Genomic DNA, 72,089 nt, shown 5'->3' on the forward strand with positions numbered 1-72,089 from the left:
ATCTTGACTCCAACATCTTTCTTGTTCATCTTGCTGAATTGTTTTGATCTTTAAACTCTTTGTAGATTAAGAGCTTGCTCTGATACCAATTGTTAGTCCCTTAACAATATAGCAAGAATTACCAGAAGGGGGGTTGAATGGAATTCTTGAACCTTTTTCTTGAAATAAAAATGTTCAACTCAATTATGGATATATTTGTTTTGATTAGCACAATGCGGAATGTAAACTTGAATGAATCAAAACATAAGTAATTGAAAACAAGAGTCTTTAAAAACTTTCTGGTGGATTTAAACAATTCCACCAGAGATATATTTAATATATCGAGAGGACTCTGTGTGCAGAAATGCTCACAGCTGCTTACACAAAATAGAACTGCTAAGAACACAGGAAATGCTAAAGATAGTGCTTACAAAGATTTCTCTGTTGTTGTTTCTTAGCTATCTCAGTTGTTTTTCTATTTGCTACTCTCTTGGTTTATATATTACCAAGATTACAAAGTCAAAAGAACTGAACAAATATAAAATCTAACAGTCTTAATCTTTGCTGCTTTTTGTCCTCTATTACCCAGTTAATGGGCTTCCACAGTGTACTTGTATCCAACTCAACGACTGTGTGTCAGCTTTCACTGTTCAACTAATGTTTGAATCTTGATTTGATCATCTGTCGACTTTCAGATCATCCGTCGATGACTTAATTGATCATCCGTCGACTGCTATGTTAAACATCCGTTGATAGTCATTTGATCATCCGTCGAAGCTTTGTTAAGCATCCGTTGGTAGTTATTTTGGTCATCCGTCGAAGCTTTGTTAATCATCCGTTGGTAGCTATTTTGGCACTTGACTTCATATCACTTATACAAAATTACAAGACATTGCTTATGTACAGTTAATCAACCTATTCTGCATATCTAGTTAAAGTCAACATGACTTATATGCTACTCCAGATTCTACACAAAGGTGCATACAACACTGTGCTACAAACTTATTATTACATAAGCTACTCACTCGATGGATAATAAGTTAATCATCCGTCGGGACTATAATGAGTTATCCGTCGGGATTGTAATTCTTATCCGTCGAGTGCTACATTATTTCACTAAGTAAAATCTACTTAGATGTTTTGTTTAGGTAATCATCAAGTACACAACATATTCACAACATTATCCATTTATCATCAATATTTAATTAGTTCAATGGCTAAAATGCAAGAAATGATTTTATTAGTCCTAAATATGGAATAATTAAGCAATTTATTCATTTATCATCAATATTTAATCATTTCAAGGGATAAAATGCAAGAAATAAATTATATAAAGAAGTGTTATAAAATATACCACATCGACCATATGATGTTGGTTATACTAACCACGAGGCCGTATCTTAGCAGGTTGCTTAGATACAAACAGAACAATCTTCAATTTACTGACCTTCATGTACAAGTACATGTACTCAGCCATCGGCACGTAAGCTCCCTCCGTGACAATACGCATACAAGTCTCCACAAATGAATTCCACTTCTCCCTATACAGTCTCAACAAAACAGTATGGTTATCCCGTTGCTGTCGAGATAAGCTCCCTGTCCGCAGAAACCTGTGGTCAATCAGCTCCTCAAGGATGTGTTATAGTATACCGAACTGTCTCAGAACCATGTCCGACATGACATACTCAACCATCTCAAAATGTATCAACGGTACCCTACCGAGTGCCATATGCCTCATATCCATCATCTCAGTATCATACTCATCGACTGTACAATAAGTCCTCCGATAAAACCTCCTACACGGTTGCCATGTCAACCAACTCATCTGAAAGCTATCAAAATCCCCCCGATAACTTCCTGTACGGTGGTGAGGGTTAGTCCTCCTGATAGGTCTAGCCCATGCTGTAGACCTCGGCCATACATACCTCGTACGCAGCATAATCTCCGGGCGGCCAGGAAATATCCCAAGCCCACAACATCAACAAGAGAGAACACCCGCAAAAAAACTTGGCAGACTTATGCACAGTCTTGGACAAAGATCTATACAACTTACTCAAAATAGACGCTCCCCAAGCATAATCAATAATATAATATGTATCTTGTATCAGTTGTAGATATCGGGGGTGCACCACATCCCGAGAGGAGGTAGGAAATAATATACACCAAGTAGAAATAGAAGATATTCCCGTGTATAGACAATGGGATCTTGTTATAGAAACTCTGGTGGCTGCTCAACCCTCGACCTGGAACCATATCTCTCCCATAACTTGTGGAGAGTCACCCCACCCCGGCCATACATCTCCTCCCACTCCATTCTGGAAAGCCTCAAATCCTCCCAACTGATCACCCGATACGGTCTGGGATGGTCAAGCTCCACATGAGTAACAGCACGTCCAATGACAGTGAATGTTAGGAGCAATTGATGATATCAAACATAAACTATCAGAAGTTCACTTCAGAACTTATATATCAACGGATGCTGATGACATCAACGGATGATGAAATATCAACTGATGAAGATTTTGACGGATGATGATGTCAACGGATAATGAAATGAGTATTTGTCACATCAGTTGATCTTCGATGAGGAAAAGGAAATAAGAACTCAAGGCGGTGAAGGACTTTATCTCAGAAGTAATTGTATAGGTTTCCTTGTTGATAATAGAATAAGATTCCTTATACATTGGTAGATGTGCTCTATATAAAGCATAGTTTAGGTTTATGCTATAAGCATTGTGATGTTGTTATATCTTTCGCATAACCTAGCAGGTCTCAAGAATAATTGTTCATCCTTTCGAGAGAGTACGTTTGTAATAAGTTTTTATCAGTTAATATAAAAACTGTTGATTCTGTAGAAGCTTTGTCGAATAGATTGTATTAACTGTATTCACCCCCTCTATAGTTGATTAAGGGCCTAACAATTGGTATCAGAGCTTGCTGTTAACGTAAAAATAGTTTAAGATATGAAAATCAATCTACAATGTCTGACAAAGAAGAAGAGACACAGAATCCGAAACCACAACCCCATCCATATCACAAATAAGCAGCAAAATGAGTAGGTGTGAAGCAATCAAGGTGCCTATCCTGAAGATACATGAATATGCAATCTGGAAAGTCAGGATGGCCATATGTTTGGAAGCCACAGATCTTGAATACCTAAGTAGGATCTATGATGGTCTTCATAGACCAATGAAGGTAGTTGTTTCGCTTGCAGGAGAACCAGAGAAGATGATAGACAAAGACAGGAAGGACTACTCTCCTGAAGATATCTTGTCTATCATGAAGGATGCTAAGGTTAGGCATATCTTGCACATCAGTCTTGATAGTGTTATGTCCAATAGATTCATTGAATGTAAAACAACAAAAGAGATATGGGAAGCTTTAGAAGTAAAGTTTCAAGGTACAACTGCTATCAAGAAGAACATGAGGACAATACTTACTCAAGAATATGAGCATTTTGACTCAAGGGACAATGAGTCCCTAACTGAGATCTATGACGGATTTTAGAAGTTGCTGAATGACTTATCCCTTGTCAACAAAGAATATGATTCGGAGGACTCAAACTTGAAGTTCCTACTTGCTCTCCCTGAAAAGTGGGACTTTAAAGTCACATCAATCAGGGATAACTATAAACTTGATATCACACCTCTAGACGAGATCTATGGAGTTCTGAAAATTCATGAACTAGAGATGGAGCAAAGGATCAAGAGGAAATGATCAAAAGCTAGACTAGTTGCACTCAAGGTTGAAGAGAAGCCAAATGAGAAATCTAGGAGAAAAAGCTACTACCTAGGGAAAGCCAGATACTGAATCATCAAATTTTGATGATGACTCAAATACTGATACTGAATCAGATAATGACAGTGATCACAACAACAATGAATATATGGATCAAATGATTGCCCTACTGGTTAAAAGTTTCAAGAAGATGGTCTACAGAAACTTCAAGAAAGGGAGAAGATTTTCCAAAAAAGGTACCAGTTCCTCAAACTCTGATAAGAGGAACAACAGAAGAAATACTGATAGGAAGGAAGCTAGATCTGGAAAACTAGACAAGTCAAAAGAGAGATGTTACAACTGTGATGGACTTGGACACTTTGCAGCTGACTGCAGAAAACCCAGGGCTGAGAAGAAACAAGCTTTGATCTCAAAGAAGAGAAACCGGGATGATTCATCAGATTCAGATGATGGGATCAATTATGCTCTCATGGAAAATGCTAATGCTGAGGCTGACAATACTGAATTAAAGGTACCTCAGAATACTCTTGCATTTGATACTGATGATATCTATGAATTAAGATTATTTCTTAAGTCTTTGCATGTTAGTTTTAAAGATCAAACCTTAGAGAACAATAGAATCAAGAGTCAAAACTCCGTGTTAAAGAAAAGGAATGATTACCTAGAAATTGAGTTGCTTTCCATGCTAGAAATTCAAAAAGAAAGAGATAATGCTATTTTTGTTAAAGAAAAATTGTTAGATAAGCATGCTTATCTAGAAAAGAAGCTAGCTAAAGAAAGAGAAGTCATTAAAATTTGGCGTAACTCAGGAAAGTCAACTCAGTTGATCTTAAAGAATGGTTGTTGGGGATCAGGATCAGGATATTCAGCTAGATCTCATTATGATAAGAAAAGTGGAGAAGAAACTGATAAAAAAACCAATAAAAACTAGTAGTCAGGTCAAATTGAACAATGTTCAAATAAAGACCATTAAGTTTAATTTAAGTGCTAATAATGTTAAATCAATCCATGAGGAAGGTACTACCTCAGCACCTATATCTAACTTAATTACTGAAAATAGTGAACAATTTCACATAAATTCTGTATATATTGGTTCAATGACTCAGAAATAGCTTAAGCAATAGCTGAAGGACTTACACATGAAAGACAAGAGGAAAATGTCTAGGAAAATTAGGAATGGCAAGGTAGGTGTTAATAAAAATGGAAATTATGTGACTCCTCCTAATGCTTCTAGAAAGACCTGTTCAAACCGTGGTAGCACTAATCATCTTGCTAATTCTTGCAGGAAGAATAAAGAGATATAAGTTGTTCCTTCCAAATCAGAGTTTAGGAATAGAACAGTTAGATATAAACCACAAAACCCTTGTTTTCATTATGGCAGTGTTTGGCACTCTATTTATACATGTAAAGAGTATCACAGTTTGTATTATGATTTTTATAAACTGAAACCTTCTTTAGTTAAAGTAAAATCTATTTTTGCATGTATAAATACTGATAGTAAGAATGTTAACATAAATTCTGATATGAAGTCTTTTGCTGCATATGTTAACAAACTTAAAGAAGCCAAAGGATCCAAGAAAGTATGGGTCCTTAAAAACACTAATTGATTCAAATTACTGATTGCAGGGTGACAGGAGGAATGCTATAGTGGATGCTCAGGACATATGACTGGTTATAAATCCCTGCTATGAGAATTTGAGGAGAAGGCTGGCCCATGTGTTTCTTATGGAGATGGCAACTTAGGAAAAATCTTGGGATATGGCAAAATCAAAATTGGAAATGTCATCATTGAAAATGTAGCTCTGGTTGCAGGACTCAAGCATAAGCTGATCAGTGTGAGTCAAATCTGTGACAGAGGTTACCATGTCAATTTTTATGAGGAACATTGTGAAATTGTCAGTAAGTCTGATGGCAAGATCACATTTACTGGTGTAAGACATGGTAGTTTATATGAAGCCAGGGTCTTCACAAGAATTGATAATTTAGAAATTTGTTTACTAAGTAGAGCATCTGTGGAAGACAGATGGCACTGGCATAAAAGACTTTCTCACCTCAACTTTAACAATATCAATAAACTTGTGAGAAAAGATCTTGAAAGAGGATTTCCCAATGCAGTCTTTACTCCTGATGGCTTATGTGATTCATGCCAAAAAGCTAAACAAAGGAAGACATCTTTCAAGAGTAAAACTGAATCCTCCATTCTTGAACCATATCATCTATTTCATGTTGACCTCTTTGGTCCAGTGAATGTTATGTCAATTGCTAAGAAGAGGTATGCACTCGTAATTGTTGATGAATATACAAGATATATATGGGTGTATTTTCTGCACACCAAAGGATGAATCTCCATCCATTCTTCTTGATCATGTGAGGAAGATGGAAAAAAGGTCAACATATAAAGTGAAGATCATCATAAGTGATAATGGAACTGAATTCAAGAATAACTCTATAGAATAGTTCTGAAACTCAAGGGGATAAAACAAGAGTTTTATACTCCTGGAACTCCTCAACCAAATAGATTTGTTGAAAGAAAGAATAGAACCATGCTAAAGGAAGCAAGATTGCCTACCTACTTCTGGGCTGAGGGTGTGCAAACTACTTGCTTTACACAGAATGCAAAATTGATCAACAAGCATGGAAAAGCACCATTTGAGATGGTGAAAGGAAAGAAGCCAAATTTGAAATACTTTAATATATTTGGTTGTAAGTGTTATATTCTCAAAACTCATCCGGAGCAGCTTACCAAGTTTGACTTGAAAGCTGATGAAGGAATTTTTCGGAGATATCCATTGTCTATAAAAGCCTTTAAAATTTACGATTGGAGAACAAGAATAGTCATGGAATCTATACATGTATCCTTTGATGATAAAAAAGATAACAAGTCTAGAAGATGCAGATGACCATGATAAGTTGAGATTTGAAAATGAAGTACCTTATGCTGAACTTATAAATCCTGACTCTAATACAGTAAATCCTAATATCACTCAAAGCTCCGAGGTTCCACAAAATAGTGGAAATTCTTCTAACACTGAAGCATATGTTGAGGGGGAACAACATGACTCAAATCCAGAGATTACTGCAAGTGATTCAACACAAGAAACATCAGTAGAAAGATCATCAGACTCAACTTCCTCATATTATGATGAGTCAAATACTAATAACAATGGGAACACTGATTCAGAGGGAGCATCAGGAAAAAATAGTGGTACTAATCAAGGAAATAACAGAGAATTCATATATCAAGAGGGAGGTTCTTTTTCTAGGAGTCAACTTCCATCTGCAAGAAAATGAATGTCTCTACCATTCTTTTTTATCTCAAACTGAACCTAGGAAGGTTGAAGAAGCTCTGCAAGATGCTGACTGGGTCACAACAATGCAAGAGGAACTCAATGAATTTGAAAGGAACAAAGTCTGGACCCTTGTGCCAAGACCAAAGAACATATCTATAGTTGGCACAAAGTGGGTGTTCAGAAACAAAACTGACAGTAAGGGCATTATCACAAGGTATTAAGAAAGACTGGTTCCAAATGGTTACTCACAAAAAGAAAATATTGATTATGATGAGACATTTGCTCCAGTTGCAAGGTTGAAGGCAATAAGAATCTTTCTTGCCTATGTTGCTCACAAGAAGTTTAAATTATTCCAAATGGATGTGAAGAGTGCATTTCTAAATGAAAAACTTGAAAAGGAAGTTTATGTTGAACAGCCTCCAGGGTTCATTGATCCAAAGTTTCCAGATCATGTCTACTTACTGTATAAAGCACTCTATGGACTGAAGCAAGCTCCAAGGGCCTGGTATGAAACACTTGCTCTATTTCTTCTAGAGAGTGGTTTCACAAGAGGTACAATTGATAAAACTCTCTTTTATAAATACCATGATAAGGACTTGTTATTAGTACATATATATGTTGATGATATCATTTTTAGATCTACTAATGATAAAGTATGTGCAATATTTGCAAAGCTAATGCAATCCATGCATCAAATGAGTATGATGGGAGAATTGAGTTACTTTTCGGGGTTACAAGTTAAACAGATTGATAAAGGAATCTTCATAAATCAATCAAAATACACCACGAACTTACTCAAAATATTTGGAATGCAAGACTGCTCAACTGCATCAACTCCTATGGCCACTGCAACCAAGTTGGATTTAAATACTGGTTCTTCAGTAGATATAACTAACTACAGAGGTATGATTGGATCACTCCTATATCTGACTTCTAGTAGACCTGATATCATGTATGTTACATGTCTATGTCCAAGGTTCCAAGCGACCCTAGAGAACCTCAACTATTAGTTGTGAAAAGAATTTTTAAGTATCTCAAAGGCACCATGAATCTGGGATTATAGTATCCTAGAGATTCAGACTTTAAGCTAATTGGATATTCAGATGCTGATTTTGTAGGATGCAAAATAGACAAGAAAAACACTTCTGGAAGCTTCCAATTCCTTGGTGGCATATTGGTTTCTTGGTTTAGCTGGAAACAAAGGTCAATTTCCACATCAGTTGTAGAAGCAGAATACATTATTGCATGAAGCTTTTGCGCTCAGATTTCATGGATGAAGAATCAGCTACTGGATTATGGGTTAGACTATTCTTCTATTCCTATATATTGTGATAATCAAAGTGCTATTGTAATGACAGGAAATCTAGTGCAGCATTCAATGACTAAGCACATCAGCATCATATACCATTTCATAAGGAAACATGTGGAAGCTGGTACAGTGAAATTGGTCTTTGTTCCAACAGGTCAGCAAGTAAGCAGATATATTCACCAAGCCTCTTTGTGAAGTCACATTCACAAGATTGGTGGATCAATTGGGAGTGATATCAGGACAATTCTCAAACTCTGATAATTAAGTCTGCTGATATTTTTGAAGTATGGTATCTTATTATGTGTCAGTACTTGCTAGATACTGATTATTGTGCTAAATGTTTGATTCCATGATAATATACAAATTATGCTAAATGATCTTATGTGAAAATTGCATGTTAAACTACTGATTATGCGTATAAACTCTGTTAAACTTGTTTTGACTAATAGTTTATGTCAGTACTTGATAAATCCCGATAGTAGTAATTAAAATACTGATAATGGTCAAACCATGATTGACTGTTATACTTCATTCATTATTTTGAATTTATTCAAAATAAATAGTTAACAGATTTTTAATTAATTAGTGAGTAAGTGGAATATCTTTTAATTGTTTAAATGGGGTAGCTACTGATGCAAGTATCTTGTAATACTTGAGTATTTTCATTGGAAATAGGAATTTGAAGAGAGAGATTACTTTTTGTTTACCTAGATACGCGTAATCGTGTATTTGCATTATTAATAATTATTACATGGTTGATCAAAGAGTCTCTTCAGTTTCTACCTTTTGTTTAATAAATACAACCCTCCACTCTCAAAACTTCTCATTACCTTTTCACTCACAAATTCCAGAAATACTCATCTTCTTTATTCCGAATCTATGACCATCTATTCAATTTCACATGGAGTCTACCATCCTGTTGCAAATCCTGAATACGGGAGAGTGTATTTCGACATTTCTCAGCTTAGGGTAGTCTTCTACGACCAAGATTATCATCACTCTAGGATCCCACAGTCAATTCTTGATCGACTAAAATTAGATGGCACTCAGTCTGTTCATCTCTTTAGACTAGACGCCATGCTTGAAGAGATGAGACGAGCTGATGTGGCTGAACAACGACGTCTCGAGGAAGAACAACGCCGTCTCGAGTGGCTGGCATTGTAAGAGAATATCATTTCTCTTTCAGGTTCAATGTCACGGATCTTCCATTGGAGGACAATGAAGAAGTTGGAAGAAGAAAAGAAGAAGAAGTTAGAATAGTTAGATTGTTTAGGGTTTTATTTTTAGAATTTTATAAAAATATTGTATTCTGCTTCTTAATGATTAATGAAATATTCTATCTTCTTTTCTATCTTAAGTGATTACTTGTTTACTTTCTTGTGTGTGCTTAAATGTTTTTAAATGTTAAATCCAAATTAGTACTGCATGCTAAACTTCAGATATTCTTAATAGTGCATATGAATAAACTAATCTCTGTTTAAGTCCATGTGACCACTTCAGTACAGATTGAGCACTACAGGAAGTAACTGTTGTTAAAGAGGAAATTTAAGGAAGATTTATTTCTTAATCAAAGAGGATTATTATCTTTGAGTGCACTTAACTATCCAAACATGTCTTTTCAAGACATACTTTTGAGACTTTCTTTTTCTATTCAAGAAAGTTGCTCACACTCAATTCTTAAAGTTATATATCTTACATCTTAAATTTTTTGTCACAACTGAAACACTTGAATTCTTTTCTCAAATGTTGCCAAAAATCAAGTGACATAATTCTTGAATTATGTTCACCACTCAGAAACAACATTTAGTTGGTTAGAGACTACTTGCTGAGGTAGATCTTTATGATACCAACAGAGACACAGAGGTTTCGTCAATTTTTACTCAAGATTCTGTGATAACTTTCAAATAAACACATTCAAGTGTTAGTTCTTTGCAAGAAGAACAAGGTTTGAGATCGTGGTACATGACAGTAACCTGATCAAATCCTCTCCAATTCAAATGGAAGTTCTCATTATTGATGAACAATAACTTTCATAACCATAGTATCTACTGTGAGCCTAGTTGCGAATTCACAAGGTATAAATACTGTAGTTACTTTATCAGCATTTAGTTTAAATACTTATTTAGTTCTTTCAACATTTTATATTATACAATTTTTATGATATAAATCCTATTGACATGATTACATCTAGACCTTAGTTAAGGACTACCTCTAGTTGTTTGATCACAGATCACCCTTCTTTAAGCCACCTCTTATTTCTCTAGGACAATCTTTTTGAGCCTTTTTCAATGAGATGTGTGAAAAGATTGAGAGAAACACAGAATTCAAGAGAGGCATGATCCTTCCTGGAAAAACGAGAGGTAGATGAGAGATAAGATTTAGTAATCCTTGTGAGGAAGCTCTGACTGTAATAAGTCGAATTTTTGAGACTTTGTAAAAACACTTAATGAATAGTAACCTTGACAGACAGGGAAAACTTTTTAGCCCACACTATGTTGAGCATGAGAAATTGAGTTTCGGAGTTGATAACATGATTATACGTACCAAATGAATGTATGTAAACGCTATTAGTTTTCGAAGAAAATGAACTTTGAAAAATGACCGCATTTACGAACCATCGAGGATTACGGGGATCACAATGTAATTACGAATTTAAAACCCTACGGATTTATATCCAAAAACGATACTTCAAAACATAAAGAATGAATACGAAAGGATTTACACCGCGAACCGTTTACGAGAAATTATTACGAAAACGATTAAGCGACCGAACAAATGCATAAACGAATAAATAAATGTATCGAACTAAATCAAAGAAGTAATCATGGCTAGGTTAACACATAGTAACCTAAGCTAGGTAGAGATGATCACCTAAGTTAGCAAATAGTAACCATGAATAGTACAAGGGGGTACTTAGCTAATATCCTAGCTTTGAATTTGTGCAAGCTAGCAAAGATATGTGTTAGATATGCATAATTAAGATGAGATATACATAAAAACTCATCACTTCTCTAAGAAGCATCCAAGAAACAACACAAAATCTCTCTCTCTCTCCCAAACCCTCCCATTCGTTCAAACACAAAAACAAACAAGAAATAAATTTCAAAACTCCAAGCTCTAATCATGGTAAAAATCCCCCATTAATTCTCAAGCTTCATACATCCTAAAATAAGGTAAGATAAATTTTTAAGCTCATTTTATCAAGTTTTGATGGGTGAAAAAAATTAAAGAAAGATGATAATGAATAGTATGAATCGTAACTTTTCTTTGGTTTCTTGATTTTAATGGTTGATTTAGGTTCCAAAAACCCTACCAAGCACTCCCAAGACTTCACCATCATCAAGAATGCATCTCAAGATTTCAAGAAAGGTATAAATCATTGACCCATCTGTATTTAAGGTTTAAGTTCAGGAATCCTTTGGAACATAGTTGTAAACTTAGTTTTGATGAATAGTTTGTTGTAATCTTGATGTTTAGATTAATTAGTTCTAAGGTTGATGATCGTTGCCTCAATAACATGATGTTCTTGAGAGGATTTAGTGTGGTGATGATGATTTGGTGATTGTTGATGGTAGTATAGAGATTTAAGGCGTAAACAAAACTCGAATCGTAATCGTAATCTCGCTAAAACGAACAAAACACAAACATTAAGTTTTTGCATAAAGTCCCGGAGATATAAACTACAGTTTCTTGAAAAATAACATTTGATTATAATATACAATGTTATAAGGATCGTTTAGGCTCTTAAATCGCTTGATTCCGATTTAGGGATCAAAAGTTATGACCATTTTACTAAAAGTGATTTATGCGACAAAAACTATACGAATTACGAACTTTGGAAATAGAAATGATCAACTTAAAAATGTTCATAAATCATGAAATTTTTACAGAGAGTAGTAAAAAGAGTTCCTTAACTGCTATAAAAATTTAAAATGAAAATAATGATTTTTTAATTTTATAAAATATCGGAACCAAGACTGCGCGATTAGAAAGCCGTTAGAATTCATAAGCGGAGCCGACGATGAAAATATAAACGAGCATAAGGTACTTCGAAAATGAAGCAAACGTGACATGAATAAGTACTTAAAGGAATAATAAGGGTAAAATAAGTGAGAGAATGAATAATAAGTAGCATATGAGCACGAGTCGCCGTAAATTAGAACGGGATCTAACGAAACGGTTTATATTTATGGTTATAGATTTTCAAGCGGACTCTAGAGCATCCTCTGTAACACCCCCAGATCCGGGGTCGGGGATCCGGGTCGTCACGGTCTTTCTTTCCACAATATCACTTCACTTAATTAATAATAACCAACCTTATGCTGTGACCCCACACTAACATACACCACAACCCGTTATAGTCTCAGAGATGAAATTCAAATAAGTACAAGTCTTTGAATCCACAATTTAAAAGTTATTACAACCCAAAACGATTACTTGATAAATTTACAGTTAATTGCCATTATCTGCCACAAGTTATAATTATACATAATTGATTCTCAAAAGCAAATGGTCTAATCTACAATAGATCTACCTCTGCAGCTATAGCAGCTACGACATCAACGGGGAGACGCGGAACGCTTTCCACGCGCTTGCGCTGGGTCTGCTGGAGTCTGGTCATCTTTCCTAACTGTTGTTGTGTGATGAAAGAAGAAAGCAAGGGTGAGCAGCAAGCCCACCAAAATAATATGCATAATTATTTACAGTATATGAGTCTACTCATAATACTCATGAAAGTCTTGGTCAAAAGAAATGAACCAAGTTGATCACTTAATGCGATGAAGTCGCAAAATATTCAGTATATATATATATACATATATACTTTTCAAAATATTGGAAGTCCGCTTCCATGCATAATATACACAAAGTCCCAGTGTATAACTGTATAAAAAAAAATATATCGTTGCAAGGTGATCTCATATATCTAACCTTGTCTCAACGTTTTTCTGAAAATCTTTGTCATTCATAAGACAATTATTAATTAGATATAAGTTCTAAAGATGAAGTTACCAAATACTTCACTACATTTATATCATTCCCAATACTACTTGAACTACCACCGTTCAAGTTATAATCAATTTCAAAAGTTCATCCCACTGATGAGACCACAAGATAAGACTTGAATAGATTCAATCTTTGAAAGATTATTGAATGAAAAAGTTATGAGATACTTTATTTAGTCCCGATATATATATAACCACATATATATATCCCTTTAAACATTTCCTGGAACCTCTGTTATGTGAAGTATGAACAGAGTTCGAAACATCCAATGAATTTTTGGAAAGGAAAAGAATTTTGGCATAAACCCGATATCTCGCTGATCAGGCAAAGATACCAATAAGTAACCTTTTCTACTAGTAGATGGACGAATTCCCCACTGGTCATCACCCGGGTCATAATTAAGACCTATGCTGGACTGCCACTCAGCCACCTATGCATTTGATGGACTCCCACTGAGCCACTTACACAATAATAGACCGTACCTCGGCCTGTCGCTTATGCCGACTCAATGAGAGGGGCTTACTTCCCGAACGTTGGGCAAGTAATCAATTCATTTACCAAATCTGCAACCTTGTTGCGAATGTAAATACACCACAGAGCCGGATTTCCCAGGTTTTGAGCGAGTATTTAAATCCCCTTTAAAAAGGAAGATCTTAAATATAAAAATGAGTTTTGGGATCCGCTCTGACTTTTAAAAATCATTTTGAAGACTCGAAAACACTTTAAAGAGTGTTTGGAGTAAGGCTGATTTAATGAAGTAAATCAGTCCCCAGAATATTAGAAAATATCTGAATATTATTAATTAAATAATATTCCCATAAAGAATAATCTATATAAAAATAATTGGAGTAGAAGTATTAAAATTTATACTTGAAACGAGTATTAAACAACCAAAGATATACTTATATGAAAGTATTATCTTTATTTGAATAATCGAAAATAAGTTTGATTATCGACATCTTATTCTTTAATAAAATAAAGAATATATCTCAGCAAATAATCGGAGTCATAGATCCTCAAATGAATATTCAAATAATATTCAATAAATAAAATAAGCTGAGTCATAATACCTCGAATGAATATTATAAATAATATTCATTAAATAAAATAAAGGAGTCATAAGTCCTCCGATGAATATTCAAATCATATGGAAATAATAAAATAAACTGAGTCATAACCCTCGAATGAATATTCAAATAATATTCATTAAATAATATAAAAGAGTCATAAGTCCTCGAATGAATATTCAAAATAATATTCATTAAATATAAAGGAGTCATACGCCTTCGAATAATATTCGAAATAATACTCGATAATAAAATAAAGTTAAAGTTATCGAATAAACCTTATTCGATTAATAGTTTTAAAAACTATATCCATATATATATATATAAATAAATATATATATATATATATAATATACTCGGGAACATCGACTCCCGGTTTAGAAATATGTTCACCTTTTATCCCCTATACTAAGGGTATACGCAACTACTTGCTTATTTCTAGCATAGGTATTATGCAACTATAAGCATTGAAATCAACAGATAGATAACCAGATTACGAAACAGACATGCATATATACCATATTAGCATGCTCCAATATATCGCAAAATTTGCTAATAACAATCATGCAATATCACAAGATAATGCATATACATATATTTACATCACAACAACAGTATAACGGGTAGAAAACTTGCCTGAGCGACTGGGGGTTACGAATGGCTCGGGACGAGTCTGGTAACCTATAAACAACAAGTAAGTTGGAATTAAACCAAAGTCACTTGTAAATCTATACTTTAACTAACTTAGACTCTAACGCTTGTTTTGCGCTCACTGATTCGCTTAAGTCACTCGGGTACCCTCGGCTCCACCATTTTTAATAATTTAACCTTTACGAGTTTTAAAGCGATTCCTTCGCGATTGACTTACCAACTGCCTAAAACACTTACCATAAATGTTTCATGCATTAATTAACCCTTTTTGGTCTTTAACCTACATTTCAAAGTAAGGCGAGGGGAAAAAGTTTCGTTCGCGAAACGCCGTTACTTGAAACGGTCGTTTCTCCTAAACCGTAAATCGGAATCGAACGAACTACATATCAACACGAAGCTCGTAACATGAGCTATCTAAACATGGCAGTGGTCATAATCTAGCAGGGGGTTCTCGGGTTCTGATGTTAAGAACAAAAACAGTCTACGGTAAATCGGACATTACGACGGCTATGTTTACGCGATTTCCCAAATTTAAACCAACTCAAAACAACCACAATCCAACCCCAATTCACAACCCAATCCAAACTCCATCCAAAATACATTACAACAGCCCCAAACCAACTCATTATAATCCATTTACTTACTCCTAAAACTTGAATTTAAACTATACTACATTCTTTAACCAAATCTTAAGATCTCAACAAATCAATCACCACCATTCCAACCCAAACTCTTAAACAAACAAGTTTCATGCTTCACATATACTATACTACTCATAACCATTCCTAAATACTCAAAACTAAAGCTAGGGTTTGTAGTTTATACCTTCCTTGAAGCTTTTAATCCATGAAAGATCCTTGGAATGTCCATGGAAGCCTTAATATATGCTTAAGCTACCTTGACCTTGCAAATAAAATCAAGAATCACAAATTTGTTCTTGAAAGTTACTATTCACCCTAAACTAAAATGATTTGTTTGAGATAGAAAACCTTTGATTCAAGCACTCAAACTACTTGCTCTTCTTAGTTATGAAATATAGGATCCAAAGAAACAAACCTTATAATTTTCCATGGAGTATAGCTTGTGTTTTGAATTTCTAATTCACCATTTTGGTGAAAAATTCGAAATGAAGAAGATGAAAAGGGGGGAGAGAGAAGCTTGCTTTGTTTTCTTGATCTTTGTGCATAAAAAGCTTGGTTGATATCCTTTTGTTTTGTTAATTACCTTTTAACCATGGTAAAATTTGTGTGGCTTGAAATCAACCAACAATACCTTCCCTTTGGTCATGCTTATGTCATCCTCCTATGTCATCTTCCCACACTTGTCATCTTCTTGTTGGTGTGGTGACATCATCATCACTAACCTCTTTGATTAGCTCTTAATTACTTGGCTAATGACCGCTGATCTGTTATACGGTTCACTTAACTTTCGTTCTCGTTTATCGTTTGAGGGATCATACCCGGGATCTTATTACTTGGGTTCCCTTAACCTTTCTCAATACATTATATTCCTTTTATGATCCTCTCTTATAATCCTTGAATTTAAATCCTTTTAATCATGTTACCTTATACTCAATTCTTTCCGTATCTAGTGGATTTTCGGGAAAAATCAAAGTGTTCGGAATTGGATTCTGACGATCTTACATACACTTATATCCCATATAAAGTACTAATAAAATCTCAGAATATCCATATCAGAACCCCTACATAGTGTGGCATGAAAAGTTTTCTCATTCAGCAAAAACACTATTCATAAGGGTTTCAAAAATTTTCCAAAAATTGGGGTTATTACAGTCTCCCCTCCTTAAAAGGATTCCGTCCCGGAATCAAACAGAAAACAAATGGGGGTACTTTCTTAGCATTACACTTTCTAACTCTCGAGTCAATTTTCCCACATTGTGGTTCTACCACCAAACTCTGCCTAGTTTGATAATCCTTCTCCTAAGCACTTGTTCCTTTTCACTCTATAACCCTTCCTGGTTGCTCCATATAGGTTACGTCGGGTTGCATATCTATGCGCTCATATGCCTCTATTTATCTGGCATCTGAATTACACTTCCTTAACATTGATACGTGGAATACGTTATGAACTTGTTGCAGGTTCGGGGGTAAGGCTAGCTCATATGCTAACCTCCCAAACGTCTTAATATATCCAAGGGTCCAACAAATTGTAGACTTAGCTTTCCTTTCTTTCCGAACCTCATCAATCCTTTCCAAGGGATACCTATAACATTATAGGTCCCCTATTTCATACTCTTTATCCTTTCGTGTCAAATCAACATACTTATCATGTCCATCTTGGGCTACTACCAGCCGTCCTCTGATTAGATCTATCATACCCTTGGTCCTTTGGACTACTGCGGGTCCGAGCATCTTGCGCTCTACAACTTCATCCTAACATAAGGGAGATCGACATTGTCTTCCTTCAAGGATCTCATAAGGCGACATCTCGATAATGACATATGATCTATTGTCGTAAGATAACTCAATCCGAATTAAGTGATCATTCCAAATTCTTTCAAGTCTATTACACAGACTCTTATCATAGCTTCCAATCATTAGAGCTCTTGCTTCTCAATACCCATTCTTTTCCAGTTCGTAATCGCTATCACCTTCCGTTCCTAATATTATACTGGTTATACTTTTGCTCGTTAGCGTTCTATAACCTTTTAATAACCACGTCAACCTTAGTATCACGAATGTGTTCCCATTCCGCATACTACCACCACTTTATTACTCCTTTTTCAGCTGCTTCTATCTTTGGAAGCTTAATCAATCATATAGAAGTAAAGGAATTTGTTGAGAGATCACTATGATCATGAACACTTGTTATATTGCATAGTTAGTACAGAAGGTGGCCAGCCTTTAGTACTTGACAAGCAATTAAACAATAGATGGTATCCTACTAGGCTTCTATCACACAGATAGATTGTCATTCGGCAATACCTCCCCTTCTGGAAGGGTTGTTCTTCTCAGATTACATGAAATGAAAAGAAGAGAAAAGAACGAACTGAAGAGAATTGTATATATAAAAAATATATATATACTGCCACAAAATATCTGGCTTGGAACCTACCTCTGAATTATAGAGGTTTGTCATAGGAGAACAAAACATAAACGTATTTATATCAGCATCAAGTATTATAGCATCGTATTTCACGTGCCTAAATATTTTCGTTATCCCGTCCATCATTCTATGGACCCATGCTCTTCCTCGAGCTTATACACAATTACCTTTGAAACTCCCTCGACATCGAAAATCGAATCTGGGATCTCATTCTAGACATCATCGTTACTCGAATTCTATGCTTGCATCGCAACCTTCCTCGTATAATAATACGACTCTCTATTGATAAGAAAGAATAATAATTCACTAGGTAGATACTCTACTTAATTAGTCTATCAATGATAACTTATACACTACCATGACCCGATTAGTGATACTCAATCTCAACACCCATTCCAATACAACCCTCACGGTTGTAATCAGCTCATTACTCGCAGAATCATTGCTGCCTTACTATGGTCCACCACTGACCTACTGTAGTCATTCATTTCCATGAAGTCTTAATAGCTAACCATACGGAGTCCATACATCTCGTATCTAATTCTCCTAAGGAGTTAACATAACCACCAATCACAATTCATGAAGAACACTCCAAACTCTGACGTACTTTCATGACATGAAGCAGATAAAATTGCAGAAGAGTTTCAATCAAAGCAATGATAGCAGGTTAATACCATTCTTAATCATATGCCTTAAATAGAAGACTTAACTCAAGGGTTCATCTAGTCCTTTTTGAAACATGGTCCTGGCTTATCTCAAGATAGGACCTTCTAAGATAGATAGCCCGTTCATGGCGATTACACGAATTAAACCTTTACCAACTACTATTACGGTTGGGTATTGCACAGTCATCAGAAGGAATGTCAATCTTCCAAACCATAATTCAACCTTCACATTTTTTTTTTTAACCATCATCACTGTATTCTTTTGGCACACGCGCCTATAATTATCCACTTACCTTTAAAGTGTCGGCCACCTCTTTGGCCTTTCCTGATAGTACAATTTCCTTATAGTCAATGTCATTTTAACCACCTCCAAATAATTTTCTACCTCATTTCAATCACAGCTTATGTGAAGATGTTTTCCTTAAAATCTGATGAGTAAAAAAAAAATCACCATTTTTCGATAAGTTATTGCCTCAGTCTTTAGAGGTTAATCACTGTCATGACTGACTCTCAATTATACTTAGAGCATCTTCTATCTTAAGTCCTAATTGCCCTGAACAATTTCGACCATTACTGGTTCGATCCATACCTTCTCGTGGTTTAACACGTGCCTCACTTGGCATCAATATAATTACGTCATATTTCCTTTATCAACATTTCTATTCTTGAGAATTTTGAATATTACCTTTTTCCTTATAAAACCTCTAGGGTTATCCTTGAATCGTTCCTCCTGTATTCCTTAGATACAGGGCATATCAAAATACCATTTACTACTACTAGAACCATTGTCTATATACTTCTGAAAAAAATTCTCCACTGATTCTTAAAGGTTGTTATTACCTTAATCCTTTCCAATTCATCCTGTCAAAACTCATACTGTCCCTATTAAGGGTGACATGCCAACCTTTATGCAGTCCCCTAGGATTCATTTTAAGTTACCAATGTTCTATCCTTAATTCCACCTTTAAAAGGTACCTGCATCCTTCTATGGATAACCCAAGTCATATATCCCTGATAAGGGTGTCCTATTCAATCATTCCCACCTCGATAGTCTATACCTAACTTCATAATAACATCCTTATTCAAATTGAGGTCAATCCATATGGCCTCCAAAAGATAACAATGGTCATCCGCTTTTCTTTCCTGATTTGGTAATGATAACATGGATGTTCTGGAAGATATTGGTCATGTTCAACGTGAACCTCTTCTTAATAATTCCTTATTTACTTTTGTTGTTTATCTCCACAGTCATCTCAATGTTGGGATATCTCTCATACCTGGTGTCTCCCTTTCTGGGTATCGAGCCACCGGTCTTACATTTCACATTATTGAAGGTCACTTCCTTCATCCAAATTTTTTTTTTTCCTGATTTCTTACTTTCTTGTCTCCTCAGTCTATCCGTGTCTCAATATTTATCCTTCGAACTATCTCAAGGTTTCCTCGAATCCTCCCAACTTAAAGGGGGTACAATATATGTATCTCTTATGCCTTCAACCATCAATTTTAACTCATGGTGGATCATCATCATCCTGACGATTACATACTTTTCTATTTCTATTGCTATGAGTCTTTAGGGTTTCCTCATACCCGACTCCCTTATCATACCTCAAACTCTTTTGCCTTTATATCCCTTTCCACTTCAGTCCCTTTTTATTTCCCTTTCTCTTATCATTATTTCATGAACCAACACAACATAAGCATTGATTTCAAACATCCCGTCATTCCGGATTCGTGTCCTTAGAACGAATCTTAACAACTTTTACAACTTAAATTCACAATTCATCATACTCGTCTGCCTTTGTTCTGGCTCTAAAGCTTTTACACTCTCTCCATAACCTTGGGAATTACTTTCCCGAAAACAATTGGCTGAACTTTAATCAGTTTATCATAACCTCTGGCTCCGTACCTTTCTTGGTCTTTCACCAGCGGGTGGCCTCTCTCTTAGGAGGGTAAGTGACAAAAACAGTCCTTTGTGGTTCGTCAATCATTTAGAATCTCAAATGATTCCTATATTTCCTTTAGCCAGGCTCTTGCCTCGACTAGGTCAACTTGTTCCTTGGAACTCTGAGAGCTTAACGCTTTAAAGGTCATGAAAGAATTTCCTGCCGCATTGTCCCCTCAGGGTGGTGGTTGGGGATAATAGTCTAAGTTCTCTTTAGACAGGTCCATGAATTGCCATATTGGAGTACCGTCTCGGGTCTCCTTTCCTTACTCGACTTTCCATTTCCTTAGTATGGAATGTTTCATCCTTCTCCCATACTTGGGGTTATCTTGTACGTTAAAATCCTCATTTTCCACTTCATTATGTTATGGGTTCCTTCTATCTTGATGGCGTCCTCCCTGACTATCACATTCAGGGTTTGCTCTAACTCTTATTCCTCAAACTAGCTTTCATCTAAGATTTCATCTTTAAGCTCTTAAACATTTGGAACCCCAAATTCTATAGGAATACCTCATTATTCCCTTACCATCTTTCTCGATATTAATCTTTTATCTAATTGTTGGCTCTCTGCCTTCATTCATAACTTTTTCTGGCACAATATGATCTTTTCCAATAATTCGGGCTGTATTGCAATCTCAAACAGCTTTTCGGTACCGGCTCCGGTTACCTTCACTTTTATTTCCATTTTCTCAAACTCTCTTATAAACTCTCCAAAAGACATTATCATCTTGAGTCTCTCCTTTTTACTAAGGGCATCAGCCACCATATTGGCTTTCCCCGAATGATAAAGAATCTCCCAATCATTATTCTTGATTAGCTCTAACTGCCTCCTCTGGCATATATTGAGCTCTTTCTACGTAAAAAGGTACTAGAGCTCCTATGGTTTGTGTAAATCTTGCACTTCTCTCCATACAAGTAGTGCCTCCAATCTTTAGGGTAAAACTATTGCCACGAGCCTAAGCTCATGGGCGGTGATATCAAATTTCATATTACCTTAATTGTCTTGACGCAGACGCGATTATCTTGCTGTGCTAAGAAGCACCCTAATTCCTTATGCGAAGCGTCACTTACAAATCACAAAATCTCCTTTTTCCCTCCGGCAACGCCAACATAGGGGCCGTCACCAACCTTTGCTTCAGTTCTTAAAAGTTGTTCTCGCATTTCTCTGCCTATTCGAACTTCTCAGTCTTATGAGTAAGCCGCGTTAAAGGGGCTACTGTCTTTACAAACTTGAACGAACCTCTGGTAGTGACCGACCAATCCTACCTCTGGTAGTCGACCTAACCATGGTCATCAATTCATCAGTGGTCCTTTATTCATTCTTGTCAGGATCCTCCACAGGATCCTCCTCAGCAACAATCCCTTCTAGGACAACATCCTCAACCGCTACATCCTCAATATCAACATCATCCGGTCCTGCATTAGGACGCTCTATTGGATCCACAATCTGATCTCCAATTAGTAATAAAACATCATCGCGTTGATGTTCCTCAACTTCAGGGTTCGGAGTCCCGCTACCATATACGATAACGAACTACGCTTCTATCGCTACATTTATAAGGGTTCCCATAAGGGTTTTAACTGTCAGTACTACGTTAGGTAGTCCGACTATAAACTTGGCAAGAGTTCTTATTATCTTAGTGAACTTATTATCTTAACGTCCCATCATCTCTGAGGTTTATAACGCTTAGCTCTGATACCACTTCTGTAACACCCCCAGATCCGGGGTCGGGGATCCGGGTCGTCACGGTCTTTCTTTCCACAATATCACTTCACTTAATTAATAATAACCAACCTTATGCTGTGACCCCACACTAACATACACCACAACCCGTTATAGTCTCAGAGATGAAATTCAAATAAGTACAAGTCTTTGAATCCACAATTTAAAAGTTATTACAACCCAAAACGATTACTTGATAAATTTACAGTTAATTGCCATTATCTGCCACAAGTTATAATTATACATAATTGATTCTCAAAAGCAAATGGTCTAATCTACAATAGATCTACCTCTGCAGCTATAGCAGCTACGACATCAACGGGGAGACGCGGAACGCTTTCCACGCGCTTGCGCTGGGTCTGCTGGAGTCTGGTCATCTTTCCTAACTGTTGTTGTGTGATGAAAGAAGAAAGCAAGGGTGAGCAGCAAGCCCACCAAAATAATATGCATAATTATTTACAGTATATGAGTCTACTCATAATACTCATGAAAGTCTTGGTCAAAAGAAATGAACCAAGTTGATCACTTAATGCGATGAAGTCGCAAAATATTCAGTATATATATATATACATATATACTTTTCAAAATATTGGAAGTCCGCTTCCATGCATAATATACACAAAGTCCCAGTGTATAACTGTATAAAAAAAAATATATCGTTGCAAGGTGATCTCATATATCTAACCTTGTCTCAACGTTTTTCTGAAAATCTTTGTCATTCATAAGACAATTATTAATTAGATATAAGTTCTAAAGATGAAGTTACCAAATACTTCACTACATTTATATCATTCCCAATACTACTTGAACTACCACCGTTCAAGTTATAATCAATTTCAAAAGTTCATCCCACTGATGAGACCACAAGATAAGACTTGAATAGATTCAATCTTTGAAAGATTATTGAATGAAAAAGTTATGAGATACTTTATTTAGTCCCGATATATATATAACCACATATATATATCCCTTTAAACATTTCCTGGAACCTCTGTTATGTGAAGTATGAACAGAGTTCGAAACATCCAATGAATTTTTGGAAAGGAAAAGAATTTTGGCATAAACCCGATATCTCGCTGATCAGGCAAAGATACCAATAAGTAACCTTTTCTACTAGTAGATGGACGAATTCCCCACTGGTCATCACCCGGGTCATAATTAAGACCTATGCTGGACTGCCACTCAGCCACCTATGCATTTGATGGACTCCCACTGAGCCACTTACACAATAATAGACCGTACCTCGGCCTGTCGCTTATGCCGACTCAATGAGAGGGGCTTACTTCCCGAACGTTGGGCAAGTAATCAATTCATTTACCAAATCTGCAACCTTGTTGCGAATGTAAATACACCACAGAGCCGGATTTCCCAGGTTTTGAGCGAGTATTTAAATCCCCTTTAAAAAGGAAGATCTTAAATATAAAAATGAGTTTTGGGATCCGCTCTGACTTTTAAAAATCATTTTGAAGACTCGAAAACACTTTAAAGAGTGTTTGGAGTAAGGCTGATTTAATGAAGTAAATCAGTCCCCAGAATATTAGAAAATATCTGAATATTATTAATTAAATAATATTCCCATAAAGAATAATCTATATAAAAATAATTGGAGTAGAAGTATTAAAATTTATACTTGAAACGAGTATTAAACAACCAAAGATATACTTATATGAAAGTATTATCTTTATTTGAATAATCGAAAATAAGTTTGATTATCGACATCTTATTCTTTAATAAAATAAAGAATATATCTCAGCAAATAATCGGAGTCATAGATCCTCAAATGAATATTCAAATAATATTCAATAAATAAAATAAGCTGAGTCATAATACCTCGAATGAATATTATAAATAATATTCATTAAATAAAATAAAGGAGTCATAAGTCCTCCGATGAATATTCAAATCATATGGAAATAATAAAATAAACTGAGTCATAACCCTCGAATGAATATTCAAATAATATTCATTAAATAATATAAAAGAGTCATAAGTCCTCGAATGAATATTCAAAATAATATTCATTAAATATAAAGGAGTCATACGCCTTCGAATAATATTCGAAATAATACTCGATAATAAAATAAAGTTAAAGTTATCGAATAAACCTTATTCGATTAATAGTTTTAAAAACTATATCCATATATATATATATAAATAAATATATATATATATATATATAATATACTCGGGAACATCGACTCCCGGTTTAGAAATATGTTCACCTTTTATCCCCTATACTAAGGGTATACGCAACTACTTGCTTATTTCTAGCATAGGTATTATGCAACTATAAGCATTGAAATCAACAGATAGATAACCAGATTACGAAACAGACATGCATATATACCATATTAGCATGCTCCAATATATCGCAAAATTTGCTAATAACAATCATGCAATATCACAAGATAATGCATATACATATATTTACATCACAACAACAGTATAACGGGTAGAAAACTTGCCTGAGCGACTGGGGGTTACGAATGGCTCGGGACGAGTCTGGTAACCTATAAACAACAAGTAAGTTGGAATTAAACCAAAGTCACTTGTAAATCTATACTTTAACTAACTTAGACTCTAACGCTTGTTTTGCGCTCACTGATTCGCTTAAGTCACTCGGGTACCCTCGGCTCCACCATTTTTAATAATTTAACCTTTACGAGTTTTAAAGCGATTCCTTCGCGATTGACTTACCAACTGCCTAAAACACTTACCATAAATGTTTCATGCATTAATTAACCCTTTTTGGTCTTTAACCTACATTTCAAAGTAAGGCGAGGGGAAAAAGTTTCGTTCGCGAAACGCCGTTACTTGAAACGGTCGTTTCTCCTAAACCGTAAATCGGAATCGAACGAACTACATATCAACACGAAGCTCGTAACATGAGCTATCTAAACATGGCAGTGGTCATAATCTAGCAGGGGGTTCTCGGGTTCTGATGTTAAGAACAAAAACAGTCTACGGTAAATCGGACATTACGACGGCTATGTTTACGCGATTTCCCAAATTTAAACCAACTCAAAACAACCACAATCCAACCCCAATTCACAACCCAATCCAAACTCCATCCAAAATACATTACAACAGCCCCAAACCAACTCATTATAATCCATTTACTTACTCCTAAAACTTGAATTTAAACTATACTACATTCTTTAACCAAATCTTAAGATCTCAACAAATCAATCACCACCATTCCAACCCAAACTCTTAAACAAACAAGTTTCATGCTTCACATATACTATACTACTCATAACCATTCCTAAATACTCAAAACTAAAGCTAGGGTTTGTAGTTTATACCTTCCTTGAAGCTTTTAATCCATGAAAGATCCTTGGAATGTCCATGGAAGCCTTAATATATGCTTAAGCTACCTTGACCTTGCAAATAAAATCAAGAATCACAAATTTGTTCTTGAAAGTTACTATTCACCCTAAACTAAAATGATTTGTTTGAGATAGAAAACCTTTGATTCAAGCACTCAAACTACTTGCTCTTCTTAGTTATGAAATATAGGATCCAAAGAAACAAACCTTATAATTTTCCATGGAGTATAGCTTGTGTTTTGAATTTCTAATTCACCATTTTGGTGAAAAATTCGAAATGAAGAAGATGAAAAGGGGGGAGAGAGAAGCTTGCTTTGTTTTCTTGATCTTTGTGCATAAAAAGCTTGGTTGATATCCTTTTGTTTTGTTAATTACCTTTTAACCATGGTAAAATTTGTGTGGCTTGAAATCAACCAACAATACCTTCCCTTTGGTCATGCTTATGTCATCCTCCTATGTCATCTTCCCACACTTGTCATCTTCTTGTTGGTGTGGTGACATCATCATCACTAACCTCTTTGATTAGCTCTTAATTACTTGGCTAATGACCGCTGATCTGTTATACGGTTCACTTAACTTTCGTTCTCGTTTATCGTTTGAGGGATCATACCCGGGATCTTATTACTTGGGTTCCCTTAACCTTTCTCAATACATTATATTCCTTTTATGATCCTCTCTTATAATCCTTGAATTTAAATCCTTTTAATCATGTTACCTTATACTCAATTCTTTCCGTATCTAGTGGATTTTCGGGAAAAATCAAAGTGTTCGGAATTGGATTCTGACGATCTTTACATACACTTATATCCCATATAAAGTACTAATAAAATCTCAGAATATCCATATCAGAACCCCTACATAGTGTGGCATGAAAAGTTTTCTCATTCAGCAAAAACACTATTCATAAGGGTTTCAAAAATTTTCCAAAAATTGGGGTTATTACATCCTCCACCTCAACATACCCAGGCAAGTTTACGAACCCAACTCCATATACTGTTGTGTTGTGAAAGGATTGTTTTATTATCATTTGCATAAATGCATGCTTTCCATGATACTAAGTAATTGAGTTTTCGCATAATGTAGCGATGTTGTACGATATGTATATGTCGTAGAATGTTTAACGCCGCCACGAGCATGACATATAATTATAAGACCGAGAGTCGGTCGGGATTTTAAAATAAAAACTCGGGAATCATTCCGGTGAAATTTTAGGACTATTAAAGTCCGTAGTAGTTGTGTTCCAAGGGACTCGACGTCCACTTGCGAAACATTAAATACCTCGAACTTTTATTAAAACGATTTTCAAAAATTGTATTCCCTCAACTATATTTAAATATCCGAATGATGGATATTAATTCATTTATTTATTTAAAATAGGAGAATTATTCTCCAATGATTATTTATTTCAAACTTGATTAATTATTAAAGATTTCTTTAATCATCTAAACCTTAATTAGTTGAGGAATATTATCTCAAATATTCTTTTAAAGTATAATTATTCAATGATTAATTATTTAAGTATTATTATTTAATTAATAATTATTTATCAAATGATTTAATTTGATTTTAAAATCATAAAACCTGATATAAAATACTTTCTGATTTTCAGAAAATCATTCGAATAATTTCAGATCGTCGGAGAGTATTATCTCGACTTATTTTAAATATTTTGAATATAGTTTCAAAGCAAACTCTCCCCCTTATTTATTTATCTGTTGACAACGGTCAACTCATATCCTTAGTACGTCCTCGGAAAACTTTCGGAAGTACCTATATATATATATATGAGATGAGTTATGCCTATCAACAAGCAAAACGCTTGAAGAACTTAGATATAGTTCGATGATTCCAAGTATATGATAGGATTCTTACAAGGACAAAGGAGGGGTAGAGATCCAGTACTTCGTGGACTAGGGAGACTTCCATATTAATTTTCCGTATGAGAAGGTATCATGTGTACTGAGGGACATACGAAGTATGCAAAACATACCCGGGTGGAATGGGGAAGCATATAAAGCCCGAATGTGGCTAGGGTGACAATCGGGAGTAAGGAAGTTGTCCCTCTACATGTAGAAAAGATTAATATTTCCGTAGTACGACTGATCATCGTATGCAGTGGCTCCAATGAATGTCCTAAATTTTTCCAATTGGAATTGTGATGCAATACCGTAACCCAATCCTAGGTGCTGGGTTTACCATTAAGGTATTCGCAGGATAATAAATCACTAAAGAATCGTTTTCAAAAGAAGGTGTGTATCACCAAGAAAAACTATTGTTAATAAAATGCATCTATCATATATATCATTATAATTGAGTTTGTCATACAATCATTTCATACTGTACATTATTATGCTGGGCATTATAGCTCACACTCGTTTTCTTAAATTGACACAACACAACAGTGAATCAAGATGCATATCATGAAACTCACAGCCAGGAAACGGGTAGGAAATGGCCAGTTGTTCCGTAGGATGTTTGGTGTTGTACCTCAGGTAGATCGAATAAGCTGGATTGGTTTTCAGTTATTTTTAGTCCGGCTTATTTACGAGTATGACTTATGTATGATAATGAATAAGAAACGAATATTTGGCTGACGGACTAACCTTACTTAAAGGTTATTTCCGCGGTAAGACTTAATTACTTTTGGGTTGTAATAATTATCACTTTGTGGATTGATTTACTCTAGTAATGAATGGTTCGTTTCCAAGACAATAACCAATAAGAGTGTGTGTGTGTGGTAATTGTGGGGTTGTAAGTGTGAGTATTTATATATTGTGGTACGAGATAAGTGTTATACAAGATTCAAGACGGTGTGGCCTCCTGGATCGCTGACCCCGGATTTTGGGGCGCCACACTGACTATTAAAAGTCATGAAATGTATGGTGTGAGGAGTAGTGAGACTATTGTAAAAGAATAGAGATATTAAGTTTTATTTTCTATATGTTTGCAAATGCTCAAAGTACTAAAGGAACAGATGCTGAACAACAGTCTATTGAATCTCGGGAAAAATCTGATGTACCAAAGGTTATTAATCTCCCTGCAAGTCTAAGTACTGATACTTTCTTGCAGTCCATACATTCTACTATTCTACCCCATGAGATAATCCCTGTTTTTCTTGAAAAATAGTCCATTTACTCTACTTTTACATCACCTGAGGAAATCCCTGTTGTTGCTGAAGATGTAGTAGCACAACAGTCTATTCATAAATTTTCATTCAGTTCAGAATCACCACAGCATTCGACAGGACCTAAGCTCCTGGATGTTAATCTTGAAGCTCCAATTCATTTATCTACAATACTTGAATATGTGGAGATAACTACTGAAGGTGTGGAAGCTTCTGAAGCTACTGGATCATATACTGCACCAATTTCTCATTTTATTACATGCTAAAGCTGGTGATAAAGTTCAGCAATTAGTGCAAAATTCAGCTCCCATCGAAGAATCTAATGATGGTAAAGAAAATCATGTATCTAATGCTATTTTAGATCTTGAGGATGATCATTTCTTTCCTGAAGATATGCCTATGCATGTGAGACAACAGAAAATGAAAGAGTTAGATGCTAAGAAGAAGCATGATTATTCTGATAATCTCTAGAATGCTCCTGGAAAGATGATACATATCCTATCTCCAGAACTCACGCTATTGAACATCTGGAAACATCAGAACAGAAGATTATGAATCCTGATGTGCTGAATCATCTGAAAGCATCAAATTTAGTTTTCAGATCCTTACACATAGCTCATGAAGCAACTACTACTCAAATCAATCAGATCAAAGAATCATTTATTGCTTCAAAGCTGCTTACTCATCAGGAAATTCAGAAATAAATTTCACCAATAGTTGCCAGACAAACTGCAATTGAAGCTAGTCAAGCTAGATTGGAAGCTAAGCAAGTTTAAATGTCTGATCAACTTAAAGAAGTACAGAATTCAATGGAGCTTATTCTTTCTCTACTGCTTGGTGATGATGCCAAAAAGGGGGAGAAAATTGTTAAATCTAAATTCAAGTAGTTGTCATTGACAAGTACTGATGATGAAAATCCTGATGGAGGTAATAAGGGGGAATAGAAGGAAAGCAAAAGGAGAAGATGTGAAGAGCTAGTTAGAGTTAGTGGTTCATCAAAAGCAATCACTAGATTTCAGTCTAGACAAGAAAGAGGAAGCAAGAGGAATGAAAAAAGAGTTGAAGATTTGATTGTGACTACTAAAATGCAATAATCTTCACAAGTCACAACTGTTGCTGATGAATACCAAGGTATTCTGGAGAGAGAAGCTAGTACTGAAGCAAGCCAATATCTTCAAACTCTGAAAGTTAAAGGAAGAAAGAAAACTCTATTCTACAAGGATCCAAAGATTCAATTATTTGACTCTGAGGTGAGTAGAAGAATATTTGCAAAAGAAAATCCTGGAGTTGATCTTGAATAACTAAGGAAAATGGAGGAAGACTTTAAAAATTCTATAAAGACACCAAATGCTGATATTGCTGTTATTTCTCAAGTACTTTATAAAGATGATCCTTTTAACAGACCAACCAAAGGTATAGTTATAAGGAAAATCAGTCAGGAAGAAGATGAAAGATCTCTCAGATCACAAGTTATTGGAACTGCTAACAAGAAGCTTAAAGGAAAAGAGAAGATAAAAGAAAAGTCAAGGATTTCAAAGCCTAAAGCCAAAGCTGTTACAAAGCTGGAGTCTGTATCTAAGGAATCTAAATCTCAAACTCTGATAGATCCAATCTATACAGAAGTTCAAGCTCATGATACTGAAGAAAAATAAGTTGAAGCAGAAATTATCCAAGTTTATCAAAGAAGGAAGATTTATGGAAGCATTCTGAGCTGAGGAAGTGGAATTAACCTCTAACGTTGCTCAAGTTAAAGAAGAAGTTCAGGATGAAGAGTTAAGTCTGATATTCACCGAAGCAAGATTGAATATGCATACTTGATTCCTACAATTAGATAGTTTTGACATCATCAACTGGAACTTGTCTATATTTCCATAATGAACAATTTGTGGGAGATTGTTAGAAACAATTGATGATATCAAACAGAAACTATCAGAAGTTCACTTCAGAACTTATATATCAACGGATGCCGATGACATTAACGGATGATGAAATATCAACGGATGATAGGATATCAAAGAATGATGATTTCGATGGATGATGATGTCAACAAATAATGAAATCAGTATTTGTCACATCAGTTGATCTTCAATGAGGAAAAGGAAACAGGAACTCAGGGAGGTGAAGGACTTTATCTCAGAAGCAATTGTATAGGTTTCCTTGTTGTTAATAGAATAAGATTCCTTATACATTGGTAGATGTGCTCTATATAAAGTATAGTTTAGGTTTATGCTATAAGCATTGCGATATTTTTATATCTTTTGCATAACCTAGCAGCTCTCAAGGATAATTGTTCATCCTTTCGAGAGAGTACATTTGTAATAAATTTTTATCAGTTAATATAAAAGCTATTGATTCTGTTGAAACTTTGTCAAATAGATTGTATTAACTATATTCACCCCCTCTACAGTTGATTAAAGGCCTAAGAGGGAAGCCCAAAATCATGTAAACATCCTCGAGTGTGACCGTCTTCTCACTAATGTGAAGTGAACTGAGTTGGTCTCAAGCCTCTACCGCTCTATCAATGCCGTAATCAAGCGAATGTCATTCTGGAAAACAACCTCTGGGTTGACAAACACCCCGAAACCCCAACCAGTAATCAAATGATTCTGATGATCATTTAGTACCCACTGACTCATATTAGCGGTCAACTATTTAATATCGACAGGCTCCCACTCACCCCCTCCCATATGAGAGTGCTAATATGACCATCCTGCATGGTCAGGAGCGATCGATCCAGAGGACTGCATCTCCACTTCTTCATATTCTCCTCCATATCTGTAATTCAAATTACTAAAAACCAGAAAGGCAAAGTTAATATAATACAATGAAAAAATCAAATAATAATTAGTAAATTACTTTTCATCAATAATCAAACATATCGTTAACCGATGATTGTGTTGGTATATAGAGTGATTCGAGTTTTTGAATTTTTTAAGAGAGGTCACGAGTTCGAAATTTGGGGTGCACATGTGTTGTAATAAAAACTTGAATTAGTAACAAAAAAATTAAAACTTTAATTAAGAATTTGTTAGAAGAAATTAAAATTATTAAATTTAACTTACACATACTATAAATTAAAATCAAGAGAATTTGTCAGATTTTGAGAACTTGGCATACAACTTCTCATTCCTTAAGATCTCTAAGACTATCCTCAAATGTTCCATGTATTCTTGCTCTGTCTTTGAGTAGATTAGAATATCATCTATGAAGCTTATAACACATATATGTAGGTACTTCTTGAACACTATGTTTATCAAATCCATAAAGGATGGAGTGCATTGGTTAACCCGAATGACATGACTAAGAACTCATAATATCCATACCTAGTGCGAAAGGCAGTCTTTGGTATATCTTCAGTCTTGATTTTCAACTGGTGATATCTTGTCCTCAAGTCGATTTTGGAAAAGTGCACGATACCCTTAAGATGGTCGAATAGGTCATCAATCCTAGGGAGAGGGTACCTATTCTTGATGGTCAATTTGTTCAACTCTCGATCGTCTATGCATAGCCTCATGCTACCATCCTTCTTCTTTACAAACAACACTGGTGCACCCCAATGGTAAACACTTGGTCTTGTCATCCTGTTGTCTAATAATTCTTGTAGTTGAGAAGCTAGTTCCTTTATCTCGACTAGGGCTACCCTATATGAGGCCTTATATACTGATGTCATTCCTGGTGCTAATTCTATAAAAAATTCTATTTATCTGTCGGGTGGCAACCCTGGTAAGTCCTTCGAAAACACATCCTTGAATTCATTCACTACAGGTATGTCATGTATGTTAGGGACTTCCTTCTTAGTGTCCATCACATAGGCCAAATAGGCCTCATTACTTTTCTTTATCAACGTTTTTGTCTGGGCTATGGTTAGAAATTTCTGGGTATGTCGTTGACCTTTAAACACTAATTTTTTTTATATCTTGCACACTTATTTTTACTTTCTTTTTCTCATAGTCTATTTGCGCTCCGTTACTGGATAACCAGTCCATTCCTATGATCATATCAAATTCTCCTAGCGTAAATGCGATTAAGTCAGCCTCAAAGACTTTCCTTTCTAGTTTCAACTCGCATCTAGGGTGTACCTGATTAACAGGAATGATCTCTCAGTTTGCTATTTCTACTTGTAATTGTTGATGTGTATTTTTAGAAGTTCGTCCTCAGGGAAGGACTAATATCAACACCAATTTCAAGTCTTCTATCTCTTACAGTTCAGAAGTGTGGAGAATAATTTTATGGGTGTTTTAACTATCCACTAATTTAATCGAATAAACAAATAAAAGTTATATAAGATATATGAGAGAAACAATCCAAGAATCAGGGTTCTTCAATGGCTATCATGAATGTCTAATTTATGTTCTTGTTTTGTTAAAAACAATCCTTCTAATGTTTATAAAATCCTCTCCCAAGGTAGATTATAGTGCCTACTACTATCCATTGAACGCCACTCCCATGGTCATACAAAGTACAATTATAGACTATTTAAACCAAGGATTATAAGTTTCACAATTCTCATATCAATCTCCCGATCTAATACTTAAATTACGTCTATCATATCATGTACTAGAATTATAACTTCTCTCCTGATTCATTATAATTCCTATAGATACAATCAAAGGTTCACGACTCCCTCAATTGTGTTAAGCCCTCAATGACAGATTAACCATCATAAGAAAATCACAATATAACTAAATAAACACAACAAGCCAAAGAATACTACCCAACACTTGGATTAAGGGATTAGCTACTCATGATATATGAAGAAAACAAATATATATATTAAAACCACAAATCATGAGTTAAGAATTTAAATACATAGAATACAACTTGAAGAGTTCCTTTGAAATCTGGACGAATCCCTTCGTTCCTTCTCCCAATATCGCTCTCTAGCTGCCTCTCTCCCTTCTCTCTTAAGAATAATGGATATCTCTATTCTATTCTTATTAAAACCCTAATACATATGTTTATATATACTTGGATGGGCTTTTAAAGGTCATAGAAGGTAACTAAAAGAGAATTTAAAATAAGTTAGGAAAGCTATTTGATTACAATTTTCGTTAGGTTCAGGCCCTGAACCTTAACCTCAGGTCCTGAATGATGTCCTCATGGCCTCTTCAGAAGAGCTCAGGCCCTGAACTCCTTATTCTTCGAATCTGCTTCTATCAGGCCCTGACCTCACAAGCTCAGGCCCTGAGGTAACTGCATTTTCTTCACTGATTCCTTCAGGCCCTGAGCCTCCCAGCTCAGGTCCTAAACTCCTCTAAATTCTTCTTTTATCATATACTCTTCTATTTTGCACCTTGTTCTTCCATAATTTCCTATAAACATAGAAAATAAAGACTTAGCATTCATCCAAGTTAAATAACAACTAGTACTTATTATTTAGGACTAAAGCATCACAAAACAAGGTTAAAAGAAGTATAACATAGCATAAAATATCTATAAATTGATCATGTATCAGTAATACCTCATGTAAAGGTACAACAGTAAGATTTATTTTCTTCACAAAATTTCAAGATATAAATTACTTAGTCACTCCGAAATCAAATAAGATATTCACACTTTCTCAATTTAACAGAAGGGTACATGCTATCACATCTGTGTTCCGGACATCCCTGAACAGTCATGTTTAAAGTCCTAGCCGCTGGAGGCCGGTTGGAAGCAACTTTGCTCATCCCTGAAGCCTGAGGCCTTAATGTGGGGCAATCCTTCTTCATGTGCCCTATCCTTCCACAGTGGAAGCATATCACTCATGGTTGTGGATAATTTGGGGAAAGGTGCCCTGGTTGCATTTGTAACACTTTAGAGGGGTTCTTTCCTGGACACACACTCCATGGTGTCTATTCCCACATGTCCGAAAATCTGGTATAGGGGCGCCTGGTTGACTGTGAAATATCGCTCTAGATGGTCCGCCTCCCTGGCCGACACTCTCACTCGAGGCCTTTCAAATCTCGGGGCCTCTCGCAGGTTGGAACACCACTCCCCTGAAAAACCTGCTTAGAAGGCTTCTATTTCTGGTTCCTCCTCCTACTTGACTTCCTATCTTCATTTTCCTATTTTCATTCTCTTTCAAACTCTGCTCACTGCCTGCTTCAACAATCGAGGCCTTTTGCACTAGGGTGGCATAATCTGTCAACTCTAACATTGCCACTCGGTTCTGAATCCATTTTTTCAGACCAAGCTGAAATTTTCGCGCCTACTTCTCTTCCGTATTCACGAATTCCGGTGTAAACCGTGACAACTCAGTAAACTTGGCCTTGTACTCCGCCACTGTCATTCTGTCCTGTTTCAACTCTAGAAACTTAATCTCCATCTGAGTCTCCACAAACCTAGGGAATTATTTGCCTAAGAAGAACCGCGTGAATCTATCCCATGGGATCACAACATCATTCTCGAGGTTACACATGGACTCCCACCAATAATTAGCTTCCCCCTTCAGCATGTAGGAGGCGGAGATGGTCTTGTGTCTCACTTCGACACCTAATATTTCAAAAGACTTCTCTATCTCCTTAATCCAGGCCCGTGCCTCAATGGGGTTGGAAGATCCTAGAAACTCTGGGGGTTTGAGGGACTTAAACTCCTTAAACGCGGTAGCATCAGTTTTTTGAGTAGCATGTAGTGGTGGTGGTGGAAGGGGTTGTTGGTTCAGATTTTCCCTTAAAAGATCCATAAATCATTCATGAGGTTTCCCCATAGTGGGTATCCTCAGCCTCTTCTTCCATATATTCTTCTTCACTGAATTCATTAAAGACTAAGTCTTCTTCACTTTCCTCATTCACAACATAGTCAGGTTCGTACTGCCTTTGATTAACAGATTCTGCGGGCTGAGCCCTTGTTCCTCTTCTAAGGGGTGGCATCGTTCTAATAATGAAAATTATGTTAATACAGTTGCACATATTTATATTTTGGTTAGTTCATTTTTACGTACGTGTGTATTTAAATATTTGGAATTCTTCCATCGAGGAGATAATAATAACTTAAAACAATTTTTTAACAATTGATAGATAATAAATGACAAGGTCTCCCAGACTATGTCTTGGGGCGAAATACATACGTCCCAAATGTAAATTTCCAAATATATAATTCCTGAATACTGAATATCAAATACATAAACCGGGCACCCCAGAGGGCTAGGAATGCTATCTACTATAAGCTATCCTAACAAAATTGGTGATAAGTCACCCAGCCCTTACAAGCTCCATATACAGCAACTACTCCCCTCAAACTGTTTCACTGCGTGTGAGGTCTCAGACCCTCCTCATTGCTCCAGCCAGAATCATCTCAGCATCGACTACCGTCACGTATCCTCCTATCATTTCGAAGATATGATAACCTAAGGCTCTTAAACCAATTCTGTAACACCCCAAATCCGGGGTCAGGGATTTAGGATGTCACGTCATCTTAAATCATATTTAAACACTTATCTTTGCACAATCATTATATATACTCACACATATTCAACCCCACACTTATCACAACACACACATTTACACGTTATTATCTTGGAAATGCACAATGCATTACTAGAGTTATTAAATCTGTAAAGTGATAGTTATTATAGATAAAAAATAATTAAGTCTTACCACGGGGAGATAATAATAACATAAAACAATTTTTTAACAATTGATAGATAATAAATGACAAGGTCTCCCAGACTATGTCTTGGGGCGAAATACATACGTCCCGAATGTAAATTTCCAAATATATAATTCCCGAATACTGTATACCAAATACATAAACCAGGCACCCCAGAGGGCTAGGAATGTTATCTACTATCAGCTATCCTAACAAAATTGGTGATAAATCATCCATGAAGGGTTTTTAGCACATAAACGCAACGAAAACGTAAATTTAATCTTAAAAAAATCGAAACCCTCTGCAGGATCCATGCGAAAAATAATATTTAATTCGTAGTTCAGTATGTTTACCTTAAGAAGCTTTACATTAATGGAAAATGGAGGTCTTTAATGGCGATCCAAAAATGATGAACATAGATACTTAGCAGCTGCTCCTCAAGTATGAAGCACTCCACCGGTATCCACCAAGAAAACGATGTAATGAAGGAGGAGGAGATGGAGAGAATTAGGGTTTTGTAAATCTTTTTGGTTGAGGCAAAAATAGGGTCTATAATAGTATATTTATAGGAAAAATTTTCAGCTAAAAATTTTCCCATAAAATATTATTATTAACCCTTTATTATTCTCACTAATAATTAAAACACCTTTTAATTATTAATCCTTTTTCTAAACTCTTTAGAAATAATTCTCTCACTTGATTTAATTTCCAAAAATTAAATTCTTAATTAATAATATTAAGAACCTTTTCTTAATTAATTTATAATCAACTAAATCTTATTTAATCAATTATTAAATTTGCCAAATAATTATTTATATCATAAATAAATAATTATCAGCCATTATTAATTAATTCCTCCACCATTAAATCATTCTCTTTTATGGTGTGACCCTGTAGGTTCAATATTACGCCGGTAGTAGAAATAAATAATAATAAAACTATTTTATCATTATTTATATAAATTTTCTAATTCATTAAATATGATTAATTAATTAATAATATTTATTCTACATTGTGAGGGATACTTCTCAGCATATCGCGACTATCCGGATAATACGAATTCACTGCTTAGAATACCAAGAACCTATTCAGTGAGTAGTTACCCTACAATCAATTCCTTCTACCCTGCAATGTCACGATTAAATACAAGGCATGCAACTTGTGTCAAGCCTATCTTATTTAATAACTTGCTTTCCCATTCACTATGCTTAGTTCTATTTAATGTAAATTAGAAACTCCTTTCTAATTTCATTCACTCTGGCCAGAGATTTCTGAACTAGCATAAGTGGATCAGCATTGAACATTCTCTTTCTTCACTGGAAGGGGTAGATCCTTTATTGATCATACACTATCTTCGTGTACAAATTCCTATACCCAGTAGAGCCCTTATAATTGTCCCTTGAGACTAAAAACTAAACCAAAGCATAGTTCAGTGTACACAAGATGACTATGATGACCTCAAGTCTAAGGATACTTGTACAATTATCCTATGTGAACAACTGTTGACACGTGAGTGAACTCCATCAGTTGTTCAGCTGTGTAAGTCATGTTCAGTGAACTTATTCTATAATAAGCACCTACATACTAGCTATAGTGTCACCACACAAATGTCTATGAGTACAGACATCCTTCATAATAAAGCAAGCATAGTATGTACCGATTTTTGCGGATTATTAATTACCAGTTAGTAATCGTACGACCAGGAACTATTTAAGTTTAGAGTTATCATCTTTTAGGTCTCATTATTATGATCTCATCACAATCCATAAAAAGCTTTACTCTAAACTGTGGTATATCTTATTTAAACATTTAAATAGATAGAGCCCGCAATAAAAACAAAACAAGTCTTTTATTAATATCAATGAAATCAAAACAGATTACATAAAAGTTATTCCTAAATCCTTATACATGATTTGACTTAGGACATATCTCTTTCAATCTCCCACTTGTACTAAAGCCAATCACTTTGGTATCTAATACCCATCTTGTCTTTATGACGATCAAAGAGACTCTGAGAAAGTGGCTTTGTGAGTGGATCTGCTACGTTGTTATGTGTGTCAACTCTCTCGACGTTGACATCTCCTCTTTCAACAATCTCCCTAATCAGATGAAAGCGCCACTGGACATGTTTGGAATTTCTATGAGACCTAGGTTCCTTGGCTTGTGCTATTGTTGCGTTGTTATCATAATACAACACAATAGGCTCTTCAACGCTAGGAACAACTCCCAACTCAGAAACAAATTTCCTCATCCAAACGGCTTCTTTTGCAGCCTCACTTGCAGCTATATATTCTGCTTCCGCTATGGAGTCAGCCGTTGTAGACTGTTTGGAACTCTTCCAAATAATCGCACCACCATTCAGAGTAAACACGTACCCTGATATGGATTTGCTATCACTTTCTGATTGAAAACTAGAGTCAGTATAACCCTCTATTTTCAACTTAGATTCACCACCAAAAACAAGAAAAATGTCCTGAGTCCTTCACAAGTACTTAAGGATGTTTTTCACTGCTTTCTAGTGGTCTTCACCTGGATTGGACTGATATATGCTCGTCACACTAATTGAATAAGCAACATCAGGCCTTGTACACAACATCGCGTACATGATAGATCTTATTGCTAAAGCATAAAGAATCTTACTCATACGCTCTCTTTCCTCAGGTGTCTTAGGAGACATTTTTTCGGAAAGGGACACCCCATGGCTCATCGTTATGAGACCTCTTTTGAAGTTTTCCATGCTAAACCTTTTAAGCACTTTCTGGATGTATGTACCCTGGGTAAGACCTATCATTCTTCTAGACCTATCTCTATAGATCTTCATACCGAGAATGTAGGATGCTTCTCACAAGTCCTTCATGGTGAAGTTCTTTGATAGCCATACTTTGACTGATTGTAGCATCGGTATATCATTTCCTATAAGAAGTATGTCATCCACATACAATACAAGAAATGTTATCGTGCTCCCACTAACCTTCTTGTAGACACATGGTTCATCTATGTTTTTGATAAAACCAAACTCTTTGATTGTCTCATCAAAACGGATGTTCCATCTACGAGAAGCTTGCCTTAAACCATATATGGTTCGCAGCAGCTTACACACTAGGTGTTCATTTCCCTTGGAAAGAAAACCCTCTGCCTGTGTCATATACACTTCCTCCTCAAGTTCCCCATTGAGGAAGGCCGTTTTCACATCCATTTTCCAGATCTCATAGTTGTAGTAAGCAGCAATCGCAAGCAAAATCCGAATTGATTTTAACAGGGCTATAGGTGAAAAAGTTTCATCAAAGTCAGTCCCTTTCCTTTGTTTGAATCATTTTGCCACGAGTCTGGCCTTATAGGTCTCCACCTGGCCATCTACTCCAATCTTTCTTTTGTATACTCACTTGCACCCAATAGGCTTAACACCTTCAGGTGCCTCAACCAGAGTCCATACTTGTTGGTATACATAGATTCCATTTCGGATTTCATGGGACTATGCCATTTCTCTGAGTCAACAATACTCATAGCCTCATTATAGGTCACAGGGTTGTCATCATCAATGATTGACAGCTCATTCTCTTTCTCAATGACAAGGCCATAATACCTCTCGGGTTGGCGAGACACTCTCCCTGTCCTACGAATGGGCTGTTCCACAGAAGGTTGTTCAGTCTGAACAGGTGTTTCCACTTGATCCGTAGTAGTTTATGAAAGGAATATGTCCTAAGTCCAATCATGTATTAGGATTTAGGAATAACTTTTATGTAATCTGTTTTGATTTCATTGATATTAATAAAGACTTGTTTTGTTTTTATTACGGGCTTTATCTATTTAAGTGTTTAAATAAGATATACCATAGTTTAGAGTAATGCTTTTTATGGATTATGATGAGATCATAATAGTGAGACCTAAAAAGATGATAACTCTAAACTTAAATAGCTCCTGGTCATAGGATTACTAACTGGTAATTAATAATCCGCAAAGATCGGTACATACTATGCTTGCTTCATTATGAAGGATGTCTGTTCTCATAGACATTTGTGTGGTGACACTATAGCTAGTATGTAGGTGCTTATTATGGAATAAGTTCACTGAACATGACTCGCACAGCTGAACAACTGATGGAGTTCACTCACGTGTCAGCAGTTGTTCACATAGTGATAGTTGTACAAGTATTCCTAGACTTGAGGTCATCATAGTCATCTTGTGTACACTGAACTATGCTTTGGTTTAGTTCTTAGTCTCCAGGGACAATTATTAGGGCTCTTCTGGGTATAGGAATTTGTGCACGAAGATAGTGTATGATCAATAAAGGATCTACCCCTTCCAGTGAAGGAAGCGAATGTTCAAGGCTGATCCACTTATGCTAGTTCAGGAATCTCTGGCCGGAGGAAATGAAATTAGAAAGGAGTTTCTAATTTGCAAAGAACTACGCATAGTAAATGGTAAGCAAAGTGATTGAATTAGATAGGCTTGACACGAGATCCATGCCTTGTATTTAATCGGGACATTGTAGGGTAGAAGGAGTTTATTGTACGGTAACTATTCACTGAATAGGTTCTTGGTATTCTAAGCAGTGAATTCATATTATCTGGATAGTCGCGATATGCTGAGAAGTATCCCTCACGATGTAGAATAAATGTGATTAATTAATTAATCATATTTAATAAATTAGAGAATTTATATAAATAATGATAAAATAGTTTTATTATTATTTATTTCTATTACCGGCTTAATATTGAACCTACAGGGTCACACCATAAAAAGAGAATGATTTAATGGCGGAGGAATTAATTAATAATGGCTAATAATTATTTATTTGTGAAATAAATAATTAATTGGAAAATTTAATAATTGATTAAATTAGATTTAATTGATTACAAATTAATTAAGAAAAGTTCTTAATATTATTAATTAAAGGATTTAATTTTTGGAAATTAAATCAAGAGAGAGAATTATTTCTAAAGTGTTTAGAAAAAGGATTAATGATTAAAAGGTGTTTTAATTATTAATGAGAATAATAAATGGGATAATAATAATAATATTTATGGGAAAATTTCAGCTGAAAATTTTGCCTATAAATACACTATTATAGACCCTATTTTATTCTAACCCACAAATAACCCGAAAACCCAAAAAGTTTGGAAAACCCAATTCTCTCCACCTTCTTCCTCCTCCTTAACATCGTTTTCTTGGTGGATACCGGTGGAGTGCTTCACACTTGAGGAGCAACTGCTAAGTATCTCTGATCGTTGTCTCCGAATTATTTTAAAAGGTTAGATTCGATCCCCCGAATTTTTATTCACGATTTATATGCTTTTATTTTGATTTTGTATGTGTAAAAGTGTTTTGCCATGCCCCCGCTGCGTTTAAAATCCAACAGTTTGTGCTTCTTGAACTTCATCAGGTTTAATTTTGCTCCCACTGTTTCCTTCAAGGATAAACTCCTTTTCCAAGAAGGTAGCATGTCTGGAGACAAACACCCGATGATCGGTGTAAAAGTAATACCCCAAAGTCTCTTTAGGATATCCCACAAAATTACATTTTACGGATCGAGATTCCATCTTATCTGGGTCAACTTTCTTGACATAAGTTGGACATCCCCAAATCTTAACGTGTTTAAGACTCGTTTTCCTTTCTTTCCATATCTCATATGGTGTTTGAGGAACAGATTTAGAAGGTACCTTATTCAGTAAATATGCTGAGGTTTCCAATGCATAACCCCATAGAAATACTGGAAGATTCGCATAGCTCATCATGGACCGAACCATATCTAACAAAGTTCGATTTCTCCTTTCAGACACCCCATTTAACTGTGGAGTATATGGAGGAGTCCACTTGGAGACTATACCATTTTCTTTGAGATAATCTAAAAACTCTCCATTCAAGTATTCACCACCTCGATCTGATCGAAGAGTTGTAATACTATGTTTGGTTTGTTTCTCCACTTCATGTTTAAATTATTTGAACTTTTCAAAAGCTTCAGACTTGTGTTTCATCAAATACACATATCCGAATCTAGATCTATCATCTATGAAAGTAATGAAGTACAAAAATCCACCCATGGCTTGCGTAGACATTGGTCCACATACATCTGTGTGTACCAATCCTAGCAAATCTGCAGCCTTCTCTCCATGTCCACTAAATGAAGATTTGGTCATTTTACCAAATAGACAAGACTCGCATGTAGGATATGATTCAAAATCAAAGGGGTCAAGTAACCCTTCCTTATGCAATGTCCGCAGTCTATTTTCACTAATATGACCTAGCCTACTGAAATGAATATGTCCTAAGTCCAATCATGTATTTGGATTTAGGAATAACTTCCTGTGTAATCTGCTTTGATTTCATTGATATTAATAAAAGACTTGTTTTGTTTTTATTACGGGCTTTGTCTATTTAAGTGTTTAAATAAGATATACCATAGTTTAGAGTAAAGCTTTTTATGGATTATGATGAGATCATAATAGTGAGACCTAAAAGATGATAACTCTAAACTTAAATAGGTCCTAGTCATAGGATTACTAACTGGTAATTAATAATCCGTAGAGATCGGTACATACTATGCTTGCTTCATTATGAAGGATGTCTGTTCTCATAGACATTTGTGTGGTGACACTATAGCTAGTATGTAGGTGCTTATTATAGAATAAGTTCACTGAACATGACTCGCCCAGCTGAACAACTGATGAAGTTCACTCACGTGTCAGCAGTTGTTCACATAGTGATAGTTGTACAAGTATCCTTAGACTTGAGGTCATCATAGTCATCTTGTGTACACTGAACTATGCTTTGGTTTAGTTCTTAGTCTCCAGGGACAATTATTAGGGCTCTACTGGGTATAGGAATTTGTACACGAAGATAGTGTATGATCAATAAAGGATCTACCCCTTCCAGTGAAGGAAGCGAATGTTCAAGGCTGATCCACTTATGCTAGTTCAGGATCTCTGGCCAGAGTAAATGAAATTAGAAAGGAGTTTCTAATTTGCATAGAACTAAGCTTAGTAAATGGTAAGCAAGAGATTAAATTAGATAGGCTTGACACGAGATCCATGCCTTGTATTTAATTGGGACATTGTAGGGTAGAAGGAGTTTATTGTACGGTAACTATTCACTGAATAGGTTCTTGGTATTCTAAGCAGTGAATTCATATTATCCGGATTGTCGCGATATGCTGAGAAGTATCCTTCACGATGTAGAATAAATGTGATTAATTAATTAATCATATTTATTAAATTAGAGAATTTATATAAATAATGATAAAATAGTTTTATTATTATTTATTTCTACTACCGGCTTAATACTGAACCTACAGGGTCACACCATAAAAAGAGAATGATTTAATGGGGGAGAAATTAATTAATAATGGCTAATAATTATTTATTTATGAAATAAATAATTAATTGGCAAATTTAATAATTGATTAAATGAGATTTAATTGATTATAAATTAATTAAGAAAAGTTCTTAATATTATTAATTAAGGATTTAATTTTTGGAAATTAAATCAAGAAAGAGAATTATTTAAAAAGTGTTTAGAAAAAGAATTAATAATTAAAAGGTGTTTTAATTATTAATGAGAATAATAAATGGGATAAAAATAATAATATTTATGGGAAAATTTCAGCTGAAAATTTTGCCTATAAATATACTATTATAAACTCTATTTTTATTCTAACCCCAAAATTTTATAAAACCTACTCTCTCCACCTCCTCCTCCTCCTTAACGTCGTTTTCTTGGTGGATACTGGTGGAGTGCTTCACGTTTGAGGAGCAGCTGCTAAGGATCTCCGATCGTTGCTCTTGGATCGCATATTAAAGGTTAGTAATCGATCCATTTGTTTTTACCATGATTTATATGCTTTTATTTGGATTTAGTATGTGTAAAAGTTGTTTTACCATGCCTCCGCTGCGATTAAAATCCAACAATGGTATCAGAGCTTAGGGTGTATGCATATAGATCTGTGGTAAAAATTTCAGAATTTTATGTGCTTGTATGAATTAATTATGATTTTTACAAGTTATATCATGGATTAATTTTGTCTGATGAGAAATCGTTTCTCAGAATAATTTTGAATGTTGATCTGGGTTCTACAAGTGTTGTAGATCGTCTGGGTATTTTTTTCATAATTTTATGATGTATAGATTTTTTATTATGAATTTTTGAAGTTCTTGTCATTAAAATTCGTTATAAAATAAGTATATATATGATATTGTAAGTATGTATATATATTTGTTTATCTGCTGTTGCTACTGTGATGCACAGAGAAAGAAGATACAGGCTCGTTTTCTGTGCAAAAGCGGCGGCGACATCTGTCAACAGGAAAAGGAACAGGCGCGTGCAGCGCACGCAGAAGAGGGGGTGTCGCGCATTCCGGGAATGCGTTACACCCTGTGGCGCATTCACAGAATGCGTTACACCTTTTAATTGGTTAAAAGGGTTGTAACGCATCACCGGAATGTGTTACAGGGCTTGTAACGCGTTCCTGTAATGCGTTACAGCCCAACTGTCCACATTAAAATTAATTTTCTGGGAGTTTCGTACTCCGTTTTAGGCGTGCAATATACCGTTGGATTCGTTTTTCCGAGACGGATCTAATGGAGTGATCAATTTTAGTTTATATAAAAGTTTTGAACTGTTTATATTTCCGAAAGTGTTTTAAAGCTGTTTTTAACTGTTTTAATTGCTTTTAAATGCTTCATATGATACAAAGAGATGTATAATGCCTAGACCTATATGCTAGATGATGTAACATGCCTACCTTGATGTTTATTCATGTTTATATATGTGATATATGCTTAGTTTATCATGCGATGATAGATTTAGGTGAACTTAAATGAACATAAGGCGCTTGTTAGACAATCTAGTATAGTGAAATTATTTCATAACCTTAAGAATAATATTATGAATACAATCATGAGATTCTTGTGTTTATGAAACACGTAATTGAATATGAATTTTCGATATGAGAGAAAGGATGATTCTGTCAACAACAGATTTCTATCTATAAGAAAGGGTTATTAAGTGACGCCTCTTGACAATGCTCCACCCGATCTGGGAATCATCTGATTATTGATTATTGATTTGAAATATTTAATTTAAAAGGAAGAATCTCTTTATAATATGATTATGATTGTAACGTAATATAATCCCTCTAAAATTAAATAATATCAAGTAGTAATTGGCCAATGACACAACGGGCTTGTGTCGGTCATAGCCTTCCAACATGATAGAAAGTAGTTCTTATTTTTAAATCATTATCATTTCGTGCCACAGCCGAGGGCTTTGATTTCGAAATAAGAAATACTTGTCTATTACATAGAGATGTGTACATTGAATAAGAATCTAAAGGTCGTTACGTGCCACAGCCGTAGGCCTTTGGACTGATTCAATTGTACGGAATGTTGGGTTAGACTTGACATAGAATATTGAGTTTATCGTGCCACAGCCGTGACTCAATTATTCAAGAGGCTAAAGTTTTATTAGGGAATAACATTAGATGTAATTGACAAGAGTTGTCTGCCTATTGAACATTACATGGCGTTTCGTGCCACAACCGGGGTTGTGTAATGGAATGTAGGATCCCTATTCCCACTAGCATTATGAATGCTTAATTTTTCACGTAGGGGGTTGAATAAATTAGGTAAACTAGTGGGAGCCACTTATGAATAAAGACCCGATTCATATAGTGTTTTAAAATGAAATTGAATATTTTCTAAGTGTTGTTATGTGTTTATCATTTACAGATTTACAATATACATTATGTCTTCTGTAATATCACTCAGGAGCATACTGGATACTCACAAATTGACTGGTCCTAATTATGCTGACTGGCTTCGAAACTTGAGAATTGTTCTCAGGATTGAGAAGCTGGAATACGTGATTGACTCACCTAAGCCTACTGAACCTGCTAGTGATGCACATAATGATGAACATGTTGTGTATCGTAGGTGGATAGATGATGCAAATGTTGCTCAATGCATCATGCTAGCTTCCATGAACATTGAGCTACAGAAGCAACATGAGCATATGGATGCTCACACTATCCTCATACATCTACAAGAGTTGTATGATGTGGCAGGGAGGACAGCTCGATATGAGATATCAAAGGAGCTGTTCGGTTGTAGGATGTCTGAGGGATCATCTGTGAATGACCATGTACTTAAGATGATCAATTTGATTGAACGTCTTGGACAACTTGGTTTTGTCATGGATGGGGAGCTGAGCCAAGACTTGGTCTTGCAATCGCTTCCGAGTTCGTTCTCGCAGTTTGTTGTGAACTTTCACATGAATAAGTTGGATGTCAGCCTGCCTGAACTCCACAACATGTTGAAGACTGCGGAATCGAATTTTCCCCCTAAGAAGAGTTCTGTTCTTCTAATTGGTGAAGGTTCCAATCCTAAGAAAAGGAAGAGGAACTCTTCCAAGAAGAAGAAAGTAGGTGAAGAAAAGCCGGTTCCACCAAAAGCTGAAGACCCCAAGAGCAAAGTTGTTTGCTTTCACTGTAACAAGGTGGGGCACTGGAAGAGGAACTGCAAGGTTTACCTTGCAGGATTGAAAAAGATGAACGGTAGTGAGACTACCGCTTCTGATTCAGGTATGTTCATGATAGAAGTGAATATGTCATTAAATCAAATTTCTACTTGGGTATTAGATACCTCCTTGTTGGATTTTAATCGCAGCGGAGGCATGGTAAAACACTTTTACACACATAAAATCCAAATAAAAGCATATAAATCGTGGTAAAAACGAGGGGATCGATTACTAACCTTTAATATGCGATCCAAAAGCAACGTTCGGAGATCCTTAGCAGCTGCTCCTCAATCGTGAAGCACTCCACCGGTATCCACCAAGAAAATGATGTTAAGGAGGAGGAGGTGGAGAGAATTTGGTTTTCTAAAACTTTTGGGTTTTTGGGGTTAGAATAAAAATAGGGTCTATAATAGTATATTTATAGGCAAAATTTTCAGCTGAAATTTTCCCATAAATATTATTATTACTATCCCATTTATTATTCTCATTAATAATTAAAACACCTTTTAATTATTAATCCTTTTTCTAAACACTTTAGAAATAATTCTCTCTCTTGATTTAATTTCCAAAAATTAAATCCTTAATTAATAATATTAAGAACTTTTCTTAATTAATTTATAATCAATTAAATCTCATTTAATCAATTACTAAATTTGTCAATTAATTATTTATTTCACAAATAAATAATTATTAGCCATTATTAATTAATTCCTCCACCATAAAATCATTCTCTTTTTATGGTGTGACCCTGTAGATTCAATATTAAGCCGGTAATAGAAATAAATAATAATAAAACTATTTTATCATTACTTATATAAATTCTCTAATTTATTAAATATTATTAATTAATTAATCACATTTATTCTACATCGTGAGGGATACTTCTCAGCATATCGCGACTATCCGGATAATATGAATTCACTGCTTAGAATACCAAGAACCTATTCAGTGAATAGTTACCGTACAATAAACTCCTTCTACCCTACAATGTCCCGATTAAATACAAGGCATGGATCTCGTGTCAAGCCTATCTAATTTAATCACTTGCTTACCATTTACTATGCGTAGTTCTATGCTAATTAGAAACTCCTTTCTAATTTCATTCACTCTGGCCAGAGATTCCTGAACTAGCATAAGTGGATCAGCCTTGAACATTCGCTTCCTTCACTAGAAGGGGTAGATCCTATATTGATCATACACTATCTTCGTGTACAAATTCCTATACCCAGTAGAGCCCTAATAATTGTCCCTGGAGACTAAGAACTAAACCAAAGCATAGTTCAGTGTACACAAGATGACTATGATGACCTCAAGTCTAAGGATACTTGTACAACTATCACTATGTGAACAACTGCTGACACGTGAGTGAACTCCATCAGTTGTTCAGCTGTGTGAGTCATGTTCAGTGAACTTATTCTATAATAAGCACCTACATACTAGCTATAGTATCACCACACAAATGTCTATGAGAACAGACATCCTTCATAATGAAGCAAGCATAGTATGTACCGATCTCTGCGGATTATTAATTACCAGTTAGTAATCCTACGACCAGGAACTATTTAAGTTTAGAGTTATCATCTTTTAGGTCTCACTATTATGATCTCATCATAATCCATAAAAAGCTTTACTCTAAACTATGGTATATCTTATTTAAACACTTAAATAGATAGAGCCCGTAATAAAAACAAAACAAGTCTTTTATTAATATCAATGAAATCAAAACAGATTACACAAAAAGTTATTCCTAAATCCAAATACATAATTGGACTTAGGACATATTCCTTTCAATCTCCCACTTGTACTAAAGCTAATTACTCTGGTATCTAATACCCATCTAGTCTTTATGATGATTAAAGTGACTTTCAGAAAGTAGCTTTGTGAGGGGGTCTACTATGTTGTTATGTGTGTCAACTCTATTTCAATACAATACAAGAAATGTTACCGCGCTCCCACTAACCCTTTTGTAGACGCATGGTTCATCTGCGTTTTTGATAAAATCAAACTCTTTGATTGTCTCATCAAAATGAATGTTCCATCTTTCGAGAAGCTTGATTTAAACCACATATGGTTCGCAGTAGCTTACACACTAGGTTTTCATTTCCCTTGGAAAGAAAATCATCTGGCTATATGCCAGATCTCATAGTCGTAGTAAGCAGCAATCGCAAGCAAAATCCGAACTGATTTTAACAGGGCTACAGGTAAAAAGTTTCATCAAAGTCAATCCATTGCCTTTGTCTGAATCCTTTTTCCATAAGCCTGGCCTTAAAGGTCTCCACCTGGCCATCTGCTCTAATCATTCTTTTGTATCCCGTATACATATATTTCATTCTGGATTTCATGGCACTATGCCATTTCTCTGAGTCAACACTACTCATAGCCTCATTATAGGTCACAGGGTCGTCATCATCAATGATCGACAACTCATTGTCATTCTCAATGACAAGGCCATATTACCTCTCAGGTTGGCGAGACACTCTCCCTGTTCTATGAATGGGCTGTTCCACAAAAGGTTGTTCAGTCAGAACAGGTGTTTCCACTTGATCCGTAGTAGTTTGTGCTTCTTGAACTTCATCAAGTTCAATTTTGCTCCCACTGTTTCCTTCAAGGATAAACTCCTTTTCCAAGAAGGTAGCATGTCTGGAGACAAACACCCGATGATCGGTGTAAAAGTAATACCCTAAAGTCTCTTTAGGATATCCCACAAAACTACATTTTACGGATCGATATTCCAGCTTATCTGGGTCAACTTACTTGACATAAGCTGGACATCCCCAAATCTTAACGTGTTTAAGACTCGGTTTCCTTTCTTTCCATATCTCATACGGAGTTTGAGGAACAGATTTGGAAGGCACCTTATTTAGTAAATATGCTGAGGTTTCCAATGCATAACCCCATAGGAATACTAGAAGATTCTCATAGCTCATCATGGACCGAACTATGTCTAACAAAGTTCGATTTCTCCTTTCTGATACCAATCTGGAGGAGTCCACTGGGAGACTATACCATTTACTTTGAGATAATCTAGAAACACTCCATTAAAGTATTCACCACCTCGATCTAATTGAAGAATTATAATACTATGTTTGGTTTGTTTCTCCACTTCATACTTATACTCTTTGAACTTTTCAAAGGCCTCAGACTTGTGTTTCATCAAACACATATCCGAATCTAGATCTATCATCTATGAAAGTAATGAAGTATGAAAATCCACCCATGGCTTGCTTAGACATTGGTCCACATACATCTGTGTGTACCATTCCTAGCAAATTTACAGTCCTCTCTCCATGTTTACTAAATGGAGACTACAGTGCCACTATGAAGTGAGATTTTCATCATCCCTTTTCTTTTATTAGTTTGTTCAATCTGAAGTAAATTATGTCACATTTATACAGACCATTATTTAAAGTACCACGTCCATAAAGAATATTATTTTTAAGAATAGAACATTCATTATTCTCAATAATAAATGAAAATCCAGCCAAGTCTAACATGGGAATAATATTCCTCACAATCGAGGGAACAAAATAACAATTATTTAAAACAATAGTCTTGCCCGTAGCCATATGTAAATGAAATGATTCTACATCTTCAGCAACAACTCTTGCTCCATATCCCATCAGTAGAATCACCTCCTCTTCCTCAAGAGTCCTACTTCTCCTTGGTCCCTGCAACAAATTGCAGATTTGAGAACCATAGGCGGTATCTAATACCCAAGTAGAAATTTGATTTAATGACATATTCACTTCTATCATAAACATACCTGAATCAGAAGCGGTAGTCTCACTACCCTTCTTCTTCTTCAATTCTGCAAGGTAAACCTTGCAGTTCCTCTTCCAGTGCCCCACCTTGTTACAGTGAAAGCAAACAACTTTGCTCTTGGGGTCTTCAGCTTTTGGTGGAACCGGCTTTTCTTCACCTACTTTCTTCTTCTTGGAAGAGTTCCTCTTCCTTTTCTGAGGATTGGAACCTTCACCAATTAGAAGAACAAAACTCTTCTTAGGGGGAAAATTCGATTCCGCAGTCTTCAACATGTTGTGGAGTTCAGGCAGGCTGACATCCAACTTATTCATGTGAAAGTTCACAACAAACTGCGAGAACGAACTCGGAAGCGATTGCAAGACCAAGTCTTGGCTCAGCTCCCCATCCATGGAAAAACCAAGTTGTCCAAGACGTTCAATCAAATTGATCATCTTAAGTACATGGTCATTCACAGATGATCCCTCAGACATCCTACAACCGAACAGCTCCTTCGATATCTCATATCGAGCTGTCCTCCCGGCCATATCATACAACTCTTGTAGATGCATGAGGATAGTGTGAGCATCCATATGCTCATGTTGCTTCTGTAGCTCAATGTTCATGGAAGCTAGCATGATGCATTGAGCGACATTTGCATCATCTATCCACTTACGATACACAACATGTTCATCATTATGTGCATCACTAGCAGGTTCTGTAGGCTTAGGTGAGTCAATCACATATTCCAGCTTCTCAATCCTGAGAACAATTCTCAAGTTTCGAAGCCAGTCAGCATAATTAGGACCAGTCAATTTATGAGCATCCAGTATGCTCCTGAGTGATAGTGCAGAAGACATAATGTATAAAGTAAATCTGTAAATGATAAACACATAATAACACTTAGCAAATATTCGATTTCATTTTAAAATACTATATGAATCGGGTCTTTATTCATAAGTGGCTCCCACTAGTTTATCTAATTTATTCAACCCCCTACGTGAAAAATTAAGCATTCATAATGCTAGTGGGAATAGGGATCCTACATTCCATTACACAACCCCGGCTGTGGCACGAAACGCCATGTAATGTTCAATAGGCAAACAACTCTTGTCAATTACATCTAATGTTATTCCCTAATCAAACTTTAGCCTCTTGAATAATTGAGTCACGGCTGTGGCACGACAAACTCAATATTCTAAGTCAAGTCTAACCCAACATTTCGTACAATTGAATCAGTCCCCAAAGGCCCACGGCTGTGGCACGTAACAACCTTTAGATTCTTATTCAATGTACACATCTCTATGTAATAGACAAGTATTTCTTATTTCAAAATCAAAGCCCTCGGATGTGGCACGAAACGACAATGATTCAAAAATAAGAACTTGATGTAGTTTATCCTTGAAGGAAACAGTGGGAGCAAAATTGAACTTGATGAAGTTCAAGAAGCACAAACTACTACGGATCAAGTGGAAACACCTGTTCTGAGTGAACAACCTTTTGTGGAACAGCCCATTCATAGAACAGGGAGAGTGTCTCGCCAACCTGAGAGGTAATATGGCCTTGTCATTAAGAATGACAATGAGTTGTCAATCATTGATGATGACGACCCTGTGACCTATAATGTGGCTATGAGTAGTGTTGACTCAGAGAAATGGCATAGTGCCATGAAATCCGGAATGAAATCTATGTATACGGGATACAAAAGAATGATTAGAACAGATGGCGAGGTAGAGACCTATAAGGCCAGGCTTGTGGTAAAAGAATTCAAACAAAGGCAATGGATTGACTTTGATGAAGCCTTTTACCTGTAGCCCTGTTATAATCAGTTTGGATTTTGCTTGCGATTGCTGCTTACTACGACTATGAGATCTGGCAAATAGCCAGATGGTTTTCTTTCAAAGGGAAATGAAAACCTAGTGTGTAAGCTGCTGCGAACCATATGTGGTTTAAAGCAAGCTTCTCGTAGATGGAACATCCGTTTTGATGAGACAATCAAAGAGTTTGATTTTATCAAAAACGTAGATGAACCATGCGTCTACAAAAGGGTTAGTGGGAGCGCGGTAACATTTCTTGTATTGTATTGAAATAGAGTTGACACACATAACAACATAGCAGACCCACTCACAAAGCTACTTTCTGAAAGTCACTTTGATCGTCATAAAGACTAGATGGGTATTAGATACCAGAGTGATTGGCTTTAGTACAAGTGGGAGATTGAAAGGAATATGTCCTAAGTCCAATCATATATTAGGATTTAGGAATAACTTCCTGTGTAATCTGTTTTGATTTCATTGATATTAATAAAAGACTTGTTTTGTTTTTATTACGGGCTTTATCTATTTAAGTGTTTAAATATGATATACCATAGTTTAGAGTAAAGCTTTTTATGGATTATGATTAGATCATAATAGTGAGACCTAAAAGATGATAACTCTAAACTTAAATAGTTCCTGGTCGTAGGATTACTAACTGGTAATTAATAATCCGCAGAGATCGGTACATACTATGCTTGCTTCATTATGAAGGATGTCTGTTCTCATAGACATTTGTGTGGTGACACTATAGCTGGTATGTAGGTGCTTATTATAGAATAAGTTCACTGAACATGACTCACCCAGCTGAACAACTGATGGAGTTCACTCACTGTCAGCAGTTGTTCACATAGTGATAGTTGTACAAGCATCCTTAGAATTGAGGTCATCACAGTCATCTTGTGTACACTGAACTATGCTTTAGTTTAGTTCTTAGTCTTCAGGGACAATTATTAGGGCTCTACTGGGTATAGGAATTTGTACACAAAGATAGTGTATGATCAATAAAGGATCTACCCCTTCCAGTGAAGGAAGCGAATGTTCAAGGCTGATCCACTTATGCTAGTTCAGGAATCTCTGGCCAGAGTAAATGAAATTAGAAAGGAGTTTCTAATTTGCATAGAACTAAGCATAGTAAATGGTAAGCAAGTGATTAAATTAGGTAGGCTTAACACGAGATCCATGCCTTGTATTTAATCGGGACATTGTAGGGTAGAAGGAGTTTATTGTACGGTAACTATTCATTGAATAGGTTCTTGGTATTCTAAGCAGTGAATTCATATTATCTGGATAGTCGCGATATGCTGAGAAGTATCCCTCACGATGTAGAATAAATGTGATTAATTAATTAATCATATTTAATAAATTAGAGAATTTATATAAATAATGATAAAATAGTTTTATTATTATTTATTTCTACTACCGGCTTAATACTGAACCTACAGGGTCACACCATAAAAAGAGAATGATTTAATGGTGGAGGAATTAATTAATAATGGCTAATAATTATTTATTTATGAAATAAATAATTAATTGGCAAATTTAATAATTGATTAAATGAGATTTAATTGATTATAAATTAATTAAGAAAAGTTCTTAAAATTATTAATTAAGGATTTAATTTTTGGAAATTAAATCAAGAGAGAGAATTATTTCTAAAGTGTTTAGAAAAAGAATTAATAATTAAAAGGTGTTTTAATTATTAATGAGAATAATAAATGGGATAATAATAATAATATTTATGGGAGAATTTCAGCTGAAAATTTTGCCTATAAATATACTATTATAAACCCTATTTTTATTCTAACCCCAAAATTTTATAAAACCTAATTCTCTCCACCTCCTCCTCCTCCTTAACGTCGTTTTCTTGGTGGATACCGGTGGAGTGCTTCACGTTTGAGGAGCAGCTGCTAAGGATCTCCGATCGTTGCTCTTGGATCACATATTAAAGGTTAGTAATCGATCCATTTGTTTTTACCACGATTTATATGCTTTTATTTGGATTTAGTATGTGTAAAAGTTGTTTTACCACGCCTCCGCTGCGATTAAAATCCAACACCTACAGTGCCATAAATAGGTCAGATTTTTATCATCTTGTTTTCTTTTATTAGTTTGTTCAATCTGAAGTAAATCATGCTCTACGTCACATACATACAGACCATTATTTAAAATGCCACGTCCAAAAAGAACATTATCTCTAAGGACAGAACATTCATTATTCTTAATAATAAATGAAAAACCATCCACATCCAACATAGGAATAGAAACAATATTCCTCACAATAGAGGGAATGTAACAATAATTATTCAAAATAATTGTCTTGCCTGTAGGCATACGTAAACTAAATGATCCTACAGATATGGCCGCAACCCTTGCTCCATTGCCCATACGTAGAATCACCTCATCTTTTTCAAGAGTCCTACTTCCCTTTAGTCCTTGCAACAAATTGCAAATATGAGAACCACAGGAGGTATCTAATACCCAAGTAGAAATTTGACCTAGTGACATATTAACTTCGATCATGAACATGCCTGAATCAGAAGTGGTAGTCTCACTACCCTTCTTCTTCAATTCTGCAAGGTAAACCTTGCAGTTCCTCTTCCAGTGCCCCAACTTTTTACAGTGAAAACAAACAGCTAAATTAGGACCAGTCAACTTGTGAGAATCTAGTATGCTCCGGAGTGATAATGCAGAAGATATGACGAATATAGTAAATCTGTAAATGATAAACACATAATAACACTTAGCAAATATTCAATTTCATTTCAAAACACTATATGAATCGGGTCTTTATTCATAAGTGTCTCCCACTAGTTTATCTAATTTTTTTCAACCCCCTAGGTAAAAATTAAGCATTCATAATGCTAGTGGGAATAGGGATCCTACATTCCATCACACAACCTCGGCTGTGGCACGAAACGTCATGTGATGTTCAATAGGCAGACAACTCTTGTCAATTATATCTTGTGTTATTCCCTAATATAAGTTTAGCCTCTTGAATAATTGAGTCACGGCTGTGGCACGACAAACTCAATATTCTAAGTCAAGTCTAACCCAACATTTTGTACAATTGAATCAGTCTCCAACGGCCCATGGCTGTAGCACGTACCGACTTTAGATTCTAATTCAATGTACACATCTCTATGTAATAGACAAGTATTTCTTATTTCAAAATCAAAGCCCTCGGCTGTAGCACGAAACGACAATAATTTAAAAATAAGAACCACTTTCTACCATGTTGGAAGGCTATGACCGACACAAGCCCGTTGTGTCATTGGCCAATTACTACTTGATATTATTTAATTTTAAAGGGATTATATTACGTTACAATCATAATCATATTATAAAGAGATTCTTCCTTTTAAATTAAATATTTCCAATCAATAATCGATAATCAGATGATTCCCAGATCGGGTGGAGCATTGTCAAGAGGCGTCACTTAATAACCCTTTCTTACAGATAGAAATCTGTTGTTGACAGAATCATCCTTTCTCTCAATATTGAAAATTCATATTTAATTACGTATTTCATAAACACAAGAATCTCATGATCGTATTCATAATATTTATTGTTAAGGCAAGAAATGATTCATATTCTAGATTTTCTAGAGCACGCCTTATATTGATTTAAGCTCACCTAAATCTATCATCGCATGGTAAATATAGGCATATATCTCATATATAAAATTAAATAAATAAGTAAATGTAAAGTGAAATAAAGTAAATGTGTTTGGTTATGGCCCCATCCTATGTGATCTTTATCAAGCTCATGATAAAGATCAAGGTCAATGTAATATGGTGATGGAAATAAATACAACTACTTATTATATAAGTCTTCTTCTTTGTTTAGACTTCTTGTATGCCTCATCTTCTTCTTTGTATCACCTCCATTGGATAGCCTTCTTGAGTCTTCAATTACATTAAATGATTGAAAGTAAAACTAATCTAATGAATTTACAAGAATAACTTGAGTTACATTCGAGATTTATGATTACAAAGATTGACGACATGCAAGTCGTATTTAAAACCAAAACTAAAACCATTACACTAAGGTCGAAAGGCCATTACCATCCACCATGCTCATACAACACATAAAAGAATGTTAAAACAAATAATCTGATCTTAACATATCATATTATCCATGATCTAATCATAAAAAGAAAATATGACAAAAATCAGAAAAATTAGGAAAATAAGAATCACTGTTTACGGGCAGTAAACGACGTCAAACGCCATACATACGAGTCGTTGATAGCTACAGCTATCAGTTTTGTTCAGACGCTCGTTTACCAATGGAATAGGGTATTCGTTTGCATAAATCGGATACCAAACCCAAATTTCAGCAAATCTGCAGTAGCCAATTCAGAATCCGTATCTAATATGATTCTCATAATTAGAACAAACATAAATCATGTATAGATCAGTATATATACAGATTACATAATCATCTTATGATTATACAACTCACATGAATATCATATATTCAAAACCATACATATATAAGCATATTATATCAACATCAAATCATGGCGAATCACGTACATGCTCATATATCGAAAATAGTTAAACATATAAACGAATTAAAAACTTTTCGCAAGTAGCTCTGATGCCATTGAAGGGTTTTTAGCACATAAACGCAGCGAAAACGTAAATTTAATCTTAAAAAAACCGAAACCCTCCGCAGGATCCATGCGAAAAATAATATTTAATTTGTAGTTCAGTATGTTTACCTTAAGAAGCTTTACGTTAAAGGAAAGATGGAGGTCTTTAATGGCGATCCAAAAACGATGAACGGAGATCCTTAGCAGTTGCTCCTCAAGTGTGAAGCACTCCACCGGTATCCACCAAGAAAATGATGTAATGAAGGAGGAGGAGATGGAGAGAATTAGGGTTTTGTAAATCTTTTTGGTTGAGGCAAAAATAGGGTCTATAATAGTATATTTTAATAGGCAAAATTTTCAGCGGAAAATTTTCCCATAAAATATTATTATTATTATTAACCCTTTATTATTCTCACTAATAATTAAAACACCTTTTAATTATTAATCCTTTTTCTAAACTCTTTAGAAATAATTCTCTCACTTGATTTAATTTCCAAAAATTAAATTCTTAATTAATAATATTAAGAACCTTTTCTTAATTAATTTATAATCAATTAAATCTCATTTAATCAATTATTAAATTTTCCAATTAATTATTTATTTCATAAATAAATAATTATCAGCCATTATTAATTAATTCCTCCACCATTAAATCATTCTCTTTTATGGCGTGACCCTGTAGGTTCAATATTAAGCCGGTAGTAGAAATAAATAATAATAAAACTATTTTATCATTATTTATATAAATTCTCTAATTTATTAAATATGATTAATTAATTAATCATATTTATTCTGCATCATGAGGGATACTTCTCAGCATATCGCGACTATCCGGATAATACGAATTCACTGCTTAGAATACCAAGAACCTATTCAGTGAGTAATTATCGTACAATCAATTCCTTCTACCCTGCAATGTCACGATTAAATACAAGGAATGGAACTTGTGTCAAGCCTATCTTATTAATCACTTGCTTTCCCATTCACTATGCTTAGTTCTATTTAATGTAAATTAGAAAATCCTTTCTAATTTTATTCACTCAGGCCAGAGATTCCTGAACTAGCATAAGTGGATAAGCATTGAATATTCTCTTCCTTCACTGGAAGGGGTAGATCCTTTATTGATCATACACTATCTTCGTGTACAAATTCCTATACCCAGTAGAGCCCTTATAATTGTCCCTTGAGACTAAGAACTAAACCAAAGCATAGTTCAGTGTACACAAGATGACTATGATGACCTCAAGTCTAAGGATACTTGTACAACTATCACTATGTGAACAACTGCTGACACGTGAGTGAACTCCATCAGTTGTTCAGCTGTGTGAGTCATGTTCAGTGAACTTATTCTATAATAAGCACCTACATACTAGCTATAGTGTCACCACACAAATGTCTATGAGAACAGACATCCTTCATAATGAAGCAAGCATAGTATGTACCGATCTTTACGGATTATTAATTATCATTTAGTAATCCTACGACCAGGAACTATTTAAGTTTAGAGTTATCATCTTTTAGGTCTCATTATTATGATCTCATCACAATCCATAAAAAGCTTTACTTTAAACTGTGGTATATCTTATTTAAACATTTAAATAGATAGAGCTCGCAATAAAAACAAAACAAGTCTTTTATTAATATTAATGAAATCAAAACAGATTACATAAAAGTTATTCCTAAATCTTCATACATGATTGGACTTAGGACATATCTCTTTCAACCCAGCCCTTACAAGGTCCATATGCAGCTATTGCTCCCCTCAATCTGTTTCACTGCGCGTGAGGTCTCAGACCCTCCTCATCCCTTCAGCCAGAATCATCTCAGCATCGACTACCGTAACGTATCCTCCTATCATTTCCAAGATTTGATAACCTAAGGCTCTGATACCAATTCTGTAACACCCCAAATCTGGGGTTAGAGTTTTAGGATGCCACGTCTTCTTGAAATATATTTAAACACTTATCTTTGCACAATCATTATATATACTCACACATCTTCAACCCCACACTTATCACAACACACACACTTACATGTTATTGTCTTGGAAATGCACAATACATTACTAGAGTTATTTAATCTGTAAAGTGATTGTTATTACAAATAAAAAATAATTAAGTCTTACCACGGGTGTAACCTTTATTTAAGGTTAGACCGGCAACCAAATATATATTTCTTTATTACTATGTCATAAGTCATACTTATATATAAACCAGACTAAAAATAATTGAAACCCAATCCTGCTTATACGGTCTACCTGTGGCACTGCACCAAATAATCTACGAAAAACTGGCCATTTCCTACTCGCTTCCGGGCCTGTGAGCTTTCTGACCGGCATCTTGGTTCACTGTTGTGTTGTGTCATTTTAAGAAAACAAGTGTGAGCTATAATGCCCAGCATAATAATGCGCAGTATGAAAAGACTGTATAAGAAATTCATATCTGATTTTGTATATGGATATATGTCTGTTTAAAGTGATTATTCTTGGTGATACACACCACTTTTCAAAACAATTCTTTGATTGACTTATCAGTCTACAAATACCTTAATGGTAAACCAACACATAGGCTTGGGTTACGGTATCGCATCTAAATTCTAATTGGAAGAATAGGACATTCGCCGGAGCCCCTACTATACGATGATCAGTCGTACAACTGAATGTTATTATTATTTTCTACATGTAGAAAGACAATTCCCTTTGTTACCGGTTATCACCCTGGCCGTATTCGGGCATTTTCTGCGTCCATCCTTCTCAGGTACACACTTCGTGTCTATCCCTCTCAAGACACGGTTTTGCATCAATCCCTCTCAGGTACGCATACTCCACTTGTTCATCGGTATATATGGTACGTTCTCATACGGTAGTAAATTAGTAGTCTCCCCAGTCCACAAAGTACTGGAGTCTACTCCTCCCTGTCCTTTAAGAATCCTATCATATATCTGGAACTTTAAAATCCCCCAAACATAATGCTTGTTGATAGGTACACACAATTATATTAATATATATACATACTTCCGAGAAATTTTGGAGGAAGTTTCATGATAATATGAGTTGACCGTTTTTAACAGAAAAATAATTAAGGGGAGTTTCTTTTGACACTATAGTCAAAATATTTAAATTATGTCGAGATAACATTTTCGACGATCCAAAGAGATTAGAATGATTTTTTGAAACTCAGAAAATATTTTTAAATAAGTTTTATAATTTTTTAAATCATCTTAAATCATTTAATAAATATTTAATAAATAAATAATAATTATTAAATAATTAAACCTCGAATGATTCTATTTTTAAAATATTATTTAATATAATATTCCTCAACTAATTTACGTTTAAGAATTTAAATTGATTTATAATAATATTAAATAATTGAATTTAAAATAAAATAATCATTGGAGAATACTTCTCCTATTAAAATGAATATTCAAAATAATATTCATTGATCGAGTAATTAAATGTAGTTGAGGGAATACGATATTTGAAAATCGTTTTAAATAAATTTGAGGTAATTAATATTTCGTAAGAGGACATCGAGTCCCTTGGAATAAATAGCTACGTACTTTTAATCATCCAAAATATCTCCGGGATGATTCTGGGGTTTTATACTTTATAAAAGTTGACCGACTCTCGGTCTTATAACTTATATGTCACGCTTATTCAATAGCGTTAATATAATCTATGATACATTTATCGTAAACTCAATTATTATCGATATGTGGAAACTCATATTTTACTATCATGGCAAATATGACATTTCTACAAAAGACAGTAAAATAATCTTCATAACACAACAGTATATGAAGTCGGGTTCATAAACTTGACTGGGTGTTTCGAGGTGGAGGGCGCTCTAAAGTTTATCCGAAAATCTAAAATCAAGAACATTATTGGTCTGTTAGATTCTAATCGTATTTATCGTCACTTTACACGACTCGCTTTACTCTCATCATTTTAATAATGTACGAGTACTCGTTAACTTCATTTTATTTTCATGATCCATTATGTCCATTATTCTCTTTTACTTTTGCCATTCGGCTCCACTCGCGATTCTTAAGGATTTTTACTCGCGCAATCTCGGTTCCGACATTTTTATAAAATTGAAAAGTCTATATTTTCACTTGATATATTTATGGCAGTTAGTATACTCCATTTATTACTCTCTTTAAAATTTTAATGATTTTTGACTAATTTTAAGTCGATCATTTATATTTCTAAAGTTCGAAATTTGTAGCAGTTTTTCTCACGTAAATCGTTTTCACTAAAAAGGACCTAACTTTTGAACTGTAAATTGAAATCAAGCGATTCAAGCGCCTAAACGATCCTTAATTTCTAATAAATCACAGTTTATACTTTCTATATTTCTGCAGAAAACTTAATGTTACTATTCCATCATTTTATCGACATTACGCTTACGATTCGAGTTTCATTTTCGCTTTAAACTACTAATCACCAACCAACAATCATCATGCCAACATGTAACTACTTAATCATCCCAAGAACATAAAGTTCTTAAGGCCACAACATAAATCTTAGCATCTAACTAACTAATCATCAAGAAATCACAAAACAGCCATCAAAACTATGTTTACACCCAAGATCCTTACTCTTCTTAAAACTTAAAATTTAAACAAAATTTGGATAAAGGTTTATACATTTATTAGTAGCCTGGAAGGTTCTCTTCTTGATGGATGATGCATGGTGAGGCTTGGGTGTACTTAAGAATCCTAGATCTTTCCATGACAATCAAGAAAAGTCACTATTTAATACTATTCATCATCACTTTCATCATTTAATTTGACCATCAAACCTTGATAAAATGATATGAAAGATTTATCTTACCTTAGTTTGATATTGAGGAAGCTTAGGAATTAATTGTAGCATTTATCCATGGCTAGATCTTGGGATTTGATTTTGTGTTCTTCCTTCTTTTTTCCTAAAAGTCGAATGGAGCTTTGTTCAGGGGGGAGAGTTTCTTCTTGCTTGGTTGCTTCTTGTGTGTTTGAGTTGTTTTGTTTACTTAGATATGCATATATCTTTATAGTACTCAAGAAGCATGGCTTATGTCAAAGTCTATACCTTAGCTAAGTACTATCATTACTATTTTTGCTATTATTCATCCTACTAGGTTACTATACTCTTGGGATGATAACTATTTGATTCTAATTCTTGGTTGCATTCCTACTAATTAGTTTGAATGGCTTGAACGGGAAGTTGCATGAGATTGATACGTTTATTTATTCGCTTATGTATTCTCTCGGTCGCTTATATATTCATTTTCGTGATAAATCTTCGTAAGTAATTCGCAGGATAAATTATTTTCTTATAAGTCCTTTATGTTTGAAATCTTTTACTTGGGTTTTAATTCGTAGATTTCTAGATTCGTGATTGTAACGTGATTCTCGTATTACTTAATGTTTCGTAAGATAAGGTCGTTTTACAAAGTTTGTTTTATTCGAAAACTAATGACTTTTACACACATTTATTTGGTACGTATAATCGCAATATCGACTCGGAAACTAAATTTTCCATGCATAACATAGTGTGGGTTAAAAAGTTTTCTTTGATCGTAAGGGTTACTATTCATCGAATATTTTATAAACTCCCAAAAATTTGGGTTATTACAAATAATATAATCACAAACAAGTAATTGCAAGTAAACAACTATTAATTAAACGAGTATTTAAACATGGATATAATTAAACAAGTTTTTAAAAATTAACACCTAATTATTCTTAAACAAAGATATATTTTAAATAAGTAATTAAAAATTAAATAACTAATAGCAATGAAACAAGTATTTAACACGGACATATTTAAACAAGTAATTAAAAACTTATATTAAATATTTTATTATATCTTGATTTCAAATAATAAATCAAATCCAAATTCTCATTAACCCTAATATCCGTAATTATCCCAAATATTTTCCCTCAAATATTTGGATTTTAAAAGTTTTTGCCTTGAGAAATACTAAGAGTGTAGAAATTATGAACCACCACTTGTATAATAAAAATAGTAGACAGGGAAAATAGCATGAATAACTTGGATTTACATATATGAAAAGCACCTAGTTCCAATTACAATCGAAAAATATCTTATTAGATACACACAGAAAAAAGTTTCTAAAAGAGAAGGAATCAACTAAAGAAAACCGGTTAATAACACAATGACGACACCAGGGCAGGAATATTTGAGTCAAACAGAAAACAAATTTATTAATTTCTCTCGGTATCACAATTTCTATTTCTCTTCATATTTTTTTATTCTATCAACTTTTCTTTTTGCCAATTCAGGTCCACCGAATATTCCTAAACAAAAAACCACATACATTTACACAGTACATAAACGGTTTCACCAGAAGCTAACACATGTCAGAATGACGTATATGATTTTATATCCAATGAACCAGAGTAATTCCAGTACTCCTCAGATATGCAGTGCTAAAAAGTCTAACTGTTCGAATAATCAGAATCAAGTCCGAGAGATAAGACAATGTATAGCTCTGCTCTCTTGTGATTTTACAAAGAATTTAACACCCGAACAAAACTGAGCTTATCTAACACAATTATCACCTACACCGCATTTTATTAAGATCGAGCATACCAAACCCTAAATTTACACCATCTCAACTAAATTTACACTAAATTCCCTCGTCTGAATGAGAACTGGATAATTATTATTATTTATAATTTTATCTATTAAAGACATTGTCTGCTCTTACCTCTGTCTTTAAAATATTAAAATGCGTAACAGCCATTTGTTCCCGTATGTTTCTTGTCTCCAAATTAAACATCTTCCACTTACATTATGTTGTATATCTGTAGGGAACTCTTAAGCATAAACTTCTAATCAAACATAAACACATTTGTGCGTGTATATAAGATTAAAATTACATGTTCGATCGAGTGTGTGTATATATAAGAATGTGTGTATATGAAAGAAGAACATATCTTCTAATCAAGCCTTTGCGGAAGAAGAAGAATGTATTGTCTTGGAATCGCCTTGATTTTGCTAAAATCGCCCTTCAAATAGATGAAATTCGCTAAAATCGCCTTGATTGTGTGTGTATTTGTGTTTGTATGTTTGTGTATGTTTGTTGCTGCTAGGTCGGGTGTAGGAGAAAAAAGCTTCTACAATGAATCATTGTGGAAGAAACATTACACCATAGATGACCTATTTGCACATTTTTCTTTGATGTTGCCTTAGAAAACGTTGCAATAGGTATGAAATTGTGGTCTTATTACAACACCCCAGTTTTGGTGATGCAATAGATATAAAATATGTTGCTATAACTCAATACATTTCTGGTATTGGCATAGATATCTTCCTTATTGCAACATGGTAGACTCTGTTGATATATACTTTTTTTTTATTTAACTGAAAATTAAATGTAAATAATTTGAATTTTTTTGTAGAATGTAAATGTACACAAAATAAATAAATTATTGATATTTCATAAATATTTGTATATTTGATTTGAATATAAAATTAATTATGAGTATAATTAATATTTATAAAATTTAAGGGGAATTGAAGTAAATGGGTTGGGCTTATATTTAGGTTTGGGCTGTTAATTTTTGGGTTTGGGCGAATTCAGACAAGCGGCAGTTGAAATTTCATATAAGTAAGAAAAGGGGAATCAAAATAAGGAAAGTATACATTGTAGAGTAGGATACACGAAGAAAAAGGGGAATTACGAGTTGGGTTCCAGTGACGGGTTCCAGTGACGAGTTGCGTTTGAGTTGGCTTATCTGAGGGTTCCATTGTAGAGTGACGGGTTTCGATTAAGATTTGGAGCATTGCAGAGTGATGGGGTTCAATTAGGGTTCAACATCTTTGCCGATTTCGAATTAAAGGTATAAACCCTCTTCCATCTTGTAAATTAACTTTAAAATTTAATATGCACTGATTTGGGTTTCAATTAGGGTTCAAAATGTATGCATGTTTTGGTTGGGTTAGATCTAAGTGTTTGTTTGTATATATGTTATTTTGTGTGTATTTTGATGTATGTTTGTATACTGCTATCTCTCTCTCTCTCTCTCTCTCTCTCTCTCTCTCTCCCTCTCTCCCTCTCTCCCTCTCTCCCTCTCTATCTGTCTCTCACTTTCACTCAATTTCTCTGTCTCTTCTTATATGTATCCCTTTAGATGGTATTTACGTATCAATTTTTGAAAATATAAAAAAGAATTATAGAACCTGATACATTAAGTAGTCACGCGTTTCAAGTTAAAAGCTATTATAACAACTCGAATAGTGTATTTAAATGTTGCGTTTAGCTAAAATATAAATTTTTAGTACAAAATAGTATTTCAACAATGACCTAATAACACTAACAATCCTCGTATGAACATAAAGTTTAAGTACAGAGTCCTCTGGATTTTGAGACACATAACCCTCTCTCATCTCCTATTACTCAAAGAGTAACCGTAATTGATTACTCGTGTCCTTTATCCTGACATACTGTTCATAATAGATAGGCTAGTGTCTGTGATATATCCTATATTAAGGTTATCATTTAGATGTAGGCTTGTTGTATTAGTTCTTCTGTGTCCTTAGCCAGAAATATTAGATTTGTAAGACTGTCGGGACTGCAGTTTATTAGTATAATATATTAGTAATAGTAAGGGTATTTGTGTAATATCAATATTTCAGGAGTTAGTTACTGTAACAGAGCTCCACAGTTAGTTATTCAGCCTTATAATTTTCATTTTTTGCACTCTGCTGACTACGTATTTGTAGTTTTATATGTCTATAATATATCTATTTCTAATATTGTAATATATTTATAGCTTTATTTTAGAGTAAAGTGTAAATTTATTTGAATAGAAATAAATATGTATGTGAGTATGAGTGAAACTGTGATGCATTTTTTAAGATAACTATTAATGACTCATAGCTTATTAAATTATTGTTATGGCTTATTATAACATCATAATTAAGAGTTAGTAATAATTATTAAGATTAGGAGTTAGTAATAAATTTTAGGGTCTCAAATTAGTAATAATTATTATATTCAGGAGTTGGTAATAATTATAATCTATAGATTTGTAATAGTAAAAGTATAAGTTTGTGTCTGTTGTAATTAATAATAATAATTAACATAGTTGTGCTTGTCAAAATATAGTGATGGACGAAAATGAAACCGCGTAGATAAACTTCCAAAGTATAGTGACAGCTATATTACAGGGGTTAAACACTTTTTGGAAATTGCATTTTCTAGATTCTCTATTGGGAATGAAATTCTCTGTCCTTTCAAGAAATGTAAAGACGACAACTGGTTTCATGAAGATGTGATCTACAACCATCTGATATACAATGGACCATCTCCATTGTATACGGAATGGATATGTGACGTATCTCGACAAGAGGGCGACGATGAAATGAATTGTGAGGCCAGTACTGATATTGGAGACAATGTCGCTGACATGTTGCGCCGTACTCATGGAATGCAGAATGGTAAAAATGACCCCGTTAATGGCCCACATACCAATTCTAATAGATTTAATCATCATATGGAAGATGGAAAGCAACCGTTATATTCGGACTGTACAAATTTTTCACGATTAAGTTTTGTCCTTAGGCTCTATTCCTTAAAGTGTGTACATGGAATTACGGAGGCTGCATTCGGGGATTTACTAGGGTTGTTAAGAGAAGCTTTTCCACATGCCCACATTCCCTTATCTTTTAATTCTACAAAGAATATCATTAATGATACAGAGCTCAATTACCGAAAAATTCGTGCATGTCCAAATGATTGCATGCTGTATTCGGGAGAAAATAAAGATGAAACTGTTTGTAAAACTTGCGGTGTTTCAAGATGGGAAATAGTGGAAAAGAAAGGCATCCATAAAAATAATCTAGAGAAGGCGATTCGAAAAGTTCCGGCCAAAGTTATGCATTATTTTCCGCTGAAACCTAGGCTGCAGAGGTTGTATATGTCGAAGGAGTATTCGAAACTTATGATTTGGCATGTCGTATGACGAAAAGATGATGGCAAACTTCGATATCCTGCTGATGCCAAGGCCTGGAAGGCGATGGATGCAAGGTATCCTGATTTTTTGATAGAAAAGAGGAATATCAGACTTGGTGTACCCTCCAATTGATTAAGTCCTTACCGTACAATGTGTATAACTCACTCGACATGGCCAATAATTTTGGTGAATTACAACCTGCCACCGTGGCTATGCATGAAGCCCGAAAATGTGATTCTTTCAACACTCATCCCAGGTCCGGAATCTCCAAAAAATAATATCAACATATATATGCAGCCTCTAATTGAAGAGTTGAAAGAATTATGGGATGTTGACATTGATACTTATGATTCCTTCACTAACCAAAACTTTACACTACGTGCAAGTGCGTTATGGACCATTAGTGATTTTCCCGGACATGCGATGCTCTCTGGTTGGAGCATCAAGGGTAAATTGGCTTGTCCCATATGCCACTGTGAAACATTTTCAATGTACTTGAAATATAGTAAGAAAATGTGTTACATGAACCATAGAAAATTTCTAGTTCCGGAGCACAAGTGGAGATTCGATAAGAGAAGGTTCAATGGTGAGGTTGAAACGGTACAGGCTTCACCAATTTTAAGTGGTGAAGATGTAGTCCAGTTATTATCGGGCTATGAAAATCAATTTGGAAAAAAAAAAGGAAAAAAGCAATGAAAAAGGCCAAAGGGGAATAGAGCATGAAAAGATCAACTCTCCATTCAAAAAAGTCAATATTTTTCAATTTACCGTATTAGAGTCACAATTTATTGCGACATAACCTTGACATTATGCATATCGAGAAGAATATTTGTGACAATATACTCGGCATTTTGCTAAACATTGGCGGTAAGTTAAAAGACCATTTGAATGCGCGCTTGGATTTACAAGAAATGGGCATCAGGAAGGTCCTTCATCCGGTTCGATCAGAAGATGGAAAATGCCTTGAGATTAGGGCTGCTATATTTGATAAAAAGAAAGAAGAGAAAGAAATTTTCTGCTCAGTACTAGAGAAAGCAAAATTGCCATATGGCTGTGCAGCTAATATAAGTCGGTACGTTCAGACGAAGGAGAGGACGATCTCAGGGTATAAGAGTCATGATGCTCATTTTATTGTTCACTACCTATTATAATTTGCAGTTAAAAAAACCTTAAAACCTCAGGTTGCATCACCCTTGATAAGACTGGGAGCATTTCTAAGAGTTCTTTGGTGCAAAGTCATCGACTTAGCTGACTTAAAGAGGCTACGAGAAGAAATTGTTGAAATTGTTTGCGAGTTTGAGATTCGACTTTCTTTAATGTTATTGTTCACTTGTTGGTTCATTTATGCGATGAAGTTGAAATGGGGGGACCTGCACATCTGAGATGCATGTGGTTAATTGAGCGTTATCTGGCTAGACTGAAGTCGTACGTGTGTAACAAGTCTAAACCAGAGGGTTCAATCGCGGAAGGCTACCTGGAAGACGAGTGCTTGACATTCTATTCAAGATTTTTGAGCGGCGATTTAGTACCTAAATTCAATAACTGTTGATAGAAGATGGAATATTCTATCGGGACAAGAAGAAATAATGAGGGAAAACCTATTACTCTCAAGGAATCTCATTGGATGGCATGTCATCGGTACATTCTATTCAATTGCGGTAACAAGGACATTGATAGTTTAATTAAGTAAGATTAAAGGTGTAATTAATTTTTAATAATAATTGGAAAACATGTTTCTGTATTATATTAATTAGGTATTTTATTATAGGGAACATCGTGTTTTAATTGATGGCGCTGCAATATCACAAAGATATAACCGAGAGAGGTCACATACGGAAGATTTTTGGAAGTGGTTGAAGGAGGAGGCTGGGAAAAGAGAGTACGTCTCTTAAGAAGTAAAAGTACTTGCAATGGGCCCTAATTAAGCAGCTAAAAGGTTTAGCGGATATGTTATCAATGGATACAGATTTTATTCAAAATACAGAGATTCTAAGTGTACAACACAGAATAGTGGTGTATTTCTGTCTTCCTTGACCACTAGCTTTGCGACCTCGAAAGATCAGAATCCACATATTGGTGTTGGTGATTACCACGGATCGATTGAAGAGATCCTAGAAATCGATTACTGGGGAGAATTCTCTACAGTCATGTTCAAGTGTTGTTGGTACCACGCTGAAAAGGATTTATACGGCATGACTTGAGTTAATTTTAACAGATTGGTTCAAAAATCCGATCCTTATGTTATGGCATCGCAAGTACAACAAGTCTTTTATATAGAAGATCCAACTAATAAGATGTTTTATAATGTTATCAATAGATTTCCAAGAGACTGGTGTGATATAGAATGTGAGAACGAGGAAGATGAAACGGATTCCGTTTTTCATGATATTCAACATGGTTCTAGAACTGCAGATGAATTTGGCGACATTTGTTGGTCTAGAGAAGATGTCCCGACAACAAAAATTGTCGTCTAGAGAAAATAGTCTAGTTTTAGTGATTATTGTCAAGTAACTGCCTATTATTTTTCTTGTTGTTTATGTAACGTAGTTTAATATAGTGGCTTTAAATGTGATAAACTTAATTTGTGAGTGTATGTTGTGTTCAAGTGGATGCTTCTTAATTTTAATGTATTTAATGTAATTGTATAACTTCTTAGATTATTTTTTAATTGATTTAATACAGTGGCTTTAAATGCATTATCTCTACTTGAATTTACCTTGTTTTTATATGACCACGTCTATTTATTTTTTCAATTAATTTCATGTGTTTTGTATGACTGCTTCAAACTCATGTCATTGTTAGTATAACTACGTCTATTTATTTTTAAATAACTCAGGTTTATCCCCAAACTATTAATGCACAATCTGTACTTCAAAATTAATTGTGTCTATTATTGGTTCTAATGTCAAATTATCTTTATTTGTTTATAGGATGGAAGAATATTGTTACAATCTCATATTTTTCTACCTGGGAAATTCCAGAATTCTGAATATATTGGGGGAAAAGATGGATTGATAGCTGGTGTAGAGCCTGACAGATTTTCCTACACTGTGCTCATGGAGCATGTAAAAGATGATTTGAAGTACAGTGAAATTGGGGGCATTTACATCAAAAGTGATGAGGCGGGAGGATGGAAAATAGTGACAAGTGATAAAGACTTGCCATTATTAGACAAAGACATGGATTTTTACGTTGATAACGTCGTCGATCCTAAAATCGAGCCACTGAAGCAAATGCAGCCATATGTAATCATACGACCAAGCCCAAATGTGTTTGGAGGTATTAAATGTTATCAATTGTTGTTTCTTGTATATTGGTCTATTGGTCTGTACTTGTTTCACGTGTTTTTTTCATATTTGGCGATGTCCTAAATTTGTTTCATCATATTGCAGCTCCAAAAATTGTCATACGGCAGTTTGTAACCACTCATCAGCTGCAACAACAAAACAAAAAGAAAAGGTGCAATGAAGTCAGTAGTCCTAAAAAGTCTGCTCGGCTGAATAATGCAGAAATTATGAACCATAGTGAAGTTAGATATTCTGGAAAGTCGGCACTTCAAAAAATACCACGTAAAGGTAGGGATGACTACCGTGAAGTGACTAGGATTAGAAAGTCTTCTCGTCTGACTAGTTTAACACCAGAAAAGAGTACTGTTACCTTAAGCAAAAGCCAAAGTTGATTAAAGAAAAAGTAGCTCAAATGTCAGGGATGACTGATAAAAATTTGGACAAATTTGCAAATGTTCGGAGGAAACTGAATTTGCAGAACAGTCAAGGTGAAGATGAAAAATTTGATGAAGATGAAACCATGGATGAGAATGACATTAAGGTTTGTCATTTTAAATTAATAATTGTCCTAATAGTTTTTCCAAATAGCCGTGGAGAAAAAAAATTACTACTGTTTATTTTAATAATGTGTATGATGCATATTTACCACCTCCACCGCCACTTCCATCTCCTGTAAAACCGATGACTGTGTATGAATATAAGAAATGGTTAAATGTCTTGAAGAACAATGAAAAGATGAATGAGCCGGGCCTGCCTAAATTAGCAACTTATATGGTGGCTGAAACCCAAAAAACAAAGGAAAAGAAATGATGCAAGATCCAGATGAATACATTCCAGATGATGGGGAACAAAGCGATGAAGATTCTTCACGGGTTGGTGCAAAGGTGCGTCGTTTTATTAAAAAGTTTAAAATAAAGAGTTTAGGTTCACTTGATCTATATCTGTAGAAAACGAGGAATTCAATAAATTTACTCTAACCAAATCTTGTAGGAGAAAACCAAAAAAGTGAAGAAAAGCAAGACTCAAAGTGGATGAAGACCAACTACTCATTCTGTAGCTAATCCTGTCACAACAACCAAAGAGGTTCCAATTGGGAATGATATGAATGCGAAGCAAGCTGGAAAATCAAAGATAGTGGAACCAGCCATACAAATTCAGTTACCCTGTATCGAGGGACTTGGAATGATGGTTGACTATTTTGCGTTGCGTGAACGCAAACAAAAAGAAGTTGCAACTGGAAGTGAAACCACAAGGGATCCTAAAATTGACTTTCCTGATATTGAAAATGATGAAGAAATTGAAGATGGTATGTGCTTGTCGACTTAAATTAGTATTAATATGTCTGCGATAATGATAATTGTTAATCCTTAGTGAAATTAATTATTAGTTTATCCGAACGAAACTGGATGGATTCGATTTTGGAATTAATCAGAATAGGACTGTTAATCAGAATTTTAGAGTTTTGTGTGTTATTTTAAAGTCTAAAATAATTAGACTTTAATAGTTCAGCCTTTTTTCTGCGTGTAGAATTGTGGATGTATCTCATGTATTTTATCTGTAAAATTCTGACGAATATGACTTGTAACAAGATATAGGACTATTAGCCTAGACTGTTCATTAATTGTACTGGTTTGACTAACTCTTTAATTGTACGTAAAGTTGAAGTTGCTAAAAGGTTAAGAGGGAAAACGAGGATGAATAGAGTGCACATGAGGC

The sequence above is a fragment of the Apium graveolens genome, chromosome 2 (assembly GCF_009905375.1).
Source record: "Apium graveolens cultivar Ventura chromosome 2, ASM990537v1, whole genome shotgun sequence".
Lineage (NCBI taxonomy): Eukaryota > Viridiplantae > Streptophyta > Magnoliopsida > Apiales > Apiaceae > Apium > Apium graveolens.